The sequence below is a fragment of the Thrips palmi genome, unplaced genomic scaffold, assembly GCF_012932325.1.
Source record: "Thrips palmi isolate BJ-2018 unplaced genomic scaffold, TpBJ-2018v1 HiC_scaffold_2, whole genome shotgun sequence".
Lineage (NCBI taxonomy): Eukaryota > Metazoa > Arthropoda > Insecta > Thysanoptera > Thripidae > Thrips > Thrips palmi.
This window is the reverse complement of record NW_023144629.1, coordinates 909,028-972,551: the sequence shown is the minus strand read 5'-3', so window position 1 is coordinate 972,551 and position 63,524 is coordinate 909,028. Positions and strand designations below refer to the sequence as shown.

Below are 63,524 nucleotides of genomic sequence, written 5' to 3'. Positions count from 1 at the left end.
AACCGATTTTGACGCCTGAGACATTTTTCGAAAGGTTTTGATCAGGCGCGTCGAATGGTGACCCAAAAAATTCGATCGGACGACTCAAACACCTTCAAAACGCAAGAACATGTTGGATTTAGAGGCTAAAAAAGGGATTGTACGCCCCTGGAAAATAGGCAATGCGTCAGATCGTCATTTTATGTACATCATCAAGTAGAGCGCACTTTTCTGAAAAGATCACCGTTTTGCAATCGAAAATCGGACAAAGACTCTCGTAACAGCATCGATTTTAGTATACCGCTACATTTTCAACTTTTCTTTAAAGTTCAGGCGCGTTGATGGACCCCTAAGGATGGTCCAAATCATATCATATTTGTATCAAAATTCATGATTTTACACCTACTTTCAGAATCTGGACGGCGCTCCTCGATTTTTGAAACTTTTAAAAAAAGTGGACCACCCTAACGCTCGCTCACTCCGAACAGCCCGCGGCCGCTCTGTCTCTGTCGCTCCCATACGGAACGCCCCGCGAGTGCGAGAGAGACAGAGCGGCCCGGCACTGCAATGACGAGGCCACGACGGGCCGGCCGCTGCCCGGTCAAAGAGCTGACAGCTTAATTTAAAGCGACACTGCAAGTACTGCAAGTCGCGCCGTAATTCCGTCTTCCTCTCTCGCGGGCTGCCTGCCAGCCCCGCCAGCCCCGCCAGGGCGGCCTCCTCCAAACTACTGGGAATTCGCCCGCGGAACCGCCAGCCTCGCCTGGCCGCCTTTCTTCGGCCTCTCGGCGACAGTGCCGTTGTTTTTCAGGAGAGCAGCGACGCGCTTTTCCTTCAAATTTTGACGAGCATCGCACTTTTTGGTTGGCGGAAGGGAGGCGCCAGGTTCGATTCCCACACTGTAAAATGCCTTACGGTGCGGTGAAAGGCTGCACCAACATGTTATGGCGGAGATTTTCTCCATAGTACCAACGAAAATCGTCAAAATCTCTACAAGGTACGGTGAAATCTCCATGGTATGTTATGACGTCAGCTGCACCACCATAATATGCGAGGGGTGACCCACTGTAAAATTTTGTGTACAATGATTATGTGAATGTGCAAGAATGTGCAAGACTTCTGGCGTTTTTGCCACACATGTTGCCTACTTACAGGCGTTTTTGCCACCTGAATGTGGAATGTGGTCAAATTTTGTACAATGAATGTGGGAAGCTGTTTCCCCCTCGATAATATGGAACACCGTAATATGGAGAATCTTCACTTTTAGAGGGCAGTCGCCACGCGGAGCCCAACGATTTTTAGTGTAATTTTGAGCGCGAAACGGCGTCGCTTTCGCCGTGTGACCGCGCGGCCGTTCGTGCGTTCGAATACAGTACGCGCTGGCTCGTTCGAGTGGGTTCAGACTCGTCCCCGCTTCCCGCCGCGGGTAGGCGTTTGCTGGCTGGGCGTTACTCGCAGGTAGTAAAACAATTGGCCTCGGCTCTGTCTCTCTCGCACTCACGGCGCGTCCCGCATGGGTGCGAGAGAGACAGAGCGACGAAAGCGACTCTCGGAGTCAGTCCGCTGTCCAGGCAAGGCAGACGACGACGCGTCGCTCTATGACGAATCCCCTTTCCCGCGTCTTGAAAATGGGTGCGACTTGTTGCTGTGCCGCGCCACTCCGGAGTCCGTCTCTCTCGCACTGATGCGGGGCGCCGCGTGGTCGCGCAGGGGTGCGAGTGAGAGGGAGAGACGGGCACGCGCCGCCACGCGCCGCTGCGCCTCGCCGGGGAGCTAACCGCCAAGAAAATGCTAATTCGACCTCGACCGCCGCGGCCAGGCCCAGGCCGGGCCGCCCCCTCGCGCGCACAGTGGGCCAGAAGACCGGTGGAGGCGGCCAAAACTCCAGACGCGTTTTGAGCTCTAGAGTCGCTCAGCAGGACTCGAATCGAGCGAGTGACCCCACCAATGGATTCCTCGTTCGGAGAGCAAACCATTGGTGGGGTCACACGTTCGGTTCGAGTCCCATTCAGCGACTCTGGAGCTCAAAACGCGTCTGGAGTTTTGGCCGCCCCCACCGGTCTTCTGGCCCACTGGCGCGCCGTCCCCCGGGACGCGAGACCGCGAGTGTAAACTCTGCGGTGCCGTTGTGCGCGCCGCCGCGCCGTCCAGTCTCTGTCTCTCTCCCACCGCTTCGGCACGGCCCGTGTGTGCGAGAGAGACAGACCGAAGAAAGCACTGTTTGGAAGCAGCCCGCCGCAGCAGTGCGTCTTTCTCTTGGGCCGGTGCGGGGTGTCGAACCCGCAACCCGGCGTCCGCCGCGTCCACCGCGTCCACGCACACAGCTGCTTCACGCCGTAAATCGCCCGGACGTTGATGGTCAGCGCGGCACTGCCACGGCACTGCCACGGCGCGGTACGCGGGGCAGTGCGCCGGTTCGCCGGTACGGCGTGTCATTGCCGGGAGACGGTTTAATGCCGTCGGGATGGTGGCCCGTCCTTAGGACCGTCCAGGACCGTCCGGGACCACGCCAACCACGCGGCCGTGGCCCTGCCGGAGGCCTCCAGGGAGGAGCAGAGCACCGCGAGAGAAACCACGGTGCACCAATTTCTCGTATGTTTTACCGACCCGAGCCGGCCGAGCCTCACTTCGCACTTCGCCTTGCACTCACCGGACTCGGCGACCCGCGCGCCGCGGACACGCCCCCTTGTCGCTCTGTCTCTCTCGCACTCATGGGGCGGTCCATAGAGGTGCGAGGGAGACAGCGACGTTCGGAACGAGCCTCCTGTCGGTTCAAGGCACGAGGGATGGTTACAACAATGAAGCGGTGACCGTCATGAAGTGTCGGTTTGATCCGCCCAGCCGCCCAGCAGACAGTCGCTCTGTCTCTCTCGCACTCATGAGCCGTCGCGGAGAGGTGCGGTAGAGACAGAGCGACGAAAACGACTCTCGGAATCAGCCTGCAGTTGAGACGTTGCACGAGCCACGCACAGTGGGCCAGAAGACCGGTGAAGGCGGTCAAAACTCCAGACGCGTTTTGAGCTCCAGAGTCGCTAAATGGGACTCGAACCGAACGTGTGATGGATTGCTCTCCGAACGAGGAATCCATTGGTGGGGTCACACGTTCGGTTCGAGTCCCATTTAGCGACTCTGGAGCTCAAAACGCGTCTTGAGTTCTGGCCGCCTCCACCGGTCTTCTGGCCCACTGTGCCACGCCGGGGACGCCGCGCCGGCCGACGCGACATAGACACAGGCGCGTCCCGCCTGACATGACTGGACATGACGCCCCTTAGCGGCAGCCATAGGCAGCGCGTTCGCAGTTCGCAGGACATAGACAAGCCAGTTCCAAACAATCGGCCCGCGAGAGACGAGACAGCTTGCTATGCGTCTCCATAGATGCCCCCCACCTCTCTTCCCCTCTACGACGTCGTCGTTCCGACCGAGGCCTCTCTAGGGCCCCTCTAAAGCGTCTGCAGGACGACCCATTGTCGCTTAAACGTCGCGTCCCTCGGCCAGGACCAACATCTCTATGGCCCCCCTGGTTTGCGACTTTTTGCAGCATCCGTTCAGGACCTCTCTTCGCGCCAGCCGCCTCATTCCGACGAATCCTTTCGTCGCTGTCTCTGTCGCACTCGCGGGGCGTAACGCGCAAGGACGTGGGAGGGACGGAGACGAGACGACTCTTCGGAACGGCTTGACCTGTCTAGCGCCCGTCGGCCGCCGTCGGCCCGGGGGACCCCTTGGGCGCAGGGCGCACAGGGCAACCGCTCCTCTCCCTCAGTCCGAATGTTGTTTTATTGCCGAGGCGGTCATGAGCACCGTACCGCCTTTCCTTTTACATACGGCTATACGTCTTCATTACAACAACAACTACCACCACAGCAGCGGCAACAACAACAACAACAGCGACGACGACCTGACAGGGATGCCGCGGCACGGCCGTGACTAATCACGCGCACGGAGAAATGGCGAAATGGAGAAATGGTCCTGTGCAAACTGGTCCCCTCGCCGTGAACCCCACCCGCGCGCGACCGAAACGCCAACAAAACGCCCCGACGCCGACCCGAACGCGCCCGAACGCCGACCCGAAACGCCGACCCGAAACGCCGACCCGAAACGCCGCCCGAACGCCGAACCGAAACGCCGACCCGAAACGCCGACCCGAAACGCCGACCCGAAACGCCGACCCGAAACGCCGACCCGAAACGCCGACCCGAAACGCCGACCCGAGACGCCGACCCGAAACGCCGACCCGAAACGCCGACCCGAAACGCCGACCCGAAACAGAGAAATGGCCAGTGCCTTGCATTTGCAACACTCGGTGGAGAAAGCAAAGAGCCCGATCGCCGTGAAGCCCGACCCGTAGCACCGACCCGAGACGCCGACCCGTCGCCGACCCCAAATTATGGGCTAATTTTATGAACCGCGCGGCGCACGCGACCAGGCGCGACGGAGGGGCGGCTAGGCGGCGGCCTCCATGATGAGGGCAATGAAGGTGACAACAAAAGGTGACTGCGTCGTCCAGGCCGTCGCCGAGGAGGAGAAGAATGGCTCGGGGACGATAGGGTGTCGTCGGCCAGGTCCAGGTGGCGCGGCCCGGCGGCACGGTGGGCCAGAAGACCGGTGGAGGCGGCCAAAACTCTAGACGCGTTTTGAGCTCCAGAGTCGCTAAATGGGACTCGAGTAGAACTTGTGACCCCACCAACGGATTGCTCTCCGAACGAGGAATCCATTGATGGGTTCACACGTTCGGTTCGAGTCCCATTCAGCGACTCTGGAGCTCAAAACGCGTCCAGAGTTTTGGCCGCCTCCACCGGTCTTCTGGCCCACGTGGGCGGCCGAGTGCGAGCGAGACGGCGCGAGCGACGCGGCCAGGTCGGCGTCGTCGGGGCGTCACGGCTCGGTGGCCGCGGCTAGCCGGGGCGAGTGTAGAGTATCAACAGGGAGGATCATCCGCGCGCGCCGCGCCCCGGCCGCGCTCCGGTGCACAAACTGCACCCTCGCCGGCCTCAGCCTGCCTTGGCATGCCTCGGCCGGACTTCTTCCAACCTGCGGCACGGGCCGGCCTTTGTCGCGGCATCGTTTGCAGCAACAACAACAACAACATCCAGCAACAAACACGAAGAACACAAACAACAACACAACCCAACAGCCACGACGACGGAGCCCAACCCGCGACCAAACCAGGACGCCCAGCGGCGCCCGAACGCCGCGTCAGACGCCACTCCACTATAAAACTCGATAAAACTTGTAAAAAACGTGGAGTGCTGCCGGGCGCGGCCGGGCCGCTGGGGTATCAACGAGAAGCCCGGCGTTTTTTAGGGGATGTTGGAGGGATGAAGGTGAGCAGGGAAACACGTGCGGGCACCGCGCCATATGTTGTGCGTGGCCCGAAAAAAGGGGGGGGAAGGAACGGGAAGGTAAAGGGTTTGTTCCGACTGGAGGAGCGTCGGCAGCCCGGTCGGCTAGGCCATCTTCGAGGACTGCGAGGGTGAGCGAGAATCCGATTAGAGCCTTGTTTCCTTCCTTCCCTCTTGTTGATTCTGGCGCTGCTGCCGCCAGCACCCTCTAGCTTTCACTTAGAGCCGCACCGTCATCATCGACTGATTGTCTCCGCCGAGCGATTCCCAAGGATCGCTCTGTCTCTCTCGCACTCCTGCGGGGGCGGCTCGAGAGTGCGACAGAGACAGCGACAACGCGCTGCTGCCGCTCCCAATCAGGGCGCCGGGGAAGCCAACGAGGCCGTGGTGCTCTGGGGCGCGTCCCGCGTGCAAGTCTCCAGTGCAGGCTGGGGTGGCACAGTGGGCCAGAAGCCGGCGGAGGCGGACAAAACTCTAGACGCGTTTTGAGCTCCAGAGTCGCTAAATGGGACTAGAACCGAACGTGTGACCCCACCAATGGATTCCTCGTTCGGAGAGCAATCCATTGGTGGGGTCACACGTTCGGTTCGAGTCCCATTTAGCGACTCTGGAGCTCAAAACGCCTCGGTCTTCTGGCCCACTGTGAATGGGGTGGGGCAGCGCGCCAGTAGTACTCTTCCCCGGGGTGCGGAGCGCGGTCAGCCCAGCCGTGCTCTGCAGTTTGACTCCGAACAGCTCTGTCTCTCTCGCACCCCCGCGCGACGCCGCGACGCCCCGCGAGTGCGAGAGAGACGGAGTGTTGCGTAATGACCGTCATTACTGCGGCGGGTGGTTCATCTTCATCGGGGTGCAGTGTAGTGGTACTAGTGCACCGGCAAGCCGGGACGACCGGGACTCGATGCGCCGCGCCGATAAAGAGGCAGCGGCGGCAGCACGCCTGCGATTGGCCGGCGGCACGCGCCGCCACCCCGCCCCGCCCCGCCCCACCCCGCCCTGCCCCGCCCGCCCCGCCCCCGCCGCGCCGCCCCCGCCGCCACCGGCCGCGCTCAGCCCGGGGATCATCTGGCCGGTACTTCCGGTGTGGTGGCGGCCGAAGTGGCGCGCCGCATTCCGCCAGCCACGCTCGACACGAGAGCACCGCGCGACCCACACGCGCCATCGCGGTCCTCGACACGTCCCCGACGACGCGTCCCCGACGACGCGTCCCCGTCGACGCCGGCCGCGCGGCAGTGGACTGGACAGTGACGCGGCGAGAGTGATCCGCGACAGTGAAAGTGACCAGCAGCAGGGGGTGGATGGCGCAGTGCGCGCCGTGCGTGCGGGGCGGCAGCCCGCCGGGAGCCCCAGCATGCCCCGCGCCCAGCGCGCCCCCCGCCTAGGCCGCCTAGGCCGCCCGGCGTCCAGGAGCACCGCCACCGCCACAGGTAGGACCAGAGGACTGGTTGTTTCCGTCCGAGGGGGAAACAGCTTCCCACATTCGTTGTACAAAATTTGACCACATTCCACATTCAGGTGGCAAAAACGCCTGTAAGTAGGCAACATGTGTGGCAAAACGCCAGAAATCTTGCACATTCTTGCACATTCACACAATCACTATGTACACAAAATTTTACAGTGGGTCACCCCTCGTTTCCGTATCTCCGTTCTCTCTCGCCAGCAGAGGATGCCGCCGTGCCTGGTCTCTAGGATGCGTCTAGGCAGGCGAAAACGACCCCCAGGGAGTGACAAACGTCAAAACGCGGGCGGCGCGCTTCGAGAAATTATATTCAAGGTTCGCTTTCGGTGGCGTACCGCTGTGGTCGCATCTGAGGTCATCGAGGAAAGTCAAGTGTGAACTTGGCCGCAGTGGATCGGGTGTCCCCCAGTAAGTGTCCACACCGCAGCCCCCCCCCTTTTTTAAACTTCCAGGCGGACATTGCAGCGCACGGGGCTTCGCCAGGCTTCGCGCGCGCCGCCGGTTCGCCGCCCGGCACATCCTCATCCGGAAAGGGTATCGGGTTCCCGGTCGTGAAGTCCCTCAGGCCGGCGGCCCGTGCCCCGAGGCCGTGGCCGCCCGCAGGCCGCAGGAGTTCATCCGCCCCGAAACACAATGATGAGAAATCGGCGTGGCGTTTTGCCATTCGGCGGCGTCAACACGCCGGCATAAGTGAGGTTTCCGTACACGGCCGCCCCGCCCCGCCCCGCCCCCCCGCGCCCGCCCCGCCCGCCCCGCCCCGCCCCGCCAGCTGCCGGCGGGGCCTGGCCGGCGCACGCGTCAAAGAAAAGGCGGGGTACTGACCACAGTCAGTGGTGTTACACCTGTCCGCCGGGAGGAGGGCGCCCCCCCCCCCCCCCCTTGCCCCTCCCCTACGACGCACTCCCTTCTCGTTTTTTATCGCCAGCATCAGATACTCCTACTACTCGTCCTTGCTGGAGAGGGCCTTCGCCGCCACCTGGAGGAGGGGGCGAAAGCAACTAGCACGGGTAGCAAGTAGAGCAAGTAGTGGTCACGGAGAGAGAGAGAGAGAGAGAGAGAGAGAGAGAGAGAGAGAGAGAGAGAGAGAGAGAGAGAGAGAGAGAGAGAGAGAGAGAGAGAGAGAGAGAGAGAGAGAGAGAGAGAGAGAGAGAGAGAGAACGGCCGGTGAAAAGTCGCCTCTTTATTCCAAGATGACTGTTATTGTCGCAAGGCGCGGTAAAGGACGCCGCGCCGCCGACGCTTCAGACCTCTTTAGCTCGCTTTAGCTCGCTTTAGCCGGAGAAAAGAAGTCCGAGTTAATTCTTGATTTCGCTCCGCAGGCAGCCCGCGTCGCCGCCAACGCTGCTAGGAGTCACGGAGTCTTCGCCGAGGATGGCGACGCACAAGCTCTGCGTCAACAACAACATCAGCAACCACCACAACAACAACAACAATGGGGAGACGCTCATCCTGGACATCGGCCACCACACTGTGCGTCCAAGAAATTTTGTTGCAGTCACGTGTGTTGTTTAGATCTGAATTCAATAATTTTTATTTATTTTCAGACCATGTCGGACGACGGTTGGCAGTACTCGGGGTACTGGGAGTCACCGACGCCGATCACACAGGACCACAACGGGGTAGGTCTTCTTTCAGGGTTTTTTATTTTTCGGTTTTAGAAATAATTTTTATGATGATAAACAAGATGATTTTCCGTTTTCTATTCTGAATTTTTCAGGTGGACGAGATGCTCCACTACGCCGCGTTCGACCAGGTGGCGTCCCCGGGGTCCGACTCCCGCAGCACCGTGCGCTGGACCGGTAAGTGCAATGCCCTGGTCATCCCGGTTCACGGCGCCCTTCCGTCGCACAGTGGGCCAGAAGACCGGTGGGGGCGGCCAAAACTCTAGACGCGTTTTGCGCTCCAGCGTCGGAAAATGGGACTCGAGCCGAACGTGTGACCCCACCAATGGATTGCTCTCCGAACGAGGAATCCATTGGTGGGATCACACGTTCGGTTCTAGTCCCATTTAGAGACTCTGGAGCTCAAAACGCGTCTAGAGTTTCGTCCGCCTCCGCCGGTCTTCTGGCCCACTGTGCGTCGTCCTCTCTAAATGTTTGCACCTTCGCAGACTCGCCGTTCCCCTGCTCGGACGCGGTGACCAGCCCGCCGTACTCGTCGTGCCCGGTGGCCAGCCCGCAGTCCGCGCCGCCGCGACGGAGGGCGGCTCGGCGGTCCGGCGGCGGCGTCCCCGGCGGCGGCCCCCGGCGCGCGCAGTCCGCCCCCGCGCCCGACGGCACGCCGCCGCCGCCGGCCGTGGTCAAGAAGAGGCGGCTGGCGGCCAACGCGCGCGAGCGGCGCCGCATGAACGGCCTCAACACGGCCTTCGACCGGCTGCGCGGCGTCATCCCTTCGCTCGGCGCCGACCACCGCCTCTCCAAGTTCGAGACGCTGCAGATGGCGCAGTCCTACATCGCGGCGCTCTGCGACCTGCTGGGCCTGCAGCGGCCGCCGCTGGGGCCCGTCGGCGCCGGCAAGACGGGGCGCCCGCCGCCCGGCCACGCGCCCGCGCTGTCCTGCTGACTGCACTGTGAGAAAAAGTACGGAAAAAGTACGGACATGTCTCGTCAATAATGCTGGAACGTCCGTACTTGCCACTACGGAACGTTCCGTACTCGTCATTTTCGTGACACACTGTATACTCAATTTCTGATCATTGTACCATTTTTCCGATACAAAGTACGGAATTTTTTTACAGAGTGGTTGACTGGCAGTGACAGTGGCGGATCCAGGGCCGGTCCGAGGGGGAGGCAAAGGGACGCGTTTCGCGGACTTACTGGGGCAAAGTGTTTTCTTTTGCCTACCTTTCAGGCGGCTATTTAGGGGTCAGGGGGACATTGTCCCTCGCCCCCCCCCACTGAATCCACGCTTTGGTGCGCCAGTGTGCGTGTCCCAGTGTCTCAGTCTGTTCTGCGCAAACATTCGATGAGAGAGTTGAACGCGCGATGGAGAACCGTCCAACCAGATATTACTATTATTACTTGTCGTATAGCACGGTGTGTATCTGTTTTGCCAAAGATATGTTTTTTCTTTTTTTGCTCTTTCTAGTTCTAGAAGACTGTTTTTATATTTATTGATTTGTAATTTATTATGGGAATAAAAATAAAGACTACTTGAAACCCATTCGGTTTTAGTTCATGGTTCAAACTTTGCTCCGAATCGTTGAAAAGATTGTGGGTACTTTCGCGCCGCCGTGCGTGCGGCCCTCCACGGGCGGTTCCAGGTTCCAGGTTCCGTTCCAGGTGCGATCGGCTTGCGCCCTTTCAGAAGCCGCCCGCCGATCGCGAGCGAACGAGGCAGCGCTTTCGCCGCTCTGTCTCTCTCGCACTCACGGAGCGCGTTCCTCGCGGGTGCGAGAGTGAGAGAGACGGGATCAGACTACCGACGGGCCGGCGGGCCGGCAGCAGCAGGCGGCACTCAGACACTCAAAGAGGTATTATTCACATTGTTTTGCTGATATTACTCAATTCCCTGTATCGGCGTGCGTGTGGCCCGGCAGAGGGGCAGGGGCCACCTGCACTGGAGGCACCCCTGGCGGGGCTGGCGGGGCTGGCAGCCACCCCTTGGCGCGAGCGCGGCCTCGCGGTGGCGTAACGCACTGGATAATAGCCCCCTAGCGGCCCCATTCAGAGGCCGGCCAGGGCTTCCAGGCCGGCCACCACAAAGGCGGCCCGCTCGGCCTCGCGTGGGATCGAACATGGAACGCCGCGATCGCCACCGGCGGGTGCCGCCTGAGGCCGCCGCCAGGGCCATAGGGGGTGTTGCGGTCAGCCGTCTCTTTCCGAAGGGTCGTCGCTCTGTCTCTCTCGCACCCGCAGTACCGCACGCAACGCCCCGTGAGTGCGACAGAGACAGAGCGACGAGGCGATGCCTTGGTGGCAAGGCGCTTCTGTGCGCGTAGCGTAGCGCGTAGCGGGGCGGGCCGTGCAGACCACGCGACGGACGACGGCCAGCTGGTCAGGAAGTGGCCGTTTTCCGCGCGCTGCGCGACACCGTCCCGGGGCGCCGACGCACAGTGGGCCAGAAGACTGGTGGAGGCGGCCAAAACTCCAGACGCGTTTTGAGCTCCAGAGTCGCTAAATGGGGCTCGAACCGAAAGTGTGACCCCACCAATGGGTTGCTCACCGAACGAGGAATCCATTGGTGGGGTCACACACTCCGTTCGAGTCCTGTTTAGCGACTCTAAAGCTCAAAACGCGGCTCGAGTTTTGGCCGCCTCCGCCGCTCTTCTGGCCCACTGTGCGTCGGCGTGCTCGGTGGGTGGGTGGCGGTTGCGGCCCCGTCCGGGGCGTGAAACTGCACGCAGGGACGCAGCAGACCCGTTTTCGTCGCTCCACACTCACGGCGTCAGGTGCGACAGAGACAGCGACTCTCGGAATCAGTCTGCCGGGGTGTCCAAGAGGGTGTCGGCGCGCCAAACTGCCAAAACAAACACCCGCTAAACACCGTCACGGCGCTAAGTGATACCCATTTCGCCAACTTGCCGACGACGCCGGCGGTGGCGTGGCGGCAGGGAGGGATGCGAGGCCATCTTGTAGTACCCCCGGTTACACGGTGATTATGTGGGTCAAGAAGGCCGTCGTCTAGGCCGTCGTGTAGGCCGGGCCGCAGCACGGGCCCAAGCGCAGCGGCGGAGGGGCCACGCCCACCACCTCGTTGCCTCTGCTAAATACCCGGCCGGTGCAACAAATGGCCGCCATTAGGGACTTGTTGAGGGCGCTGCCGTGGACCGGGCGCCACCTCGCCTCGCCCCGCCGCCTCGCCCCGCCGCCTCGCCCCGCCGCCTCGCCCTCGGCCTACACGGGGGCCTTATCAAAACGATATTAACACCTCGCCGTTGGTAACGATCTTCCGGTCATGGGGAGAGGGTTGTCCTTGCGGCCCTCCTATTTGCAGTCGTCTGCTGCCACCTCGTGTGGCTGCGGAGTCTGCGACTGAAGGAAGGACCACCCGAGAGACACACTGGGGAATAAATTGGGGTAATTGTTTGGAAATAGCAGTGCCGGGACACGTCGGACGTCGGCAACAAGGCCGAGACAGGGTGGGATAGATAATGAAGCCTCGTCCAAGCGCAAATAAAGTTGAGGAAAATTAGGCAGGCGTTACTTCGGCGGGATTCGAACCGCCGGCCGGACTTACGGCGCTCCCACATGAGAACCAGCGGAAGGTGCGCCGTGGGCGAGTGGTCATCGCCACTTGGTCTGCAATCAGAAATTCCGGGTTCAAATACTGCCCCCAGGTGTGTCTTTTTTCTACTTTAGGGAGTGGGACTGTCATGTGCGTGCGTCATGATGAACCAGACACTGTGCTCGGTGTCACGCGCGAGACTCCAACCCCTTTTTCCTCGCTCCATTCATTCATGCCTCTCCAAGTCTGTCTGTCCGTCCGTCCGTCCGTCCGTCCGCCCGTCCGTTTGTTCTAAGGGCGTAATGCTCGTCAAGGCCATCTGGCCCAAGCACCCCGAGCCACCCCTGCTCAGGTAGGGCTAACGACATCCTGAAGCAGCAGCAGCGCTTCCTCGCCTCGCAATCTGTGTCGAAAGGCGCATCCCTCCGAACGGCGCTCTGTCTCTCTCGCACTCACGGGCCGTCCCGCCTCGGTGCGAGAGAGACAGCGACCGTCAGCCGGAATGAGAAATTCGTGCCTACGTCACCGGCCGGGTCTCCTTACCACGACAACAGGTCAATCCATAAGGCGAGGATGACGCGAAGCAGGCGAAGCTGATGATGATTTCGTCCGATCCGCTCCGAGACCTCGTCCGAGACGCCTTCCGATTGGTCGCGGCTAAAACACTCGGCAGGTTTGTTTGCTCGGGTGGGTTGTTTGTTTGCAACAGGTAGTGTGACTTATTTCGTGTGGGAAAAAAAACCAGTGATCGATTTTGAGGCTTCGCTCTTTTTGAGGTGGGTGATTCTAAGAGGGTGCCGGGGGAAAAGACGAGGACGAAGGCAAAGACAAGCTGGAGGACAAAGACTCACACTGGGGCTGTTTGCACAACAGGTTCTCGCACTTGTTGGTGTCCAGTAGCAGCCGAGTCCTCCGCCGCTGCAGTGCTGCACCCCACTTGACGCTCCACTGCAAGGCACTGCAAGGCGCCAGCGAGCGCTACTCATCTTCGCACCTGAGTGTGTGCGCGTGTGTGTGTGTGTGTGTGTTTGTGTGTGTGTGTGTGTGTGTGTGTGTGTCTGTGAGCGTGTGCTGTGTGCGCAGCGCCCTGTCATTGGTGCGCGGGCCGACAAGGCCTCCAAGGGGCTCCCGTTTGGTCACACCCACGCCGCTTCCGGAAGTAGGCAAGCCAGGCAACATCGGGTCCTCTGAATAACGGACTAGAGGGCCAGGACGACCACGAGGAGGAACAGGCAAGAAGTCGAGTTGACCGGCATCGGGAAGGGTGCGGCTCTAATGCGCTCACGATTTGTCTATTCGAACGTCGGCGAGGTCGTTATATCCCCGTTTCCGGCCAAATATCGATGCGCAAAAAAAACAACAACATAACCAACAAAACGGCGGTGGAAATCGGACGAAAAACAACTCCGCGCCGCCCACGCATTAGGCTGAGAGAGAAGCGCGCTAGAGCAGCAAGGAGGAGGGAGAGAGAGGGGGAAAAAAATAAAACAATAACCGAAGAAATGGGAGCCGTGCTCCTTCGCGATGGTTATTGATTGGGGGAATTTATCAGAGTCTCGTCAAGAATCAATAGCTGCTGCCGAGTCCCGCCTCAGGTGTTGCCGTGGGGGTAATTTTGACACCCCAGCGCCGGAGCAGCCCCGGTCCTTGCGATTAGTCCTGCCTGGGCGGGGCGGGGCGGGGCGCTGGTGGGAACACTGCAACACCGGCCGACGGACTTCCATGCAGCAGGGTTGCTGAAACAACAACAACAGCAAGGCGGCCGAATAAAGGCAAAAGGATTGTTGTTGTTGCTGTTTAAAAGGTTTCGGTTATTGATAGGGGGCCTTTTCGGCTACCTGGAGGTTTAGGCCCTGCGCTGCGCCCTGCGCCCGGCACGGCGTGCCTTGCGGCGTGCCTCACACACACACACACACACACACACACACACACACACACACACACGCCACACACACACACACGCACACACCTTCGCACACACACTGGCACACACACACACTCTCGCACACGTCACGCGAGGGACACGCCCCGTATTCATCAGCGCGGAGAGCAGCAACAGAATTAGCCGGCCACCGCCTTGAAATTACCGAGTTCACGCCGCCACGCCACTGTGAGGACCAGGACGGACTCGGGCCGAGCAAAGCGAAGGCGGTGGCGAGGCGGCGCGGCGGGGCGGCGAGCATCCAAAAGTCCGAGAAGCGATTCGGCTTTTCGGCCGTTCGGCGTTCGGCAGGTGGAGCGGTTCGAACAAACCAAGGCGCTTCAGAGTGCGGCCGAGAAGACGAAGAAGAAGAAGTGTGCTCTGTTTTCGAGTTCGGCATCAGCGTGTGTTCGCTTCTTATCGTTCGGTAGGAACGGTAGGGACTGCAGACTACAAATTTTAACCTCACCACAGTGCTTACTGCGCAAAAAAAATTGTGCCGCCGTCGGTGGGTGTCGAACCCGGGTGACTGTGTGTGCGGGAGTCTCGCGCGCACGGGATGTAAACATATGGGTGAGTGTGTGGGTCAAACGCCGCGCGCGGGGTGTTGACAAACTGCCCCTCCAACAGGTGTCTGCTCGGGGCGGCGCGTGCGACCCGAGCGGCCTAGTTTGATTCCGATCTGTCTCTGCGGGTGCGAGAGAGACAGAGCGATCCTCTGGACGCAGCAGCGCTTCCCGGAAAGAGCGTGCCACGCATTGACTCTTTGGCGCCCGGCGAACGAACGATGTCTAACGATCTACCGGGAACTTCGTCGCTCCGCCTCTCTCGCACTCATCACGCCATGAGTGCGACGGAGACAGCGACTCTGCGTAATCAGCGAGTTGAACCGTGTAATCTTGGGCGGGCCTACCGTGTGGGCGACGCTTTTGTTCTGCTGCTGCAAGTGTGTTGGAACTGCAGCACGCACAGTGGGCCAGGAGACGGGTGGAGGCGGCCAAAACTCTAGACGTGTGTTTTGAGCTCCAGAGTCGCTAAATGGGACTCGAACCGAACGTGTGACCCGACCAATGGATTCCTCGTTCGAAAAGCAATCCATTGGTGGGGTCACACGTTCGGTTCGAGTCCCATTCAGCGACTCTGGAGCTCAAAACGCGTCTGGAGTTTGGGCCGCCTCCACCGGTCTTCTGGCCCACTGCGGCACGCCGCAGCACGGCGGCAGGCCGGCGGTTGGCGCCAAAACACGCTCCCCGCTTGAAAGAGCTTTCCGTCGGCGACCCGCGCGAGGCTACACTGGAGGTAATGAAGTGCCTCCTCTCGCCGGACGGCCGGCCGGACGGACGTCGACGTCACTGGCCGCCACTTGCAGTGCCGAATTGACGCGGGACGGCTCAATTCGAGTTCGGCGAGGCAAGGAGAGGCAAGGCCGGCGAAAGGGCTCGAATTACCCCCTTTGGGTTGCCATGGCAACGAGGGTACGGTGCACCCAGCCAGGCGTGGGCGCGGTGCCGCGCGGTGCAGTGATGGCTGCGTGATCGGCCGACAGGGCACCGCCGGGTACGTACGCAACATTTCTATCAGGTGGCTCCGGTGTCAAACAGTTTCCGACCGAGCGGCGGCCACTCCCCCTCTACTTCCTCCGCTTCCCGTTGACTCGCGATGCTCGCGCTCAATCGCCGGGGCAGAGCTCGTGACATTCGATCATTGGAGTCGGGTCCGAGGGGTGACCCACTGTAAAATTTTGTCTACAATGATTGTGTGAATGAGCAAGAATGTGCAAGATTTCTGGCGTTTTTGCCACACATGTTGCCTACTTACAGGCGTTTTGCAATGGAACGAAGTGCTTGCTGTCAATCAAAATGTGTGAGTGCTGGGAATCGATCGCCCGATCCGGACGCGGAACGCGGATGCCTTAGCGCTCTCCACCACCGAGATCTGCGAGGAGAGCTGGATGAGGCATGGGGATTGATCCCGATTGATCCGCAGTGGAATAGCCAGTCAAAAGACGAATAGATGTCTTGGGAATCGATCTCCCGACCCGAGGGTAGAGGACGGACATCCGGATGCCTCACCCAGCCACTGTTTTTTCACACTTGTTTCACTTTTTATTCACACCCTCTGCCACCTTGGAGGACGGATTTTCGCAACAAAATTGTAAGCGTGTGGGTGCGTGGGCGGCGGGCGGCGCCGCCTAACCACTGGGCAGTGCTCGCTGCTGGCGGCGCGCTGGCGCTCCCCGACCCCGCCCACCCTCGCCGTCGTGGGGTCGTCAGGTCGTCGGGCCGTCGGGGGACGCGAGGGCGGCGGCCGGGCAGCCGACCGGGCGAAAACAGACGAAAACCGATAATTGCAGCTAATCCACTCAACACAACTAACAGCAGGGCCGCCTCGCCTCGCCCCGCCTCGCGCCACACGGTCCGAGCACCGAGCAGAGCGAGTGACTGAAAACGGCCACTTCCTCACATTTCAATCCGCCCGACAGGCAGAGAGACAGGGCTGCTATGGCTTGATTGGTGGGGAGCATCTGCTGCCACCTACTACACGCTAAAGCAGTCGTCAAAGCCACGCGATCGGCTTGGACCGCACTGTATTTTTCTAGTGCAGTTCAAACCGGTGCTCCGCTGCGAGTGATCCGTGGTGGCCGAGAGCAAAGAGGCATCGGCTCCGGACACTCGGGTCGGGCGATCGAATCCTTACACATCTTTTCGGCCGCGCTGGATGCGGTCACCTTCAAAACGACCGCCACAGCTGCGCGGCTGGGGCTGGACGCGCGACTCCAAGCCCGGGTATGTAAACGTAAACACAACCCTGTATCATAGCCTCAGAGGGTGCCCCGGCGGGCTGGTTCCGCACAGCGCTTCGTCGCTCTGTCTCTCTCGCACCCCTTGGTGACGCCCCTTGAGTGTGAGAGAGACAGAGCGACGGAGCCCGTTCGGCGTCAGCCCGCGCGCTGCGTAGCACTGCGTGGGGAGGCACTGTGGGCCAGAAGACCGGTGGAGGCGGCCAAAACTCTAGACGAGTTTTCAGCCCCAGGGTCGCTAAACAGGACTCGAACCGAACGTGTGACCCCACCAATGGATTCCTCGTTCGAAGACCAATCCATTGGTGGGGTTACACGTTCGGTTCGAGTCCCATTTAGCGACTCTGGAGCTCAAAACGCGTCTCGAGTTTTGGCCGCCTCCACCGGTCTTCTGGCCCACTGTGGGTGGAACGAGGAAGCGAGTAGGCTACTTTGGCCCCGCATTACGCGCACGCTCCAGTGACTCCAGCCGCTGTCTCTCTCGCACCCCTTCGGGACGCCCCGTGAGTGCGACAGAGACAGAGCGACGACTCCGGCGCGTGGCCTCGGAGCACCCCGCCCTGCTCGAGCGGCCACCAGGCCACCCCAGTTGGGACGGGCGGTTAGTTGACTCTCGTGGACGGCGCGCGCCTCTTCACGGCCCAGCGGTCACACACTCACACACGCCACCCCCCCTCTCTCTTTTTGGCCATCGTTATCCTCATCATCATGCACCTCATCCCGCTGCACACACGCGACCACACGCGACCGCCTCAAATTGGCGAGCACAAAGGACGCGCTGCGGACGACGCCGACGACGCCCCTGGCCGATGGAGGAACAAAACGCCGTCGGTCGAATTAAAACGGGACGCCGTCGGTCGGCGCGCCCCGGAGGCCGCCAGGACGCCGACGACGCCGACGGCTAGGCCCCGGAGGTGCGGCGTGTCGGTGGAACAAAACAGTGACACGGCAGCTGCAGGGCACTGCAGGGTCTGCAGGACAGGCCTTGTCCACCACCCTGTAAGTGAAAGTGCGGCCCGGCCGTCCCTCGGCGACGAGCTCGGCGACCAAGTGCGCTGCGGGCGACGGCCACGACGCCGACCCCCGCTGCTGCCTCGTCCAGCAGCCCCGAGATGGTTCCAAATTAACGTAAAGCCCAGCCGTTGCCGCCAAAACGCCCCCCCCCCTTTTCCCACGGAAATCTCTCCCCTTGTACCCCTTCCCCACCCGTCCACTACACCCTGAAATCCGCGGGGCCCAATGAATGAACGGCGTGCTGGTGGGGGCCTCCCCCTCCCCCTCTCCGCCGGCGCCCCAGGAGGGCTGCACAGGTGAGCGAGGCGCGAGCGGGCGCGAGGCCCCAGCCGCTGCAGCAGGCCCAAGTCAGTGCACTCCTCCTCCGTGCCGGCTCCAGACCTCTCCAGCGCCGGCAGCCCGCCCTCCGCCCTCCTGCCCGCCCTCGTGGACTCCGAGTGCGAGATCGTGCCCAGCCATGACGGAGACCCTGCTTCGCTTCGGCGGCGCCACCGGCTTCGAGCCCTTCGGCCTGTACGGCCAGCACAACGCCTACTACCCGCAGCTGGAGCCCTCGCACGGGTACGACCCGGCCTACGACCCGGCCTACGACCCGGCCTACGACCACGGCTACGACCACGGCGCCGACCATGGCTACGAGCGCACCCTGGAGTACGAGCAGCCCGCCAGCCCGCCGAGCCCGGCGGCCAGCTCCTGGGGCAGCGCCAGTGTTAGCCTGCAGTCGTCGGAGCCCAGCCCCAGCGAGGACGCCGTCGACGGCGTCGCCGCCACCGCGGTGTCCGAGACCCTGACGCCGGCGGCGCGGCCCGTGGAGGTGGTGAAGCGGCGCCGGCTGGCCGCCAACGCGCGCGAGAGGCGCCGCATGAACAACCTGAACGACGCCTTCGACCGCCTGCGCGACGTCGTGCCTTCCCTGGGCTCGGACCGCAAGCTGTCCAAGTTCGAGACGCTGCAGATGGCGCAGACGTACATCGCGGCGCTCAGGGACCTGCTGGGCCGCGAAGACTAGGCGCCGTACCGCCAATAGAGGGCATTGTGGTCCAGTTTTACGTTTCCGAACCGCTTTTGCTCCTTGGTGACAGTGACTGTGAGAACGTTGCCTTGTGCGCGCGCGCGTGTGCTTCCAAGTGTGTCTAGTATTGTTGCGGTGTCAAGACTGCTGTTTTTCTGTGATACTTTATTATTTATTTCGGTGTTGCTGAGTGCAGTTCTGTTGTTATTGTTGTTCGGCCGAGGGCATTCCCTGCTCGTGAAGCGCTTTTCGACTGTGTTTTTTGGTGTCTCGTTCGTACATATATCCGCGTGATGTGTGGGGACCGTGTTAATTTATTGAGATAATGATAGTTATAATAAAATGACGATGAACAATAATTCTGGTCTATTTTTCTGTAGGCCCACTAAGCTAAGCACCCTCATTTTTTCAAACAAATCGGAGACCATTGTCGGAAAAGGAAGCTAAGGCTATGGGTTTTTCACGTTTTTGGCCTAAAATTGAAAATAACTAAAATTGCACTATGTTGTGCTGTGACTCCTGACACTATTTAGAGGGCCATTTCGGGTCTAAACTCTATTTTTCTAGCGAAAAACTGGAATTTTCTGAGCATACGCCGCATGGGTAGGCAACCCCTTGTACACACCGTCTTCGCCGCATCTGCGCTCAACTGGCGTCACAGGAAAAATCATTTTCTCACCAAATAGAATGCGTCAAAGACCATTGGGCACCGGACATCTTTTTCTTAGACCCATAGCAACATTCTATGTGAATTTCAGCCAAATCGGAGGAGGTCGACCGTTTTCGTCGAAAAAAAGCTAAGGCTATACATCATGGTTTTTTGCCGTTTTTGGCCAAAAATTTAAAATGGCTCAAATTGCAGTATGTTGTGCCGGAGCACTCTCATTTGACTCCTGACTCCATGCAGAGGGCCAGTTTGGGCCCAAACAGTTTTTTTCTGGCGAAAAACTGGAATTATCTGAGCATACGCCGCATGGGTAGGCAACCCCTCGTACACACCCTCTTCACCGCAAGGGCACTCAACTGGCGTCACAGGAAAAATCATTTTCTTACCAAATAGAACGCGTCAAAGACCATTGGGCACCGGACATCTTTTTCTTAGACCCATAGCAACGTTCTATGTGAATTTCAGCCAAATCGGAGGTGGTCGACCGTTTTCGTCGAAAAAAAAGCTAAGGCTATATACATCATGGTTTTTTGCCGTTTTTGGCCAAAAATTTAAAATGGCTCAAATTGCAGTATGTTGTGCTGTAGCACTCCCTCGTGACTCCTGATGCTAAATTGAGGATCATTTCGGCCCTAAACAGTCTATTTCTGGCGAAAAACTGGAATTTTCTGAGCATACGCCACATAGGTAGGCAACCCCTTGTCCACACCCTGTTCACCGCATCTGCGCTCAACTGGCGTCACAGGAAAAATCATTTTCTCAACAAATAGAATGCGTCAAAGACCATTGGGCACCGGACATCTTTTTCTTAGACCCATAGCAACGTTCTATGTGAATTTCAGCCAAATCGGAGGTGGTCGACCGTTTTCGTCGAAAAAAAGCTAAGGCTATACATCATGGTTTTTTGCCGTTTTTGGCCAAAAATTTAAAATTGCTCAAATTGCAGTATGTTGTGCTGTAGTACTCCCTCGTGACTCCTGATGCTAATTTGAGGATCATTTCGGCCCTAAACAGTCTTTTTCTGACGAAAAATTGGAATTTTCTAAGCGTGCGCCGGGAAGGTAGGCCACCTCTCGGCCTTAGCCTCAACACTCTCAACTCTAGTTTGAAGTTCTTTTCGGCCCATAACAGCCGGGGAGGCAGGCAAGCCATTCGACGCATCCCTTCGTTTCCTCTAGTGTGAAGGGAGCTCAGGAATCCAGCAATAAAATAAAACTTAGAATTATTTACTTTTGTACTTTTATTTAAGAAGTGTCACAGCATATACATGTTGAGTACAATGTTAGAGTTTTATAATCACAGGGCTGGATACAGGTCTGGTCCTTACGCTAAATGATTATGATAATAATGGAATGGCTTGAAATCTGAGAGATCCTTCTAAATGGTGGCACTGACACCTCTTTCTGCCCCTCACAACTTGTCAAAACCTTTTAAAGGTGGAAGAAAGTTGCTAAAACACAACCTCCATATGCATGTCCTATTAAAGCCTTATGTTCAGTCTCAGTACTTTAACATCTTGGTATAGTTTACATAAAGGGTACTCTCGTCTTATCCACGATTCAGACTGAAACAACCTCCTGTCTTGCTTTTGATTTAAATATGTTACGGGCATGGCCACACATTCAAGCGTTACTGAGCTTTTGTGCTTGTTTGCACCAATGCGGCTTTTACAAGAATTCAATTTCATGAAAGCAACATAAACTAAATACAAGAGACTTGAAACATCTGAAGAGTATTAAAATAATATTCTGGCACAGTTTGACTTCGTCGATCATCATAAAAGTGATCTTCACTGCTAATGTTAATTAGTAAAAATACTTGCAATCAATATGTGCATACAACAATTACAATAATTTCTCTGTTTCATTTGCATTCTTGATGCATGGACACGGAACAGAGAATTCAACTTGTAAACTCTCAAGGCACCTTGTCTAAATACTGGGAGAATAGTTAGCAATTTACAATAACTCAGCAGTTGGAAAACAAACAATGAAAAAAAGCAACAAATTCATTTAACAAAACAGATCCACTTCAGCAAGTAAAATTCATCATTACATAAAGCGAATTGAAGGCAGTGGACTTGTGATGATACTTCACTCACTAAAGTGGTAGTGTCTAACAAGATCTACACAGAAAAGGCCTGAAAAGGTAGATGTATGATCTCATCTCAACTTAAATTTAAATCTAGAATAACACTCGCATCACAGTCACAATATAAATTAATGATGGTATGGTTCGCTATTTTTAAAATTTACTCTAAAAAGAGTACAAAATAAAATTTCTTGTAAAATAGCATATTCTTACAGGTACAGTTCAGCATGGAAAATGTATAACGTCCTAGCTGCTTCTGGTGGGATTAGTCTGAAACTTTAGCTCAACCCAAAAATGGCCACATCAGCTCTGCAGAGGCACTTTTACAGTAATGTATCTATCTACCTTTCAGTATTTCTTAGTGCCATCTAAGAAAGATATTTTAATGCACAATGCAGACTGTAGTGGAAATTTCTGAGCATCCATGCTCAAATTAAAATATTTTGAGATTTCTTTCTTAAAACTTTTTGTGTCTTTTAGGCAGAATTTTTACGCAAGGGATAGCTTTCTGGTTCTTTCTCTGCCGGAGTTCTTGGAGAGTTCCACTTCTGTAGTTCTCCAGTGCCAAGGAACAGGTAAATAACAGCTCCTAATACGTACACGCCGGACAAAATACCGAAGATGATCTGCCACTGGCCGTAGGAATCCTGAGAACAAAATATTGAACATGAGTCAAAAGTATTTTAATTAAATTCAGAAAGTACCTATCTTGAAACATAGAATATCATGCTAATCTGGAACCAAACTTACATTTTGGTATGTCAGCGAGCCCACCATGAGAGTGGAAACAAAACCACCAGCCGATGAAAGCATGTTCGCCATTCCAAAGATGGTACCTGGACAAAAAAAAATCACAATTAGAAAACAAATTTTTTGTTCACATCAGATGCCTTGGCATAAACTGCGTCAGTGGTAACAATGTTGACCCTAGCTTTCTCCGCTGACAGATATAGCATTTCAGTTCGCAACAATGTCTTTGCTTTCGCTCTCTATTCTTCGACATGTAGGGTGTAGGGGTTGTTGGCTTGGTACACCGGCCAGAGTCAACACGGCTAGGCCGTTTGCTTTGGCGGGGCACAGGGCCCACAGGGTCGATGGAGGAATGGGCGTTGTCGTTGGGGGTGCCGCGGAGGGGGAGGGGGAGGGAGAGAGGCAGGCCAAGGCGGTAGCACTCCCGCCCCGCCTCGAGAACGAAATTTGGAAAAAATAAAGGATTTGCTCACCGGAGAAGTTGGGCGCGATGTCCAGCCCGTTGCCGAGGTAGCCGGCGGTGACGGCGCCGTTGAAGGTGAGGGCCAGGGTGAAGATGGCCACGGAGGCGATCTGGTCGTTGCCGGCGAACACCTGCACCGCCATCAGCAGCCCGGGGATGCCCACGGCTGCGGGGGAAACAAACAAAGTCAGATAGGTTAGAAACGCCCAGGAGAGGTCACCGCTCCGTCCTGGCTGTAGTGCAGAGCCCTGTCTGCGTACCGAAGGTGGTGAACGTCTTGCGGATGGCCGTCGTGCTGATCTTGTTCCGGCTCTTGAGGTAGTCGGCGATCACGCCCGTGCCCAGCGCCATCAAGTACTTGCCCAAGTACGGCAGGCTGGACGCGAGGCCGTTCTGCGGCAAAAGCGAGAGAAATAATCAACTTCAATTTCGAACTTGAGAGAGAGAGAGAGGCTAGATTGTGCGCTTGGAGGTCGCTTCGACGACGGCCAGGCTGTGGTCTAGCCGGTAATGGCAATGGTAACGCGAGAGCGGCATCCGATTCGACAGCGGCGCGCGAAGGGATGCCTACCCTCGCGGCGATTGCGATTGCGATTAATGCCGCCCCACCACGGACCCGCCCGCCAGCCGCTACTCACCTGCTTGATGTTGAAGTGCAGCACCTTCTTCATGAAGGTGGGCAGCTGGTTGACGACGGTGAAGAAGCCGTAGATGCTGGCCACGTGGGTGAGGACGATGGCCCACACCGGGCCGGAGGTGAGCAGTTGGCGCCAGGGCACGGCCAGCGTCTGCAAGCAGCCCAACCGAACCATGAACGTGGAGGAGGGACTTCCCCGGGCCGGGCCGGCAGCCTTCGCTTTGTTTTCACCGTGACACCGTGACACGCATGGCGGCGATGCACCCGAGAGTCGTTTTCGTCGCTCTGTCTCTCTCGCGCCTGTACGGAACGCCCCATGAGTGCGAGGGAGACAGAGCGACGAAAAGGACTCTCGGAATCAGTCTGCAGTGCAGGCCTTGCGAAGGGATCGGTTTCTCCAGGGACACGCTGCGCGTAGCCACGCGGCCCCGGGACGGCGCGCCAAGACCGTTCGTTGCCACACCGCGTGCTCGCGGTGCATACTAAGTGCATGCATTTGGACGGCGCATTGTCAAACAGACAGACACACAGACGGACTCACCTCCTTGTGCGACGCCTGCACGCTGTCGCCGAGGGCCTGCTCGATGAAGCGCCGCTCCTCCATGGAGATGCGCGGGTGCTGCGCCGGCGAGTCGAAGATGAGCACGAACCAGAGGGCGGACCAGAGCAGCGCCACGCCGCCCGTCACGTAGAAGGTGGACTCCCAGCCCCAGGTGGACAGCAGGAAGCCGCACACCGGCATGGTGATGGCCGCGCCCAGGGACGACGCTGCAACACCGAGGACGCAGGTTCAAACACCGGCAGGGCGACTGTTTTCTTCGCGGCGGCAGGGGAGCGGGTTCGAATACCGGCGGGCGACCAGCTTTTTTGGCGTTGTTATTGTTGATTCGTCTGTGATTGGACGCAAAGCCTCCCCTCCCTCTCCCTCCCACACACAGCGCAGCAGCGCACCGAGCGTGTGTCCGCCTTCAATCGACTGGACTCTGACCGAAGATAGCTCCTCTTCCCACGGCGATTTCCACAATAACGCAATAATGTGACTCAAGTGCGGCGGTGGGTTGAGCTGGGTTGAGCCGACGTGCCGCAAAACACACGCGGGTCGCGGGGAAAACGAGGGAGACGAACGACTAGAGCAGAAGATACGTCTGACTGCTGCGGCGGGAAGGGGGTGGCGATACTGGTAGCGGCGGGGTTTCTAGGTTTCTGGGGGCGTCAGCGCGTCAGCGGGGAGAGACAACCGACTCGTCGATACCCCTCGCATTAGGGGCACCCAGAGTACCGCAAGGCTGAAGGCTGATTCCGCGGAGAGTCGTTTCGTCGCTCTGTCTCTGTCGCACTCATGGGGCGTCCTATTGGAGTGCGAGAGAGACAGAGCGACGAAGCGGCTATCGGCTGGTCGCGGCCGAGTCCGGCTGCCCCCCAAGAGCTCGTCCAATAGAGAGTACTCTCGCAAACATGCCCACAAATCACAATCACTAGCCGACTGGGCGACTGGCCGAGCGCCTGTCACACGCCGGTGGAATATCGACTGGCGTTAATAATGAATGGGCCGGCCGGGGTAAAGACCGGGCGCCCTCTGCAGATGCAGCGTCGCGCTGTCTCTCTCGCACTCGCGGGGCGTGGCGCACAGTGGGCCAGAAGACCGGTGGAGGCGGCCAAAACCCTAGACGTGTTTGGAGCTCTAGAGTCGCTAAACAGGACTCGAACCGAACGTGTGACCCCACCAATGGATCGCTCTCCGAACGAGGAATCCATTGGTGGGGTCACACGTTCGGTTCGAGTCCCGTTTAGCGACTCTGGAGCTCAAAACGCGTCTAGGGTTTTGGCCGCCTCCACCGGTCTTCTAGCCCACTGTGTGCCGCAAGGGTGCGAGAGAGAGGAAACGAGGCATTGCTCGGAATCGCCCTACGTCGATGGAGTCTCCCGATCGGGCCGAGTGCGAGGGGGCAAAAACTCGGGATTTTCGTGTACACATGATTCGGAAAACGCAATGATTGCGCATGGTTTTAATTGATTTCATGGCTGATTTTGCCTTATTTCGCGACGCACCAGGGTGATGTTGAGCGTGATTGCGTGTGATTGTGTTCGGAAAGAAATGATTTCGGACTGATTTGGCCTGGTTTCGTGTGATTCTGCCTAATTTCGGTCGACTTTAGTGATTTTGGCTGATTTCGGATTGCTTGATTTCGCGTGATTCTCAATGATTCGCGTGTGATTTCGGGGGCCGTGTACACATGATTGCGCGAGTTTTTGCCCCCTCGGCCGAGTGACAAGAGCTGATTCAAAGTATAACACCGTTTCGGAAATTTGTTGTCTCGCTAAGTGTTTGCAGCCGCGAGCCAAGCCCGTCGTGCTGGGAGTAGAGACCTCTATAGGGCCTTTAGGACGTCTAGACGGGGTCGATCGGGCCAAAGTCCCCTTACAGTGCGCCAGACCGAAGGCCTGAAGGCCCAAAGGGTCAGGTTCGGTCAAAGTCGACCAAATAGCTAACCGGCGGCCTACCGTGCCGTCGGCGGTCTCGGCGCCAAAAGTGGGAGACCACCGCAGGCACACGTCCGAGAAAGAGAGGGCGACAGAGAGACAGAGAGGAAGAGAGAGAGAGAGAGAGAGAGAGAGAGAGAGAGAGAGAGAGAGAGAGAGAGAGAGAGAGAGAGAGAGAGAGAGAGAGAGAGAGAGAGAGAGAGAGAGAGAGAGACAGCGCGACGTGAAACGCGAGCTGATACGGAAGGTCGTCCGCGAAAAGTGGGAGCGGCGGAACCAGGCCGCGAGGCAACGCGCTCTAATGAAGACAAAAATAAACAATTGAGAAAAATACGAATTGTGTTTTGACTCTAATTTTATAAATGCCGGAGTCAATTTGTTTTCCCGCGCGAGGCGAGGGCCTGCGAGGGCTTCACCCGTGGAGCCCCGCGGCGTCGCGTCACCGTCGCGTCGTATCACGTCTCACATGTAACGCCCGCTCCCTCGCTCTTATCGCGGGAGAGAGAAAGAGAGAGAAAGAAAAAAAAATCGCGCGTCGCTCAAAATAAACAGAGCTATGGTGAAAGTACGCGCGCACGTGCACTGACTGAGCGTGCAGACAGAGAGAAAAAAAGAGGAAATGCAAAGAATTTCGGTTAAAAAGGGTTGGCGACAGGGGGAAAGGCCGCGGAGGGGTTTCGCAAGCTTTGGCGCTCCGGTGAAGGATTGCACAACATAAGGGGAAAGGTTCAGCGAAATGGAACGGTTTCCCGCCAACTGAAAAAAAACTCTAGCGCCCCAAACGGTGAAGGACTGCACCAACATATCATGGAGGAGGTTCAGTCCATGAAACGCAATATGCCGTTTCCACACTGAAAAACCAAACGTGGTGTCTAGACCACACCATCTGATGCGGTCAAAATGGCACCCATTTGACCACACCAGTGGTGTGGTCTAGACCACGTTTGGTTTTTCAGTGCACCCTTTGCTTTGACTCGGACTCGGAAAAACGATCGACGAACTGCGCAACTCGACGGCGGTGGTCTACGTGCTGCTCCACTGCAATGAATGGGTGACGCTGCACGAGGCTCTGCAGTCCGGGCCACTGCGCCGCTGCGCCGGGGTTTGGATTCGGTGGACCCTATCGGAGACGCAACGATCAACGAGAGCCCCCCCCCCCCTCCTTTCGGAAGTAGTAGTGAACGTCAGTCCAGAGAGCCCAGTGTAGCCCAGTGTGCCCAGCGGACGGCCAGTGGGTGTGGCTGCCGCTCGCTGTCCCTGTGACACCCGCGGCCAGAGGAGGCGGCCAAAACTCTAGACGCGTTTTGAGCTGCAGAGTCGCTAAATGGGACTCGAAGCGAACGTGTGACCCCACCAATGGATTCCTCGTTCGGAGAGCAATCCATTGGTGGGGTCACACGATCGATTCTAGTCCCATTTGGTGACTCTGGAGCTCAAAACGCGTCTAGAGTTTTGGCCGCCTCCACTGGTCGTCTGGCCCACTGTGACCCGGCGGCTTCCTTGAGGTCGTTTGGGGTCGCCCGTATGTGCCCAGAGCGCCTAGAGCAGCCTAGAGCGGCGCGGCGGGCGGCCGGCTCAGCGCAGTTACGGCGCTCTTGGATGCCAGTGCGGCGACCACAGGCAGCACACTGTGTGCTGACACTGGCCGACACTAGCCGACACCTGTAGCCTTAACGAGTACAATGTACACACACGGCGGCCCGGGCAGGGGCGGCCACGTGCCACGAGAAGCAGGCCAGCCGCCGCCGCCGGGTCACGACAACGCCCGCGACTTATCGTCGCGTTGGTACCGGGAACCGCCGGCGCGGCCCCATCTCTATGGCAAATTAGTCGGTCGGCACCGCGAAAGCCTTCACGACTTTGTGGACGTCGTGTGGCGGTCCACAGTGGGCCAGAAGACCGGTGGAGGCGGCCAAAACTCGAGACGCGTTTTGAGCTCCAGAGTCGCTAAACAGGACTCGAACCGAGTGTGTGACCCCGGATTCCTCGTTCGGAGAGCAACCCACGTTCGGTTCGAGGCCCATTTAGCGACTGTGGAGCTCAAAACGCGTCTAGAGTTTTGGCCGGTCTTCTGGTCCACTGTGCGGTCCTTGCGCCGCTTGCGGTGACTCACCCATCATGTTGGACATGAATTTACTGCGGTCGGCGGGGGGAATCCAGTGCGCCGCCATGGGCAGCATAGCGGGCCAGGTGACGCCCTGAAAAACAACACCAACAATTCAGGAAACGAAGAAAACAACAAGGAAAGGACAGCCACGCTCAACGGATGGCGCATTTTGAAACAGCTCTTATTTCTCCTCTACTTCTTCTTCTTCTTCTTCGAGGGCAACAACTGCGTGACGGGCGTGTTGTAAGCTAGAGCCTGATGTACAGTACACCTGGCGGTCAAGAGCAAACGAATACAAAAGGCACACATTTAAGCTAAGAGCGTCTGCCTGCCAAATTGGCGCGGATTCGTGTTGACGTCCGGGGCGAACGGACAGCCAGACGGACGGACGGGCCGGGGCTGAAGTTGAAAACAGTGCAACGCGGCTAGGCGTCACTTGAGCAGCGACTTAGCCAATTAAAGCAGTGATGTCACGGCCTGCCTTCGCATAAATTCCTTCACCCGACACTCTAATTTTTGCAAATTACGTTTTCGTTTCGTCTCGGAACGCACAGTGGGCCAGAAGGAGCGGCGCAGGCGGCCAAAACTCTAGACGCGTTTTGAGCTCCCGATCGCTAAATGGGAGTCGAATCGAACGTGTGACCCCACCAATGGGTTCCTCTTTCGGAGCGCAATCCAGTGATGGGGTCACACGTTCGGTTCGAGTCCCATTCAGCGACTCTGGAGCTCAAAACGCGTGCGGGATTTTGAGCGCCGCCACTGGCCGGGCGACGGCGGTACAGTACTCACCAGCAGGAAGCCGATGACGGCCCTCAGGGCGACCAGGGCGAGGTACGACAGGTTGGCGGCCGCGGGGGTGATGAGGGTGAGCAGCGAGGACACCAGCATGGACACGCCCAGCACCTTCCTGGCGCCCACCACCTCGGCCAGGCGGCCGCCGGGCAGCTCCGTCATCAGGTAGCCCCAGAAGAAGGAGCCCAGGATGAGGTTCTGCTTGTGGGCGTCCCACGCGAACCACGTGCGCCCGTCCTCGTCCACCACGCGCTCCATGGCCTGCAAGCAGAGGGAAGGCCCGAGTCACTGCACTGCAAGGTGGAAGCACACACACAGACACACTTTCGCTCATACACACACACACACACCACACTCACACACACACACACACACACACACACACAGACGCGCGCACGTGCACACAGACAGAGACCGTCTCCGGTGTCGTCTGCCAATCGCTGTCCGATAAGGGAAGTTTCCATGATGCAATCGATCAAAAGTAACGAGACGAACTCTGTGTGTGTGTGAGTGTGTGTGGGAGGGGCGAGGGGTTACAGGGCACGGAGACAGCGCCACACGCTTACGAAGGTCGTGCGCTCGCGTGCTTTCGGGGGTCTGTCTGTCTGTCTGTCTGTCTGTCTGTCTGTCTGTCCTGTCTGTCTGTCTGTCTGTCTGTCTGCCTGTCTGTCTGCCCGGCACGTGCTTTGCTCCAGTTCCTCTCCACTTCCGGCGACCGGCTCGTATCGCGCGTTTTGTTTCTCGTTTCACTGTTTCCCGTCGCGCTGCTAAGTCCCCATAAAAGATCGCGCGAGTGTAAGTCTCCCCCCAATCGTCGCGCCGATAAGTCGGCACACAAAGGCGTTATAAACAGTAATTAGGTTGGCTGTCGATGACCGGCTCGCCGCGGCCCGGCGGCATGGCCGGGCATAGCGGGGGCGGAACGGGTTGCAACACTCAGAGTCCTGTCTCTGTCGCACTCACGGGGCCTCCCCTGCAGGTGCGAGAGAGACAGAGCGACGGAAACGACTCTCAGTCTGCAACAACAAATGGGGCAACGAAAACAAACTGCGGTCCGGGAGTCGCAAGCAAGCTTCGCGTCGGCCGGATAGTATGTGTGATCCAACACCTCGACACACAGTGGGCCAGAAGACCGGTGAAGGCGGCCAAAACTCCAGACGCGTTTTGGGCTCCAGAGTCGCTACGTGGGACTCCAACCGAACGTGTGACCCCATCAATGGATTGCTCTTGGAACGAGGAATCCATTGGCGGGGTCACACGTTCGGATCGAGTCCTGTTTAGCAACTCTGGATCTCAAAACACGTCAGGAGTTTTTCCCGCCTCCACCGGTCTTCTGGCCCACTGTGCGACACTCGTCTATAGCTCGTTAGTGCTAACTGCCCCCTGACGAGGTCCAGGGCGGCGCGCTGGACGGGGCCGAGGTTACGCCGCTGGAGGTGTAGTTACTGGTGTAGCCGCGCGACTCGACTGCATACAGTCGCGCTAATGAGCCTTTAATTAGTTCCCCGCGACTCTTCGCCTCGTCCGAGTCCCCTATCGTCATCCCCGTCATCCCGCTGGATTAAGGCGGCGGAACCTTATCGTGCAGCCGCCTCGAGGATCGTCTGTCTCTCTCGCACCCCGCGGCCCGCCCCGTGAGTGCGACAGAGACAGAGCGACCGAACGATCCTCTTCGGATTGGAGGGGCGCGCCGAGGACGCCGACGGCCCTACCCCAACGGGCCCAACGCGGTGCGCGCTAGAGAACAACAACAGGTCCCTCTTGAGCCGATGACGGGGGAAGTCCCACCTCCACTTTTCCTTCCACGGGGGAATATATCAACTTTATTTTTCACATCGCCGAAAACATTTCGCGGAAGCTTGTTGTTTGTCAACACAGCAACTGCACCGGAACGTGGTTGGGTTGCGCGCGCTGCTGGCCGACTACATGACACTGTCACTGCTGTCCAGTCCAGCCAGCCAGGCCGGCCGGACCAACCTGGCCGCGCCCAGCAAACGGACTCCGAGAGTCGTTCTCGTCGCTCTGTCTCTCTCGCACCCAAACGGGGCGACCCGTGAGTGCGAGAGAGACAGAGCGACGAGAGCGACGCCCAGCACCTGCCCTTGTTGCTGGGAGCATAGAATAGATCGGCTGCCCTTGACCCCGATGGGCGGGGCGTGGCGTGGGATGTGCCTCGCTCTGTCTCTCTCGCACCCACGCGGGGCGCCCCACGAGTGCGAGAGAGACGATCCGATCTCCACGTGTTTTATGGCCGATGTGCAGCGCCACTGGAGAAAACCGCTTCGGGAGGCTGGACAACAACATAGTCTGTGATTATCAATTCATCGATTCACTCGGCCGACCGCGGCCAGGCAATCGGGCACTGCTGCACTGCTAGACTCGGCCACGCGTCGTTCCCCTGAAGGGGAGCCGGGCGCTCTGTCTCTCTCGCACTCATTGAGCGGAGCAACGAACCGCCGGCGGTCCAGTCAGCAGCGCGGCTCGCACGTGCCGGCGGTGCACAGTGGGCCAGAAGACCGGTGGAGGCGGCCAAAACCCTAGACGCGTTTTGAGCTCCAGAGTCGCTAAATGGGACTCGAACCGAACGTGTGACCCCACCAATGGGTTCCTCGTTCGGAGAGCAATCCATTGGTGGGGTCACACGTTCGGTTCGAGTCCCGTCTAGCGACTCAGGCGCTCAAAACGCGTCTAAAGTTTTGGCCGCCTCTACCGGTCTTCTGGCCCACTGTGGGGCGGTGCCCGCGCCTCGGACGTGCAGTTTTCAACAACTTGTCAATGGCCAGGCCGACGACGGCACCGCCATTCTCGGACTGACGGTGTCTACTCGTGTCGACACACGCCTTGCCGGGCACCGCGCCGCGTACCTCCACGGGCTGCTGTGGGATCCACGCCGGCCGGCCGGCTGCTGCCCTATCCGGGGAAGCTGGAGCGGCGTGGCGCGGAGCGCGGGAGCGGCACCGAGAAGAAGGCGATCAACTCCACAAAACACGCACACACACGCCAAAATACTCACTCGCGTTCACGCACACATACACACATTCTCACGCTCTTCCAGCGCCGCTCGGCCTTGGCCCAGAGCACGAAGAAAAACAAGAAGGAAACAAGGTGTGTGTGTGTGCGTGTGTGTGTGTGCGTGTGTTCCAAAAGGAGTGCAGCGGGGCAGGTAGTCATAATTCTGCCCCAGTCAGAGACAGAGAGAAAAGGAGGGAACGCCCAGGCTGATTCCGATTCCGTCGCTCTGTCTCGCGAAAGTGAGAGAGAAAAAAATTGAGAGAGAGAGAGAGAGAGAGAGAGAGAGAGTCCCTTACCGCCGTGCTGTTGTCTACCACCGCCGCCGCGGTGGCGTTGCTCTTGGCCACCATCTCGACGATGGCGATGGTGAGGTTGACGCGCAGCATGTAGTTGAACATGAAGCCGAAGAAGACCATGAGGTTGAGCACCTGCCGGCAGTTGAGCGTGAGGGCGTCTGCAAAGCAAAAAACCAAAACCGAAGCTTCGCGTCAGTGCTGCGTATCGAAATGCATTCACATCGAGATTTCGAAGGTGGAACTCGAAAGCAGGACTTCAGGATCATCACTGGCGATTTAGTACAGTACAGCCTCGGTACAGATCGAGCTGCGCTACAGTGTACTAACACGGTCCTTTCAATATTTTTTTAATTTTTTCATACAGGAAGATTGAAAACATTTCCGTGTGGGTGAATGACACTGAAGCACAGTGTGGCCAACAACGCGGACGGGAAGTGTAACGTTACCTCGTTACGTTGGCGTTTAGGCGATGCGGCTCTGGGTCAGCAGGTCGCCATTCAAGCAGCCCGTTTTGACTTTCAAACCGCCGCGTACGCAGACGGCGGGGCGTATCTTCCCCCCCCCCCCCCACACACACACACACACGTCGCGAGCCGCGCGCCGAAGGGACATCTCCGGTTGGGTCGCTAACGTAAGCTCATAGACCATCATCCATGCTTGCCTCAGGAGGGTCGGGCAGCGCTTCGTGTCGCTCCGTCTCTCTCGCACCGCCGTACAGCGCTCCGTGAGTGCGAGAGAGACGGAGCACAGTGGGCCAGAAGACCGGTGGAGGCGGCCAAAAACTCTAGACGCGTTTTGAGCTCCAGAGTCGCTAAATAGGACTCGAACCGAACGTGTGACCCAAGGGGTTACCAACTCAAGATTTTCATGTACACTGATTCCATTTAGAGTTGATTACATGTAATTTCTTTTGATTATTATTATTATCAGGATTAAAGGCGCTATTATTTTTCCATCGGAATACTGGGGGCCATTGAGCGCAGACCTCGGAAATGGTAAGTGTCGGAATCAATTGGGTTTTGGGAGCTACTGCCAATTCAGTTGCGGTCACAGGCCTTCCTCGACGCCTTCTATTCGAAGACCCTACTCTTTTATGCCCCCCCTGGGAGGCTTTGCCGCGATGTTTGGCAGCAGCGGGGCTCCAGGGACAAAAGGAGAAATTCGAAAATCACCTTTTTCTGATTAGAGCGGTCACTGCATCAAAGAGTTGCGGTCAAAGGGCCCCACGACGCTTCTTGTGGACCCATCTTTAATGTCCCGCCTCCGGAAGGCTTTGACCGCTGATAGTTTCGGAGCAGTGGTCTCGCAAAAATGGACAAAAAGTGAATGAATTTCAGAAAATTACCGATTTTGCTGACTTTGAGCGGTCACTGCATCCAATTTAGTTGCGGCCAAAGGCCTCCCTCGACGCCTTACTATTGTGAAGACCCTACTCTTTAATGTCCCGCCTCGGGAAGGCTTTGACCGCTGATAGTTTCGGAGCAGTGGTCTCGCAAAAATGGTCAAAAGTGATTGAATCCCCGAAAGTATGATTGTCATTTCGTTGGACGATGTTGATTATTGAACTGATTACCAACTAGACGTGCAATGATTATCTTGAGTTGGGTACCCCTTGGTGTGACCCCACCAATGGATTGCTCTCCGAACGAGGAATCCATTGGTGGGGTCACACGCTCGGTTCGAGTCCCTTTAATCGACTCTGGAGCTCAAAACGCGCCTAGAGTTTTGGCCGCCTCCACCGGTCATCTGGCCCACTGTGCGGAGACGGTTTGGAATGGGCGTGCTGGCGCGGCGCCAGCTTGGGTGGCAGGCTAGGCCAGTGCCTCCAGCCGCCCGAGCAGGCCGAACGCCCGGCCCGTCGAGCACGCGTGCCGCGCGGGTTGCCCAACCTGCCGGGCTTTCGCCGCGCTGTCTCTCTTCTCTCGCACGCGTGCGCGCACGGGGCGTTCCGAGGGTGCGAGAGAGCGCGCCTTTCGGTCGGGTATGGCGCGGCAACAATCGTGATAAAAGGACGTTGGTGCGGAAAGTCTGATGAAACTGAATCGGGTCTTGTCATCATGCGTCCGCGACGTCCGCGACACGGGACTAGCTCGTGGGGATATCCAAACCGAACCGCCAGCCAGGTGTCAGGCGGCTCATCTTTGATAGAGTGCGGCGGTTTGCGAAAACGCGCTGATCCAAGTGACACGGCGACACGGCGACGCGACGCAGTGGGCCAGAAGACCGGTGGAGGCGGCCAAAACTCTAGACGCGTTTTGAGCTCCAGAGTCGCCAAATGGGACTAGCATCGAGCGTGTGACCCCACCAATGGATTGCTCTCCGAACGAGGAATCCATTGGTGGGTCACACGTTCGGTTCGAGTCCCATTTAGAGACTCTGGAGCTCAAAACGCGTCTAGAGTTTTGGCCGCCTCCACCGGTCTTCTGGCCCACTGTGCGACGTGGAGACGGAAAACAACCAGGCGACCGTCTCGCTCTGTTTCTCTCGCACCCCTACCGAACGCCCCATGAGTGCGACAGAGACAGCGACACTTCGGCAGGCCGCCATGAGGGCGATTCCGGGATGCGATTGTCCGAGGGGGAAATCACTCGCGTAATAGTCGGGTCACCGATTCATAGTATTACGCGTAATAGTAATAGCGTAATAGCCAATTTTTTTTTAAAAATCCCCTATTTAGAGTCTGATTTTAGCCTAAATATGGATAATTTCAAGCGTAATAAGCCTTCTGTAATAGCGTAATGGAACGTTATAGGGAGTAGTCGGGTCACAGTTTTTAAGAGTGATTTCCCCCTCGCGATTGTCCGGGCCAAATTGTCAGCCGGGCCGCGACGCACTCTCCTACAGGACAAGTTCAGTCTGCTCTACACACTTCGGCGGAAAGGAAAATGAGAAAAAAGTGAAGCCTTGACGTCGGCGTGAGCGAGGAGACCGTTAGCAGCAGACATGTGGCGACATAGTAAAGAACTACCGGCCCAAAAATAAAAGCAACAAAACGCGAATCGGACGATCGTTCCAACACGGTCTTTCTTTTGGCACCTGGAACGCGTGGCTCTTCGATACGGCGAGTCCGCCGAAACGAGAGGAAAGAGACCGTGGACGCGCGACGCGCACGCACGCTGCCTCGACTCGGCGGGTCGCCCAGGTCGCCCAGGCTACCGCGAGGCTTGTGCAACCCCGTGTGTACCGACGCCACCCCTTGTGCCTTTCGATGTCAGCCCCGCTGCCCGGCCGGCCGGCCCTGCGTAGCCCTGCGGGCTGGTTGCGAACCACTGCGCCGTCCTTCTCGCACTCGAGGGCCGCGAGGGAGACAGCGACGGAGCCAGTCCACTGGGAGGGCGCTTTTGGCAGGCGTCGTTCGCGGCGCGCCACGCCGGCCGGCCCGCAGCTGTCCTGGTGGCGGCGCGTTGACGTCCGAAGCGCCGCGCCGCCGCCACCTCCCCCCGCACACCGTCGCCGTCGAGCCCCGCGGCAGACTCATTCCGAGAGTCGTTTCCGTCGCACCTAGACAGGACGCCTCACGAGTGCGAGAGACAGAGCAGTGTGCCGCTGGCCGCGGGACGGCGGGCGGGTCGCGGACACCGCGGACCCTTCCGGACGCGACGGTTTTGGTGCGGGTGCCCGGCGGTGGCAGCGGCGGCGGTGGCCGGCCTGTCGTGTGACGCTACCCCGACGTCACCGCCGCGGGGAGCGGGGAACGGGTTGGAGGGGGGGGGGAGCCTGGTCGGGCCCACCGTCCTTGGCCAATGAGCGACGAGCACCGCTGCAGCTCTCTTCACGTCACAACTCCCCGCGCCGCGCCGCGCCGCCCCGCTCGCCGAGCCACTTTTAACCCGCACAAAGCGCGCCTCACTTCAAGTGATCCCCCTCCCCCTCCCACCTGTGGAGGCACAAAAGGACTAGGAGACCAGGACTACTGGGTTCAAATAGGCAACAATCCTTTTCTTTGCGATCCGCGGCGTCGCGGCGCGAGCACAAAGCAGAGCGGCGACGCGTCAATCCTCTTGGCTCGTTTCGGCGCTGTCTCTCTCGCACCCCTGCGAAGCGGCCCGTGAGTGCGAGAGAGACAGAGCGTCCGTCGAACGCTTGGACGTGGAAGGCGCTGCGCGCGCTGCGGGTGCCCTTGGCGGTCAGGTCCTTCGGCCCCTCGGTCGGACTTCAGGACGTTGGCAGCATGACTGATTCCGAGAGTCGTTTTCGGCGCTCCGTCTCCCTCGCACTTCTACGGGACGCTCCGCGAGTGCGAGAGAGACAGAGCGACGAAGACGAGCCTCGGAATCAGTCGGCAGGAGCCCTTGCCACTTTCTCGTGAGTCTTGGAGGGCGTGGCGGAGCGTGGCGGCACGACGCGCCAAGGACTCACGGACGCCGCCAAGCCCAGCCAAGCCGCCAAATCGCAAGCCTGGCTGGCACACTGGCTTCGGCACTCCGCCCGAAGCAGCGCCCCGAAGGCACCCGACGGCACCCGAAGGTACCCGAAGGCGGGCGTTCAAAAAACACGATTGCACCCCTCGACGACACCGGCCGCCGGGCCCTCTGGCAGAGCTGTTCGTTCGGGGTGCTGTGCGTCTTGGAGACCGGCGCGAACGGAGCTAGGACAGTCCTAAGTTGTGCTGACGTAACGTCCTGCCTCGAATAGACCACGTCAAACTGTCCGCTAGCGCGAGCGGCGTCCAGGGGCCGGGTTCGAATCCCCGCCGTCTCTTTCCATTTTTATCGCTCACTTACCTTTCATTCTGGCGAGGCACCCCTTCTGGGTGGAGGACGTCATGTTTCCCGGACTCGGCGCGGGGCTATTCCTGCAACAGCACGAGTGCAAGGGCGTCAGGCACGTGTGGCATCGATCCTGCTGCTAGGTCAGGGTTCGAGTACTGACGCAGGCGATTGATTTTTTTTATTTCTATCTCCGCCATCGGAAGGTGGTGTGGGAACTTCCACGCTTGGCGACCGTACCAGCTGCGGGCTGTTATCAGCTTCCCATAACCGGGAAAGGGGGAGGGGAGTGGGGGCTGGCGCCGACCCACCTTGCAACACAATTCAAACGTGGGGGACCTCGGCTGCACTTACTTAGTGTGTACACACGCCGCTACACCGTATACGCATCACGACAGCGAGAAAATGAATGAAAATGCGGGAGAAAGCATCACCGTTACTCACATACTGCCCCTCCACCACAAAAACTAGAGTAAACAAGTTGATTTGTCGTCCCTGGCACGCGCGAAGTATGCAAGGACGCCCAGGGTCGCTGGAGCTGGGCGACGACGCGACCACGGCCGTCGCAGAGGGTGACCTGACAACCTTTAATTGACGCTCTAGGAGCTCTAGGAGGAGGAGACGCCAGTCCTATCCCGTCCTGTCACCGTCCGCCCGTCGGCGGCGGCGGCGCGAGGGGGAGGGGGAACGATCCAGAAGATGATCGCAGGTTGGCTATTCCGCGTGGCTTTACTGTGACCGATAACCAAGACGGTCGGTCGCCTTTCCTCCAGAGAAGACCACACCACACGACGTCCGTCGCCTAGACGCGTCTGGAACGTGCCTCTTCCCGAACGCGCGCGTGCTGTGCCGCTCCGTAGCGGCCAGAGTGAATTAAAAGGCCCTCTGAGCGATATGGAACTGAGGCCCACTGACTAAACTGGAACTGTCACGCCAGTCGGACCGCCGCACTCGCAGTGTCGTGATGTTTCTTGAGTGGACGCGCACCCACGCCACTGTCCGTCGCTTTACCTGGGGGTGAGTTGCAGGACGGGCCGCAGTACCGCCTCGCGCGCGCACCGCTCGCGAACTGTCAGAGAGGAGGGCGCGGGGCGACGCGCGTCTCGGAGCTTTGGCGGGAACGGGAACGGCAACGGGAACCGGCTCGGCGAGGCGAGGCGAGGCGAGGAAGGACTGCACTCGTCGGATCGCGCCCAGCGACTGAGGAGCGGGGCGCGAGCCACACCGCACCGCACCGCGGGCCTGAGCCGGTCCGGGCCTAGCAGCTCGATCTCGAGCAGTGCGCCCCCTGCCTCTCTCGCACTCGCGGGGCGTCCCGTTGGCGCGAGAGAGACAGAGCGACGAGACGACTCCTCGGAATCGCTTGGTCGCGGGGCTGTCTGCCTTGCCCGCGGGCGGGGTGGGCGGTGTACAGTGGGCCAGAAGACCGGTGGAGGCGGCCAAAACTCTAGACGCGTTTTGAGCTCCAGAGTCGCGAAATGGGACTCGAACCGAACGTGTTACCCCGCCAATGGATTGCTCTCCGAACGAGGAACCCATTGGTGGGGTCACACGTTCGGTTCGAGTCCCATTTAGCGACTCTGGAGCTCAAAACGCGTCTTGAGTTTTGGCCGCCTCCACCGGTCTTCTGGCCCACTGTGCGGTGGGTCGTCTGCTGGGTGGGCCAAGCGCGCGAGCGAGGGGTACACCACTCTGGGTAATCGTGTGTGCACGTCGTCCAGTAATCATTGTTGGTTATCACACGGCAAAACTGGCTATTTTCACTGTGTTTATCGGATTTTGGGGGTTTGACTTGTGAAAGTAGGTCAAAACTGCTCTTAGTTGGCCAAAATTATAGTTTTTTTTGAGTATTTTTGTAGGAAATAAATGGTGATCAGTAATCCTGTGTTCACTCCTGAGCTGAAAGGTGGACCCCTCGGGTGCGAGGCCTGCGGAGTGAGGGGACCGCGTGGACCTAGAGATCTGGGCACACCACTGTTAATTAATGCGCCAAATTCATATTGGATTGTGTGCTTGCAGGAGGGGTTGTTGGGATTGTGTAAATAAGACTTCGGTTTAAAATTCGACAATTATAATATATTGTATTATGAATGAAACATACAAAACGAATCTGAGAAAAAGAATGATTCTGGCAAAAAGAAAAAGAAAACAAGAAAGAAATAGCTTTAAGCTTTTTCCCCTTACATACCTTATATAAAAGGACATTCAAATGACCATCAGTTACCCCATATCCATTCGAGCCATGTTACACATTTTGTAGTTGAGCAAAATACAGATGTTTTGAAAGTGTAGAACATGTTCAATGACCTTGTTCTAGCAGCAATGACCTGGTATGATACCAGCACTGTTTAAATATACTTAACATTAGAAATTTTATAATATAACAACATATCATTATATATGAAATCAAGAGAATTGGCAGAAGGTCTCAAAATCTAGAAACCTTCAGCATTTCATGAGATATTATGCATTTGAGGAAGTCACAATTGTGGAAGACCAATACACATTTCCACAGACCACTTTCAACAGAAATATAAAAACTAGATATCTTCACATATCTTCACATCACATAATACACAAATCAATAACAAATACTATGAGCTTTTACCCTCCTAACCCTAGGAAACAAATTGGAAAAAAAGAAGAAAAAAACAGTGCAATCACACAGGCATTCATTTGATGCATCCCCACATGAAGGACACTGTTATGAAAGATGTTTGACCAAGACTTAAGCACTTGTATACCGCAAAATAAGATCAGCAAAAGCATTGCAGATATTTCAAGTCTTGATTTACAGGTTCCTATGTGGAAAAATATATTTTACAAGGATGAGGCCCCCAAGTTCATTGAACAGGGAACTGGGACAGAACACGGCAAAATGTTAAAAAGAGCAGAAAAGTCGATAAATGCTAACATAGCATTGTGTATGAAAAACAAAATCTAAGAATAAATATTCCGCACAACCTGAAGACACAGGTTTAAAAAAAAAATACAACTGACAATACAGAAATGGGCACATGGGGAACAATTGAGGATATTGATGCAAGTCAAGGCAATCAGAAAATATAGGAATCTAAACATCAAGAGATCCACATTCAACTTGCCATAATCATAAAAACAGTTCACGAATTCATTTCTTTAAAGAATGAATCAGCATCACTTTGGGGAGGAAGTTTTTCACTTACATTCCTACAGTGCAGACATCCTGCTGGATATTTACATTAAGCAACAAAACTAGGGATACAAATGGAGAAAGCATGAATATTAACTTTCATGTCTTCATTGTCATCCCAATATATTACATTCACCCAATTTGGGAAATCACAAATATTGAAGACATGGATCTGGCAGCAGAACCCAACAAGCAAAATCAAGAGGGGGAAAAAACATAGCAAAGCCTTGGAATAAATAATTGTAAAAAGGTGATGCCTGCTTGAAAGAAAGCTTAAATGTACAAGCCTACACAACTACAAATTTTAACACCCACAACTTCCCCCTTTCCTGAACTGACTAGCAGGGATAAGGACAAGTCCAGGTCAGGTCAGATTACATTATCACATTTTGCAGCGTTGTTGGATCAGTGCTTGACAGCGGCAGAACTTGTGAACTGCCAAATTGCTGAGCCACCATGAAGATACAGAAAAATAAACTTGTAGCAGAGACAGCAATGGGCATGACTTCTACTCAAGATCAGGCATGGGTGCACTGACTACATTAAGAGTTTTTTGGCCAATCTGAACTTTAACTGGCTGGTTCCCAACCTAAAAAAAAAAATATATGTGAAAATTGATTTTAAGCAGCAAAGATATGGTAGGTAGCAAATTGTCTGCTTGTTGACGCATGACCACAATGACTCACCTGAGCCTGACCGGCAGGCAAAGTAATAATCTGTCCTGAGCTGAGCATGGCTGACTGTCCACTGACGACGGGCTTTCCTTGAATTGTAACCATTTTGGGTGGTCCACCTTGCTGACCAGGTACCGTTATAGTTATTGGCTTGCCCCCTGCTGCCGCCTGTGCTGCTTGTGCTGGAGACATGACAATCATTTTCATGCCCTGCTGGGTGGTCACTGTTTGTGCTCCTGACACAGCTCCTGTGAAATTTTAAGAGTTTTCACATAAGGCAAGATGAAAAAAGACAATGAACTACGTGTATGTTAGAAAACAAGTGAATTTGTTGGAAAGCATACCTTGAACTGCTTGGGTGTTTGTGAGGGTTTGAACCGTCCTTAGGCCTCCACCACTGGTGACCATTATGATTTGCCCTGGGTTACCTCTGCCTAAAACAGCAGGTTGACCAGCCCCTGGTTTCCGTATGACAATGGTCTGTTTGCCGGCAACACCTTCAACAAAACATTTTGACTCAACATTCTCCCTTACCAACTCATAGTCTGCTGGAGAATTCAGCGAATCTAAGTCTTACCTGTGCCAGGGTTCAGCAGTTTAACAATCGTCGCACCTTGTGGTAAAACACCTCCAGGTTGAATCGTTGCTCCTTGAGGAATTGATGTCACCACTTGTGTGTTGTCAACTTTGCCAGTTTGAATGGTTTGGATATTGCTAGTTGTTTTAGATGGGACCAAGCTTATTTTAGGCATCTGAAAAGATTAGAAAAACACATAGCATTTTGAAAACTCTTAGCATAAATTAAAAAATCCAAAGCAGTCAGTATTGAAAAAATAGGAGTCTTACAGTGGCAAGTGTCATTCCCTGACCCGTTTTAACAAGTGTAACGATCTGACCAGGCTGGCCAGGTAAGCCAGGACGTTGGATCAGCATTTGCTTTCCTGCTTGTGCTGGGGCAGCACTCCTAATTATGGTCGAGTTAGGGGTGGCCAATCTCACAGCCTGTCCAACTGTGAACAAATTTGAGAACATTTTGTAAATATGTTTCAAGGACTACAAACCAAGAAAATGAGCGATTGAAACCAACCAATGGTGCCAGAGGCAGTAGAAACTCTGTAGGTGGGTGATCCTTGGGTCTGAACAATGCGGATGGGGCTACCAGTGGGAGTAGTCAGGCCAGATGAGGCAGCCACAACTGTAGAGGGCTTGGCAGCGGCAGTGGTTTGTATCACCTGTCCTGCCGAGGTCTGTAATAGAACTGCTTGTGACGTTGCCTGCGCTTGTTGCACAGAGGTAGCAGTCAATGTGCCAGTGGCACTGACGACGGTGGTCATTGCCCCTGAAGATGCGGAAATCCTTGGTGTTGCTGCTGCAGCTGCTGCCAACGCCTGGATGCCAACCATCTGAGCTGAAGTCACCTGTGACATAAAACAGCAGAATTAGAGGGTGGGCTGTGATGAAAACATTGACAAGCAAACGCGGAACACAGGAAGCCACTCCAACTGACCGGCGCCCCAGTTGCAGTTGACGTCGCGCTAGTTCTCGCCGAGAGCAGACTCTGCCCAGGAGAGATAACACTAACATTTTGAGCGGTGGAGCCTGCAGCTGTTGCAGTCACCGTTCCAGGAGGACCCTGCATCCGGACGAGGCGCAGCCTCTGCGGCCTGGCTCCAGGAGACCCTGGAATGCGCACCAGCGTCCCTGGAGATCCTGCCGCTATGGTTGCAGGAGACGCTCCACGGGGCCGGACGATGGTGGTGGTGGCGCCCCTGGGGGTGGCTACCATGGGGCGACCCGCTGGAGGCGCGGCCACTGCAAAATACCAAGACACACCAAGTCAGTGCCAACGCCACACCACGAAGAAGTCCATCTCCACTGGAAAACAAAGTACGCTACCTCTTAACACTGTTGGAGAAGCTGCGGTAGCATTTGTAGGTTTCGGTGACACCAAAACAGGGACAGGCACTGAGCGAGCGGGACTTGCCGCAGGAGCAGCGGAAACTTGGGGCTGCCTGATGACAGGCACAAGGGCTGGGGGACCGCTGATGACGGTGGGGGTGGGGGCAGCAGCCTTGGCAACGACAGGGGTGGGTGCAGAGGCAGTTGTCGTCGTTGTGTTGGTTAGGGCTGCTTTAGCTTGAGTCGTCGTGGCAGTGGAAGTTGACAGTGCAGGTAACTAAACATAGGGTACAGCAATTTATTAGTTCATAATTCATTTAGAGTTTAATTGATCATATGCAAAAAAAAAGGGGGATAATAACAAAATAAACAACTTACTGTAGATGTTGCAGGAGGATAATCATATTTCATAATTTGTAAAATGTAAGCATCAGCAGTAGGACTGGCGGTCCAATGTACTTCAAGTGAGTCAGTTAGGGCCTTCTGCAGTTGAACCCTGCCTGGTTGGGCCGGCTTCTCTACTTCTAAGTACCATAAGTCTTTGCAGCACACCTGTACATATATTATGGTCACAATCAAAAATAGAAAAAAGAAAGGAAAATCCTTCCAGACCAGCTCAAGCAAATCTTACCTGGTTATTCCAAGCCTTGCGGTATCCGTCTCGGCCAGACCACACATACATGCGAGTGTGAATGCCAACAGCAGAGTGGCCTGCTCTTGCCTTTGGAATGTTGTCTTCATATGTATCCATTTGAAAGCTTTCCCATGTCATAGTTTCTGCATGAAAAATAATGAAAATCCATAAGACAGTGCACAAGAAAGTCTTAAAATATAACAGTAAACAAAATCTTAACCTTACCTAAATTTAAACAGGCTAAGCTGTTAGTGCATTTCCATTCCTTCTCATGAGTAGCAACTTCAACATCATCCAAAACCAAAGGTACCCATCCTCCAAATATAAACATTCTATGGCCAATTAATGTGGCTGAGTGCAATGACCTTGGCAATGGAGCAAAACCTCCAACACTTGGTTTATACCATTCCATAGAACCTGAGAAAGAGAAGGAAAAAAATTAACTATTTGCCTTACAAAAGCTCTAAATAACAACTATGAAAGGACTCACTGCTTTATGAATTTATAAACTTTAATATACTTACTTATATCAAGAATCCACAAGTCTCCTAATCGACATCCACTCATACCACCATAAATTACAAGGCTTGAGCGCCCTTGTTTGTCTGTGTATGCCACAGCTGTGTGCGATTCTCTAGGAGGTGGTGGGTCACCATAGGTCACTGGGACCTCCCAGGAACACTGATGATTGCCTTTCAGGTCAAGCACATACAAGTCGTTGAGGTACCTAAAACAAACAATAACAGTGTGCATGTAGCTTGTTGGTAAAAGAGAAATGTATTGATCATTATAACATATTAATTAATCATTCGTTACCTTGATATGTTGTTTGTTGGATCATCACTATCATTGGCCAACCCTCCAAATAAGAAAACTCTATTGCCAATGAGAGTAAAACTATGTCCAAGTCGGGGACAGGGCGCTGGGAACTTTTTCGGTGGTCGTGGTTTCAACTGTTTCCATTCCCAACGAGTTGCCTGAATAAAACAAAAGTTGAAATTATTTGAGAGTTAATATTGTTTGTTCCTTCAGGACATGACTGAGATAACACATGATGTAAAAATATATTTGAGGGGAGAAAAAGAGAGTGATCAACAAACCTGAAGTTCATATAGGTCGGAGGAATATTTGCCGAACTCTGTCATACCACCAAAAACTAATATCCTAGTTCCATCGGCCACAAATCCATATGCAGCACATCCCTGAGGGATGTCCCCCTTGCACTGTGGTACAAACCATTTGTTTGTGGCTGTAAAAAATAAAGAGAGACAACTTCTTAGATCTGAGTCACAATAAAAACGAATCGGATCAAACTTCGCGCTCACTGCACCAATCCGGCTGCCAACATGAGCCCAACACTCTTTGACTGATACCACTATATTTTGGTGGACCGAAGTTAGAAGAAATAAATAAAAGCATTATAAATCACAGGGCTGAAGAGGGAAAAACTAAGTAAGACACAACTAGGCCGGCGAGACACTGTAAAACTTTCGACACTGTGCCCCGACAGACGCTATCCTAGGTTGCCGACCCTGCAGGCAGTGGGAAGCGTCCCCCAAAAGTACAACCAAACACAAACAAACGTCACTAACCAACATTCGCCTGCAAAGCGGCGCGGTTCGCGACACAATCAAAGCGAAAAATAATCCGCCCATAGGGCAGGGGTAGTTCTCGACGGGGAGCCGAAAACGGGAAACCGAAAACAGTGATTGGATAGGGTTAACACCCGACAAAACCAAGGCTGCCTTTGCGAAGGAGGCCGCCATATTGGAATACCGGAGTGAACCGCCAAACCAAAACACATCAATATCTCGAACGAATGATAAAATTTTGAATTTTTACGACCAGAAACCGCAGGAAACAGGGGGAACTCACAGTTAAAATATTGCGAAGCCCAAACTTAGGCGTAAGGACGGAAATCAAGGCGGTCTACAGTGCCTACAAGACCGCCATTTTGGCATAGCATAAAGGCCGACAGTCGCTGGTATTTACCTGTGTTAAAAACGTGAAGTTCGTCAATAATCCCTTCATTTCCGCCGCCAAACACGATCATGAGGTCCTTGATGGCCACCGCTCGGTGCCCATGCCGGGGCCGCGGCTGGGGCCCCGAAGGGTTAAGGACTTTATTCCACTTAAACAACGGCTCAGCCATCGTCTGCAAACTGCAAACAAACGAATGTGAAGCAAACCAGCTGAGGTTGTGTCTCGCGAATCCTCCGTGTAGGTGGCGCTACGAGCGCTCGATGGCAAGAGCGCAGCCTGCAGCGAGGCTACAGCCGAAGAGTATGGGAAATCGACCGAGAAGAATTCTTGTCGCATGAGAAATCCATTCGAGGGAAGTTCAAAAAGTGCATGGATGTGTAAAATTTATCAAGGAAATGATACCCCTTGCCGGAAGGTAAAATGTTGTGGAAGGTTCGTAAATTCTAATGCACTAGAAAAACTTTCAATTTGAACCGTCTTTCCTTAGTTGGTTCTTTGATGGGTGTTTCTATTGAGTCCAATCTAGAACTCTATTGGATGATGTGGTGACCGATATGGTTGTGCGTGTAGTAGAGGACAGGATTAATCAGAAAACAAAAATCAAATTTCATAGAAACAATGACAGCAACTTTATTATTAACAATATCAAACTCCATTTCTTATTCTACACATTTTTTACTAAACAAGATAAGGGCAGGGGTTGGGGCTTTTCAGCAAGATCCCATAAAAACTTTGAAGTATTTCTATAAATAGGACAAGAAAGGAAGGGGAAAACAATCAAAGCAAAAGCAAGTTACAACTCAGTACTGGTCGGATATGTGATACTACATATGGAATGGGGAACATAAATATTTATTTTATTGGTAAACATACTGGAAAAAAGGAATGTTTGAGGATCGGGATACAGAAGAAGACTAGAAAAGCAACCTAGAAAGTAATCAATAAGAAGGAAAGAGGGAGAATTATACTTCAAAGAAAATAGGATCAACAGGTGCTGCTTCAACAAAGAAAGTCTTTAATATATGTCCTTCTGCCATAAACACTTGCTCATGATTGACTAATGTGCTGACTATCAGCACAGGACTAAAGAAAAAAAAAGGCATTCCTAAGGACTGTGAACATCTTAAGAAACAATGTTTCTGAGACTGGCATTAACATTAAATATAAAAATACTCTTTGACAAACAGCTGGAATGCCACAAAGAAATGCCATTGACATTTGTTTGATGCAGCTACAGCCCTGACACCAATCTAAACACACATCTCTCATACAAACTCAAAATGCGTGGGAAGAACATCATGAAATAGAGAAATTCTAAAGAGTATTGGTAAAAAAAATTCTTACAAAATGTTTCAGTACACAACGTCAAAATAAATTTTAATTCAAGCAAGATATGACACACAATTATCTTCTGTGCTCGACCTCTGCATAATTTATTTTTTTCTTTTGAGGTGTTCAAAGAAAAAATAAAATATAATTACTTATTACCTATGAAACACACATCACAATCAAAATTAAAATAGAAATCACAGCTCAGACTTTTAAATTATACATAGATACACATTTGTATTTACAGTTATTTGTATTTAAAAGCAGGAGGTATTTGATGTTGAAGGGTAATGTACAACCACAAGAACGAAAGAGAATACAAAGACCACAGGTGGAATTTAAAAGCAAGCAAATGAGATAAATTTGTGCTTTCCTGCAATACTTGTCTCTAATATTTAAACAGCCTCCTTAAAGATATGTAAAAGAACAGTTTCAGAAAAAAATAATAATTAAACCAACTGGGTTAAAGGAGAAAAGAAAAAGAAATCTTTGGTTTGATCAAAGCAGAGATCAGCAATTGATCCCACAAGAAATTGACATAAAACCTGGAGAGCAAAGTCATCGCTCACATAGTAATTAAAATTTCAAATAAAATATCCTATTATTTACACAAACAAAGAACTACACTCGGCATCAATGCTGAGGTACGCTCAATATTGACCATAATTATGGTACACGGAATTCTGACAAAGTGACATTGGACACACTCACTTTAGTTAAAGCTGTGTGGTCAAAGTTCCATCAAACTAACTGGTGCAGTGCAGGTTGCATTTTCAGACCGAAATATTCTATGACATATGTACATATTTACATATCCTATGTATACAAAGCAGTAGTTGAGTCTGTCATCTCTGCAACATTATATATATTTTTTTAATATGAAAATGTTTGCGTAACTATGTACAATTGTGGTACAATTAGGAATAGTTTATGTGAGCGACGGAATCCTATCACGATAGTTGAGTTCAGAATGTCTTCTCTTTGGCTTTGCTTGAGCTAGGAAAGACTCGAACCAACGGGGTGACAACCCCAAACAGAAGACCTTTACGCGAGGGTAAAGGCCCGCGAGTCCCCAGGTAGCTCAGGTAGCTCGGTGCGGTCCGGACCATGGAATCAAACGTCACCCAACGGTGACGCTTAAGCCCATGCTCGCGGCTGCAGGCCGCACTCTCTCGGCACAGGAGTCCGACATCCGTTCCCTGGTTCCCTCCTCACACAAAACCAAGTCAACTTTTCGCTTGCCGCGCGGGGGCGGGCGGCGGGCGCGTGCGCGTTGCACGCCATTGGCACATTGAGTCAACAACAAAAATACACAAGACAGTCATACATAGTAGTGGTTAAAGTCTTTGCTGAGAGGGGCGTCCCCGGCGCGGGCCGTCGGCTATACGTGCGTGGCGAGGGTGCCCCGCTTGATGGTGGCCATCTGCGAGCTGGGCACGATGTACTGCGACGTGGGCGAGTGGGGCAGCCTCGCCACCTGGGGGGCCGCGCCGTTGCCGTTGAGGCCGTTGAGGCCCCGCACCGCGCTGCTGTAGGGCGGCGGCGGCGGCGGCCCGGTGGGCCCTGGCGGCGCCATGGTGGCCACCGAGGGCAGCCCCATGGCCGGGATGCCCCCGATGGGGCCCGTGCTGGCCGTGCTGGGGCTGGCGCTCGGCGCGGGGCTCGTGTGCGGCGGCAGCAGCGACGCGCTCGAGCTCCGCAAGTACGGGTTGCCGTACGCCGCCGAGTACCGCGGGTCCACGCACGCCAGCGGGCTGGAAAGCGACATGGACAGCGACGACGGCTGCGGCAGCCCCAGGTGCGCGTCGGGCTGCAGCAGGCTCAGCGACGGCGGCGGCGTGTAGTCCCGCGAGTAGTCCACGTAGGGCACGTAGCCGTTGTTGTTCTGGCCGTCCTGCGCGGGGCAGCACACCGTCAGACACAGTCCGCACTTCCAAAGACAAGCCACCGCACAGTGGGCCAGAAACCGGCGGAGGCGGCCAAAATTCTAGACGCGTTTTGAGCTCCAGAGTCGCTCGAACCGAACGTGTGACCCCACCAATGGATTCCTCGTTGGGAGAGCAATCCATTGGTGGGGAGAGCAATCCAATGGTGGGGTCACACGTTCGGTTCGAGTTCCATTTAGCGAGTCTGGAGGTCAAAACGCGTCTAGAGTTTTGGCCGCCTGCGCCGGTCTTCTAGCCCACTGTGCCACCTCCTCTACGGCGCTTACCTTTGCCTTGGGCGGGAAGCTGGGCTCGGGGTACTCGGTGGAGTAGCGGTAGACGTGGTCGCCGCCGTTCATGGCGATGGGCAGGTGCACGGGGCCGGCCAGCGGCACGCCGCCCACGCCGCGCTCGCTGCCCGTCTCGCTGCCCGGCCTGCTCACCGACGAGCCGCGCAGCTCCAGCTTCATGTCCGAGATGTTGGAGGAGCGGTCCGACTCGCGGCACTGCTTCTCCGCCTCGTGGTTGTCCACTGCGGCAAACACAGGCACGTTAGCTTTGAGAACCTCGCGGAAGGAAAACTCGCTCGCGACACACAGTGGGCCAGAAGACCGGTGTAGGCGGCCAAAACTCTAGACGCGTTTTGAGCTCCAGAGTGGCTAAACAGGACTCGAACCGAACGTGTGACCCCACCAATGGATTGCTCTCCGAACGAGGAATCCATTGGTGGGGCCACACGTTCGATTCGAGTCCCATTTAGCGACTCTGGAGCTCAAAACGCGTCTAGAGTTTTGGCCGCCTCCACCGGTCTTCTGGCCCACTGTGCGACATCTGCGGAAGGATCGACTCACCTGGAGGCTTCTTGACTCTACGCTGGCACAGGATGACCACCATGGTGATGGCGATGATGACCACGACGCCGCCGATGACCCCCGTCAGTATGATGAGCAGCGGGTACGATTCTGGAAAGCGAAAACCAGGCAAATGATTACCACAGCCAAGACCACTTGAGATGGCGAATCGGTCTTGGACGGCGGCTTACTCTGCGCGCGCAGGTGGATGTGCGCGGTGACGGCGCCGTACGAGTTGGACGCGGTGCAGTTGTACAGGCCGTAGTGGTGCTGCTGGGACTCGCGGACGATGAGCGTGCTCTTGAGGCCGTCCGGCAGGGGGTCGTCCAGGATCTGCGGAGGCAACCAGAGCGTCAGCAAAAGGATACGCGTGGCGGTACAGTAGTGCGAAGCGGTATCCACTCACAGTGGGCCAGAAGACCGGTGGAGGCGGCCAAAACTCTAGACGCGTTTTGAGCTCCAGAGTCGCTAAATGGGGCTCGAACCGAACGTGTGACCCCACCAATGGATGGCTCTCCGAACGAGGAATCCATTGATGGGGGCACACGTTCGGTTCGAGTCCCGTTTAGCGACTCTGGGGCTCAAAACGCGTCTAGAGTTTTGGCCGCCTCCATCGGTCTTCTGGCCCACTGTGCCACCCCGCTACTCACCGAGTAGTCCGAGTCGTAGGACGAGATCTCCTGGCCGTTGTAGCTCCAGGAGATCTTGTCGGGGCGCGGCACACTGGACACGATGCACTCGACGCGCGCGTTGTCGCCGGCGTGGCCCCACTGCGTGTGCGGGGACAGCACGCGCGGCGGGCCCTTGACCAGCACGGCGGCCTCGGCGCCGATCTCCGGGTAGCCGGGCACGCTGGCGCGGCAGAAGTAGCGGCCGGCGCGGTCCGCCTCCACCTTGAACGTCAGGTTGGGCGAGCTGCCGACGACCTGCGGGGAGGAGAGCAGCACACCGTCAGACTCACGCGTCACTCCACGCAGCAGGCTCTCATTGCGAACCGCCAGCTTACCCGGTCGCGCTCCTCGTGGATCCAGGTGATGTCCGGCGTGGGGTTGCCGTCCACGTCGCACACCAGGGTCACCGTGGCGTCCAGGTCCGTCTGCATGGACAGCGGCCGCTGCCGGAACTTGGGCCCGTCTGAAAAGGGCAAGGACCAATCGATTAGCCCCGGACAGAGGGAGACGCAGTGGCGGCGAGCGGGGGCAACACTTACACGTCACGTCCAGGGTCTCGGAGCCCTCGCTCTTGCCGACCTTGTTCTCCACCTGGCACTTGACGATGGCGTCGTGGTGGCGGCGCGACACGTTGCGCAGCACCAGCTCGGTGGGCGGGCCGCCGTCCACGTCGGAGGACACGGGCTCGCCGTCCAGGAACCAGCGGTAGCGCACCTCGGGCGGGTTGGCGTCGGCGTGGCACACCAGCTTCACGTCGGAGCCCTCGGGGATATGGCGCGGCGAGCCGCCGGCCGAGGGGTGGCCGGCCGCGTCCGCCACGGACACGGTCACGTTGGGGGCGTACTTGACGTGCAGCAGGAGGCGCGCCGAGCGGTAGGTGCGGTCCGCCTGGTTCTGCGCCTGGCAGACGAACGTCGTGTTGTGGTGCACCTTCTTGGGCGTCACCTTGAGCACGGAGCGCGCAGTGTAGCGCCGGCCCTCCGGCTCCTCGGTCGAGAAGTACTCCCCGCGCAGCACGTTGCCGTACCCGTCGATCCACGTGATCTGCAAAGGCGAGAACGTGAGCTTTCGAAACCGCCAAACTCGCACCACCGCACAGTGGGCCAGACGACCGGTGGAGGCGGCCAAAACTCGAGACGCGTTTTGAGCTCCAGAGTCGCTGAATGGGACTCGAACCAAACGTGTGACCCCATCAATGAATTGCTCTCCGGACGAGGAATCCATTGGTGGGGTCACACGTTCGGTTCGAGTCCCATTTAGCGACTCTGGAGCTCAAAACGCGTCTAGAGTTTTAGCCGCCTCCACTGGCCTTCTGGCCCACTGTGCACCGGCCGGGATTCGAACCCGCGAACTCACCTCTGCGGCCGGCTTCCCCGCCGCGGAGACGCACTCCAGCTCGATCTCGCGGTCCTCGGTCGTCTCCAGGTGGTCGCCCTGCACGATGCGCGGCGGCTCGGGCGGCACCAGGATCGTGAGCTGGGCGAAGCGCGAGCGCACGCCGGGCTCCCCGTTGGGCCCGGGGCTCACCTGGCACTGGTAGCGCGCGTCGTCGTCCAGGTGCACGGGGAAGATCTCCAACGAGAAGTCACCTGCGGAGCGGGGCAGTCGCCGGTTTTTAAAGGCATTCCAAGACATCAGAACCGCACGCGCGTCTTGGTCTTCACTGCAAACCCATCGGTAAGTTCCTTGCCACCAGGCGCGGATACAAGGGGGGAGGGGGGCAAGGGTTTTTTGCCCCCCCCCCCCATAGCCTCTAGATAGCCGCTTGAAAGGTAGGCAAAAAGTGCAACTTTGCCCCTGTAAGCAGGCAAAAAGTGCGACATGCCCCCCCCCTTTTGGACCGACTCTGGATCCGCCACTGGTTGCCACTCGAGTGGCGCTCCACTGGCGGCTTACCGATGGCTTTGCATATGTGAACAAAGACGCGGAAAAGCGGAAGCGGGTTTGTCACTGACCTTCCTCGTCGCTGCCGACCATGGTGTAGCGGTCGAAGCCGCTGAGGTTGCGGTGCGGGCCCAGGCCGAAGTCGTCCTTGGTCCACTGCAGGGTGCCCTTCTTGTTCTCCACGCGGCACGGCAGCGTCACCTTGGTGCCCTCGATGGCCACCTGGTCCTGCGGCTCCATCGCGAAGTACTGCTCCGTCTTCTCGCCCGACTCGGCGATGTGACCGTCCGGCCCCGGGTTGGGGTCCGGCTCCGGCTCGGGGGCGGCCCTGGGGGCGGGCTCCGGGGCGGCGGCGGCGGCGGCCAGCATCACACCGCCTCCCGCACCGCCTCCGGGGGCGGTGGCCACCCCGGCCAGCAGCACCAGCAACACGACCGCCAGCATCCTGGGGGCAGAGAGACGACGCCGTCAGACAAGAACAACGAGTGCAGATACGCAGTGGGCTGGTTCTGTCTCTCTCGCACCACCAAGAACGCCCGAGTGCGAGAGAGACGGCGGTCAGCCCGATCACCTCAGGCAGTCCCGCCGAGCGCGCGCGTCGTGCGGCCACGACGGCTGCCTGACGCGCAGGCGTCCGGGAGTCCGGAGGCCAAGAACCGAGAACGCCGCCACTCCGTGACGCCGGCCTTCGCCTCGCCGCGGAAGTTCGTTTCGCCCGTCGCGACACGCGACCGACCGCCATCCTGGCGCGGGAAAAGAAGCGGTCTCTGTGTGTTAATCTCGGCCGACACGCGCGTGACGGGGACCGTGACGAGCAACGTGACGGGAAACGTGACGGGGAGCGTGACGCGCCGCGTCGCCGCCGCGCCACCGCGATAAGGACGGGCATTTGCAGGGGGCGCACAATAAAACCGCAGAGCCCCCCGCAGAGGCCTGAGGTTACGGGCTACGTGACGAGACACTCACACACACACAGGCCTACATACACGCACGCGTACATGAACACATACACCTTTTCCTCGAAGGCGGAAGCGTTTCGTGAGCAGCGTTTCACGTGACGCCGCCACGCCCGCACACATACAGCCATTCCGATAGCTGAGTGTGTGTGTGTGTGTGTGTGATGGCATCACGTCCAACAGCGTGATGGTGACGATGGGGACACACGTGACGGGGTCGCGACGTGACGTCAAAACGCGCCGCGCCGCCGGCCGTATCGGCGCTCCATAATGCAGTGCATCGTGATGGAGGCCGTGGTGGTGCAGGCCGTGGCGGAGGAAATACACTGGGAAACGTCGTCCAAAGTGCATGGTGCATCGAGTATGCTGCGGAGGCCCGTTGCGGTTCGATTAGCGCCGTGGGAACGCAGGGGACTGGAGAACGCACGGCCGAAAGTTGCAGGCCTTACAGTGCAGGAGGTAGGGAGGCAGACACGCTGTAGAATTTGCTACAGTAGCTCTGCGATTCCGGTCCCGGGTCGACCGACCGGTATCAGGTACCCTGGTGCCAGTACTGCCAGTACGGGCGCCTTCCAAAACACCCGTTTGTCAGACCAGCCCTCTCCTCCCGCGCCCAGGCAATATCACTGCCCCCCCTTTCCCTCTGGGGGTCCTCCCAGCACGCGCACGCACACACACACACACCTTGGAATTCACTTCCACTCACCTGTCCCCGCCCTCCACCCCCCACCCCGGGCCGGGGCGGTAACTTTCACACCCCGGTAGTACAATGTTACGACGCGAGCCCCTGTCGGGCCGTGCCGTGCCGTGCCGGTCCGGGCGGCGTGGCGCGAGCATCGCTTCCGAAATCTGCCGGCCCGCGCCCCGAAGGGGTCAGGGCAGGCCGGGGCCGGGCCGGGGCCGCGACATGCACCCCGTCGTCGTCGTCCCCGAGCGGCGCGCCCCGGACGCAGCCGCAGCCCCACGGCAGCGCCACGGCGGCCCGGAGGCCCGAAAAGGGACGCGGCGACGCGGCGACCTGACTCTCGGCCCGACCCGACCCCCGTATAATCAATTGATGACCGGGGCGAGAGGGGAGGGGGAGGGGAGGGGAGGGGAGGGGAGGGGATAGACAAGTAATAGGTGTCTGGATCAACCCGAGAGGCGGAGGAAGGCGATCGGAGGGGACGACAAGCAGCGCGACACGCCGGAGAGGAGGAGGGAGAGGGGAGGGGGGAGTAATGGCGGTGCTAAGACCCCGGCCAAGTGAAATACGCGGCGCGGCTCATCAGACAGCGCGGGGCGTGGCGGGGCGGGGCGGCGCGTACCAAGCGCCACCTGTGCGTCGAGCAGCATTAAATCCCGCCAAACCCCGCCGGGGCCACGCCGCGCCACGCACAGTGGGCAAGAAGACCGAGGAGGCGGCCAAAACTCTAGACGCGTTTTGAGCTCCAGAGTCGCTAAACAGGCCTCGAACCGAACGTGTGACCCCACCAATGGATTCCTCGTTCGGAGAGCAATCCATTGGTGGGGTCACACGTTCAGTTCGAGGCCTGTTTAGTGACTCTGGAGCTCAAAACGCGTCTAGTGTTTTGGCCGCCTAAGCCGGTCTTCTGGCCCACTGTGCCACGCCACGCCCCCCCGATTCACTGGGCGACGACACGCGCGCACACACGCGCACACACTGGAATCCTATGCGCGTTTCCTCCGCGTTGCCACATCCTGCTGGTTTGGCTGCTAGAGAGCCGCCTACTCCCCGCATATACTCCGTCTAATCCACCCGCCCTCCCTCTCCCTCTCCCTTTCCCCCGAGGGCCGCCACGCCGCCAAGATCAGCAGGGGGGGACTACGCACACGCCGCGGTGTTGAGCAAACTCGAGAGATAATTATTAGAAGTGGCTGGCTTGCGATGAGAAAGTGCGCACACAAACATGCGCACACGCACACACACACACACACGCACACACACACGCACGCTCGCAGCAGGGAGCGCTGCGTCGCGCGCGTAAGCGGAAAATAAATAAAATGCGGCCAACGCAGATTCGGAAGGAAGAAAAATTACGACGAGTTCATGATTACTGTTTTTCAACGCGTGAAAAAAATGATAAATCAAAACGATAATTAACTTTTACGGTGTAGAGATAGCAGCAAACACTTTTGGAATGAATTCGCGCAACCCGCGGCCAGGCCAGAAGCAAAACACACAGAGCGCAAACGACAACTGGCGACACGAGAAACAATTAAAATGCTAATTGGTTGGAGGTGACGGATATCGGACGCGCACACAGCTGCAGCCGCCGCCGGGCCGCGCCGACTACAAGGAGGGGCGTGGGCTGGCTGGCTGCCGGCCGCCCTGACCGCATGCGGGGCTGCGGGGCGGACCCAGCCCAGCCCAGGCGGACCACAGTGGGCCAGAAGACCGGTGGAGGCGGCCAAAACCCTAGATGCGTTTTGAGCTCCAGAGTCGCTAAATGGGACTCGAACCGAACGTGTGACCCCACCAATGGCTTTCTCTCCGAACGAGGAATCCATTGGTGGGGTCACACGTTCGGTTCGAGTCCCATTTAGCGACTCTGGAGCTCAAAATACGTCTAGGGTTTTGGCCGCCTCCACCGGTCTTCTGGCCCACTGTGCGGACCGCGGCTCGCTCCCCTCACAAGCAGTAATACGGAATATCTTATTGGGTGGCCTTACTTTATTACGGAATAACTTAGCCTACCACAAACTTATTGCTACGGCCAGGGGGACCGGGAGGGGGGGGGGCACAGCCTGTACCTCCCACCCTGCGGTGCCCTGCGGTCGCGGCCCTTTATCCGCCAGTGGTTGCGGACGGACAGGACCAGTAGGGCAGCAGGAGCAGGGGCGGGGAGGGGGGGATAAAAGTTTGACTCTGTGAGTGTGTGTGTGTGTGTGCAGGAGAGGGGCAGGGGTCGCACTGCGGGGGGACGGGGGGATCGATCACATGTTACCAGCGAATCCAAATTTGCAATCCGGTCTCCTTGACTACTCGAGCGAGCGGACGACGGGGCCCGGACGGGGCCCGGACGGCCTAGCGGCCCCGGCGGGGCGCAGGGCGCGCAGGGAAGTCTGGCGATGGCATCTTTGAGGCGGCCAGGGCGGGCCGCGCCGGGCCGCGCCGGGCCTGGCCGATGCGGTCGGGGCCTTCCCCCGCGGCCCTGTCCCGGCCCTGTCCCGGCCCTGTCCCGGGCCGCTCCGACAGAGTTTCCGACTCCTTTGCCGACTTTGACCGCGCCGCGCATCCCGCGCTGCCATGCCCCCCCCCCCCCCGCGCCTCAAGTGGGTGCCGCACTTGATTCCGTGTCCGCCCCGTCCTGCCCCGTCCGCCCCCGAACGACGACGGCGGCCTCTCCTCCGCGACGACGTGGCCCCTTAAAAGTTGGCAACCGTGTCTGGAAAGAGCAGCCTGCTGTATAGGGTGGCCACCCGGCTCGGGGACGCCGGCGGAGGCCAAAAGGACCTCGCCGACGACGGCGCCCAGGATCCGGCCCGGCCGCCGTTAGTCACTTCGGCCCCTTCTGCGGGGCCCCGGTCGCGGTCAGCCTCCCGTCTCTCTCGCACTCCGGAGGGACGCGGCCAGGGTGCGAGAGAGGCAGACAGATAGCGATACTGTGCGGAGCCGGCCTGCAGCGGTGCGCATAGTAAACCAGTACTAATTGCAGTAGTTTCTGAGGGCCGGCCGAGGCCAGGGTGGACCGCACCGCTCACACACACACACGCACACACACAGCCACGGAACACATGTTGATCTGATTCAAGGGAAGAGTTGCGATGCGGCTGCGGGGACGGGGCGGGACGGGGACGGCCGGGACCGGACCGCCACTATAACTCGTGCTGCGTGCAAGTTTGGTGTGGATGGATGGTGGCGAGGACGGCGAGGACGGCCTGGACGGGGTGGTGGTGCGGGACTCGGCGCGCTCTCCGCCCTCTCCATCAACAAGGCCCCACGCCACAGGGACATTAAGCGGAGCCGTGAACACAGCTCATAGATCAAACCAACACATCCGGGACTCCCGCGCCACGCGGCCCCACGCAGTGCAGCCAACAACCCCGTTTACGCAAAACTCTCGGCGCAGGGTAGCCAACTCGTAACACTCGTAACGGCAACAAGCATCAAAACAGGCAGTCGGTGGTACTGCTGCGGCAGGGCGGCCACATTCCCGGGCCGTGCGCACGGCTTTTTGTTTGGGGCTTTTTAACACGCCGAGCGGTGCGCGGTTGGCTGCGGTGGCGGGGCGTGGCGGGGACATCCGGCAACCAGTGGTGCCAACCAGACAAGGCGCGAGGCAAGGCACCCGTCCGGGCCACACGATCGACTGCAGTTTGGCCAACTACAGTTGGCAGGAATGTGTAACGTGCACCTGGTGCCAAGGCGGGCCCGGGCGACGCACATGCCACGGCCCGGCGCGGCCCCACCCCAAAGTTGGGACCACTGCGTAGCGCGTAGCACTGTAGCGGCCCCGCCCCGAATTTGCAGTGGCCCGGCAGTGCCTTGCTGCTCCGACACGCACGCACACAGGCGCACGCCGGCGCGCAGCGCGCACGCACGGACCCAAATCAACTAGCCGTCTAGTTGGGCCAACTAGGACTCTTTCCCGTGCCCCCTTCGCTTCGGGCTTTGCCCCGCCCCGACCCGAACGAGGCCCCCAAGCCGAACGGAACTCCTGTCTCCACTCAGCCAGACTCCTCTCGCAGCCCCAGTCGCTCGTTCGCTCCCCCTCGACGGCATCAGGCATCAAACCGGGTGCAAAATGGAACGTGAGCAGCCGGCAGACTGCTTCCGAGAGTCGGCCTCTCTCTCTCTTGCACCTGTGCGGAACGCCCCATGAGTGCGAGAGAGACAGAGCGGCGAAAGCGACTCTCGGGATCGCTCTGCGGGGCACGGGGAAAGGGGAGGGGGTGGATTTGATTCAAACCCGATTCACTCTCCTTTTTACGTCGTCAGTACAGCCGGCAAGTGACTGCGCGGAGTGGGAGGGGGCGAGGTGAATGAGAGAGAGAGAGAGAGAGAGAGAGAGAGAGAGAGAGAGAGAGAGAGAGAGAGAGAGAGACGCACTGCCGGGGGAGTTTATGGAAAGGGGGCGCGGCAGCCAGCGGGTTTATGCATCCCAGTAGTAAAACCTCGCTGATTTCACCAGGCCTCGGCTATTGTGTGTCAAACCGTCAAACCGTCACACCGTCGGGGCGCGTACGGCGAGTACAGTGCGGTGACGTGCAGTCGCGGCAACGCCTCGGCGGCTGGCTGCTGCTGCTGGAGCCTGGATGGAGCGGCGCAGAGTCCCACGTCGACGCGCGGACGGCCATTTAAACTCGGAGAGAGAGAGAGAGAGAGAGAGAGAGAGAGAGAGAGAGAGAGAGAGAGAGAGAGAGAGAGAGAGAGAGAGAGGTCAGCCCGACAAACAAGAAAACAAAAGACGGTGGCGGCACCGCGTGATCCCGGCTAAAGTGAGCGGTTGAGGGTTCAAATACTAACACCACGCGAGGTCTTTGTCTTTTCCAGCTTTCTGCCCTCCCCCTCCTGCTCCCGAGCATGGCATACGAGAGGCATCAACTAGCCCCATTCGTGTGTGTGTGTGTGTGTTGACCGGCAAAAAGGCGGCTGGCGTACGACGACGACGACGGGACGAGAAAACCAAACAAGGACACACACGCCAAAAAAAAAAAAAGAAAAGAGAAAGCAGACAGTAAGAAGAGCAAGGAAAAACCCCAGGACAGCAGCAAACCACAAAGATGCGACGACAAATGGAGCTCTCGCGACCCCCTCCCGTATAGCCCCCTGCAGCCTTCTTTGCTCGTGTGTGTGTGTGTGTGTGTGTGTGTATTTTTTCCCACCGGGTCGTACTGCTGCTCCGCGATCGAAAGGCCGTCTGGCAGCAGACGCCGTGACACCGCGAGTAAGAGTCACTTGATGCGCCCCCCTCCCCCCCCCCTCTCTCTCTCTCTCTCTCTCTCTCTCCGGAGGCTCCACCACGGACTCGTAGTACCAAGAGTAACGGAATATATACGTGGAGGGGTCCTGGTGGTGGAGATCGCGGTTCTGGAAGAGCCCCCCCGCGGGGCCCACCGCGCGGTGTGGGGAGTGTGGAGGGAGTGACGATGTGCGTGTGTGTGTGTGTATGTGTGTGTGCCACCCCGCTGCCTCCCCGGAAGCGGTCCATTACCTGAGTAGCCGTCACCTGAGCATTAACCGCACTCGCTCGCAGTGAGTGCGTGTGTACGTGTGTATGTAAAAATGTGTGTGTGTGTGTGTGTGTGTGTGCGTGATTGAAAAAAGGAACGCGATGTGGACGAGGCGCGTGCTGGAGAGAATGGAGACGGGCGACAGAAAAAAGCAACACGCACAGCGACACGCACACTGCCAAAAAAGGTAAAAACAAAAGTGTGTGCGAGAGAGACGGAAAGCGGAAAATGCGGCCAAGGGTGTGGCCCAATAAAGAAACAGAGCGCGCGCGGCCCGACAGACAGACAGACGGACGGACGAACAGACAGACGGACAGACACGCCGAGCTGTCCTGGCCTCTGCCGGCTCAGTGACCATCCCTAAAACCTTGTAAATAAACCAACGGGCGCCACTGCCTGCGTGCCAGTCGGGTCGCCCCGCCCCGCCCCGCCCCGCCCCGCCCCGCAGTGGCCGCTGCCCCTAGAAAAACCCCCGGACCGCCATCAGATGGAGAATTATTCAGCACCAGCAGAGAGAAAAGATGAAAGTGGCGCTGGCGAAGCTTCGGGCCTCGGCCGGCCCCCTGGCTGGCTGGCCCGGGCCGGCCCCTGGCCCGCGGGACCCCCCCCCCCCCCCCTGCCCCGGGGAGCGAGACCGTCCGAGCGCCGAGCGAAAGCAAGCGACGTGATTCCTGAATATTGATTTGATCGCCAGCGATGTCGTCTCGACCCGGCCGCTTTGGCGGTGTGTGTGTGTGTGTGTGTGTGTACTCGCCGCGCAGGGCGGCCCCGAAACGGCGGCCTTACCGCAGGCACCTCGTGGACGACCGCGCCCTGGCCGACCCTCCTTCTGACGGACAGCCAAACCGCACCACAGCCACTCACCTGCAAAGCAACAAAAAAGAGGCACACTGTTAGTCATTTTCCACACGACAGCAGCATTGCAGCGGCCAGCAGCATCGTGTGATCGCTTTTTTCCCGACACCAAAAGGCCGGGATAGAAATAAATAAAATTGAAAAAAAAAAAAACAACAACGAAAGACTTGAAAAAAGTTATAAAAATTGAAAAGAGTGGCAGGGGGCGCCTCTGCTGCATTTTCCCTGGCGATCCTCGCCAATTACGAGCCAGCCGGTGCATGTGGGGGCCCCACACTGGGGGCCCCACTGGGGGCATGCTGCAGCGGCGGCCCCGAAACGGAGATGGCCACGCAGTATTTCATTAGCAGCGGCCTAACGCAATTTTTTTTCCGGTGTCCGCGCGCAAAAAAAAGTTTAAAAAAACTAAAAAAAAAAACTGAGTGAAAAACCATAAAAAGGGGGCTTAATTAATAAAATGCAGCGCCCCCTTCCGGGCTTAAAAGGCAAAAACGCAGCGGCGCGACATCAAAGGGCAGGGTGCCTGCCCTGGGTCGAAGGGCAAAGTGCGTGACAGCCTCTCTCTCTCTCTCTCTCTCTCTCTCTCTCTCTCTCTCTCCCTCTCACACACCCACACACACGAGAAAGTATTACTTTGACGGCATTGCACCCGATTGAACCGTGCAAGCCGCGCCATCGCCGCCAAAGTTCAGCCATCAAACGCGGCGAGTCGACAGCGTTGGCAGTGTAGCGCGACCGCTAGAGGGCAGCACGGCGCAGCACGGCGCAGCACGGCGGGCGCAGCACCTAGCCGACGTACCTGCGCGAGCGCGTAGCGCGTTTGGGGCCGTGGCGGGCTGTAGCCCCGCGGTGCTCTGACAGTGCTCTGGCGGCCACAAAAGGACATTTATGGCCCATCAAACAACATCTCTCTCTCTCTCTGGCCTCTGGCCGGGCTGGCCTAGCCTAGCGCGGCCTAGCGGGCTTGTCCCACGTCAATCCGAGCGCCACTCGCGGCCAGGCAGACCCGTGTCGGACGCACGCCACACAGTGTGCCACACACGCCCCCATGGGGGCCCTGCGCGGCGCCCTGCCCGTCACACATCCCTTCTTACCCCACTTTATAACTATGCGAGCGAATGCGAAGAAGATGCGCGCATGCAGATACGGGTGGTGCGCTCTCTCGCAAAATTACGGAAGTTTGTCGTACTCCCCCCCCCCTCCCCGTCTCTTCCCCCTTATCCTCAAACCCGTCGCTCCTTACTACGCCTACTTCTTTCGCTTTTACTCGGAAGAAAAAAAAGTACGCGCAGCAGGGCAAGAAAGAGAAGAGAAAAAAAACTTGATCAAAGTTGTACTAGAGAAAGGAAATGAAGATTGGTGCAGGGGCCGTTTGGTGACTGGTCCTGCTCATGCAGGTCGGGTAGCGGGAGAAAAAAAAGGGGGGGAGGGCGAAGGCGGCAAGCAGAATGCAAACAGTCATTTCATTTCAGAAAGTCAGGAGGAAAAAATGGTGAAAAATGGTCGAACACGACGTGTTTTTTCGCGGACCTCGTCAAGAGGCCTCTCAAGGCACAAATAATATAGGACACCTGCCCTTGTCAACAGGATCGATGCGTGAGGCCACCGGGCCGCGAGGCAGCGCCGCCAGGCCGGGACGCAAAGGTCAGGCCGGCGAAATGAGGGGCCTCCTTTTTTTGAGCGGAAAAACAACAACAAAAGACAAAAACAAGGCCAAGACGAACGCGACAAAAGACTAACAAGGAAAACGGCCTCGCGATAATAACTTCCCCGAAAATAGCGATGGCGAACCGAGCCCGAGCGTGACGACAGTGTGGCTGGCCGGGCCTGGGCGGGGGGGGGGGGGATGGCATATTGGCAGCCCTGCTGCTGCCCGGGCTGCCTCCGACCCCTGGAATCTTTTACCCCGCCGATTTTTTTTTCCTGCCCGTAATTTTTTAATCCGTTTATTTTCATTGCGTACATACACGTCACCAAACCCGTCGCGCGGCGCGCACCCAGCCGTGCATGTTGCAGGCAAAAAAAAAGAAGAAAAAAAAATTATTCCACGAAAAGAATTTTAAAAAAGGGAACCGAGGAAGAAAAAAAAGGGGGAGGTTTATATAACGGGATGGGGTCGATTTAGGGTGCATGGCACCGTGCGTACAGGATCACGCACGGTCACACATAGGTAATTTGTGGGGGCCGGCGCGGTGTGTGATTTTAGCCCCCCCCCCTCTCTCTCTAACTCTCTCCGTCCCCCACCGCCTGCTACTACACCATTCCGCTTGCAGCGCTGCGTTCCCCATTCGTTTTCTGATTAGTTCTCGCGTCATTAGATAAGAGAGAGAAATGGATAGAGAGAGCGACTACTGCCGATTGCGCTAGAAAAGACAAAGCGAAACAGAGCGAGTGGGAGAGAGAGAGAGGGAGAAAGAGGGAGGCGGGGTAATGAATGTTTGAGGGGGTTGGTGAGGCAGGGGCGCACAAGGCGGTGAAAATGTCATGGGGGAGGGGGCGGGGGCAAATTCAATGGGCTGCACGACGATCGCCATCACACTGAGATAGAAAGAGAGGGAGAGAGAGAGAGAGAGAGAGAGAGAGAGAGAGAGAGAGAGAGAGAGGGAGAGAGAGAGAGAAGAGAGAGAGAGAGAGAGCGAGGAGAGCACCTTCTTCGAGCCGGGTCGGCGGGGTAGGCCCCGCATCATGAAAAATTTTCATTTGGATCACGTATTTCCCGTCTTTCCCGCGACCGGGCCGTGGTTATAAATGGCCAAAGCTCCTGGATGCGTCTGGAAGTCTGCAAGTCCGGGACTAGTCGGGACGGGCCGAGGGACGAGCCGCCGCGTCGCGTTTGGGATCCGCGCGTTCGCGCTGTAATTCCTACCCCCTCCCTTCATCCAGCCTCTCTCTCTCTTTCTTTCTCTCTCTCTCTCTCTCTCTCTCTCTCTCTCTCTCTCTCTCTCTGGCTCTCCCCGTCGCACGAGTAATGTTCACTGCGCCCTGATAGCCTTTGGGAGATTGCAGACCCAGCGGGCCTGCACGGCGGGCCTGCACCACCAACAAAAACAGCAACACTGCAGCAGCAACAACAGCAGCAGCAGCGGCGGCGCGGCGGCCGAAGCCCCTGGAAGGTAGGCAGTCCGAGCCCCGTCGGCGCGCGGAGGCAGAGCGGGTTGCCTAGGCGCCGCTCCGCAGGCGCGCAGGACGGCCGGCCGTGCCCGGCCACTGTGAGAAAAAAGTACGGAAAAAGTACGGAACGTGTCTGGTCAATAATTTGCCTGGAACGTCCGTACCTGCCAACTACGGAACGTTCCGTACCCTTTCTCCGTACCCATTTACATGAGTTGTTCATATGGAGCAAGTACGGAACGTTCCGTACTTTTCTCCGTACCTCCGAACTATATTTTCCTGTACCATTTCCGTACAAAAGTAGGGAATTTTTTTACAGTGGCGCTGCCGAAGAGCCGCTATCTGTCTCTCTCGCACTTGCACGCGCCGCGTGAGTGCGACAGAGACAGAGCGTCGACGGAATCAAGTCTTGCTGGGGTTGGAGCGCAGAGAGGCTGTCCGCTCGCCGCGAAGCACGTCCCAGTGCCTCTCGCTGGACGAGGTACGGACGGAACCGCCAGGCCGTGCCAGGCCGGGCCGAGCCAGCGAGCAACGAGCATTATCATTCTCAGCATCACAACGGTCAGCCTGCTGCACCCGTCTCTCTTTTACTCGCATTAGACAGACAGACACACACACACACACACACACACACGCACGCACGCGCGCGCGCTCACACACACACACAGAGTCTACCTGCACGTCCCGCGCTAATTGGCATGCCCAATTCGT

The 63,524-nt window shown here is 57.1% G+C and overlaps 5 protein-coding genes across 7 annotated transcripts; 2 read left to right on the top strand and 3 right to left on the bottom strand.

Moving 5' to 3' along the window:
• The first annotated feature begins 8,135 nt into the window (after positions 1 to 8,135).
• On the top strand, positions 8,136 to 9,867 carry LOC117647319. Its single transcript, XM_034389038.1, has 5 exons — positions 8,136 to 8,244; positions 8,319 to 8,393; positions 8,492 to 8,573; positions 8,885 to 8,940; positions 9,862 to 9,867. The coding sequence occupies exons 1-5, from the start codon at positions 8,146 to 8,148 to the stop codon at positions 9,865 to 9,867; spliced, it is 318 nt and encodes a 105-aa protein (XP_034244929.1). The 5' UTR covers positions 8,136 to 8,145.
• An 8,265-nt stretch (positions 9,868 to 18,132) lies between these two features.
• Positions 18,133 to 18,684, top strand: LOC117647315 (basic helix-loop-helix transcription factor amos-like). The gene is made up of 2 exons (XM_034389022.1): positions 18,133 to 18,384; positions 18,490 to 18,684. The coding sequence occupies exons 1-2, from the start codon at positions 18,133 to 18,135 to the stop codon at positions 18,682 to 18,684; spliced, it is 447 nt and encodes a 148-aa protein (XP_034244913.1).
• Positions 18,685 to 20,576: 1,892 nt separating this feature from the next.
• LOC117647107 (sialin) lies at positions 20,577 to 37,892 on the bottom strand. Of its 2 annotated transcripts, none has more exons than XM_034388630.1 (11): positions 37,137 to 37,611; positions 36,708 to 36,778; positions 31,984 to 32,141; positions 28,673 to 28,936; positions 27,890 to 27,974; positions 23,837 to 24,063; positions 23,297 to 23,446; positions 22,919 to 23,051; positions 22,669 to 22,824; positions 22,196 to 22,281; positions 20,577 to 22,092 (listed from the first exon to the last, which is right to left on the bottom strand). In XM_034388630.1, coding segments are annotated over exons 1-11 (1,503 nt in total). In that variant the 5' UTR covers positions 37,139 to 37,611; the 3' UTR covers positions 20,577 to 21,921. The 2 variants fall into 2 exon arrangements, with proteins under 2 accessions (XP_034244521.1, XP_034244522.1); XM_034388631.1 differs by lacking the exon at positions 37,137 to 37,611 and adding an exon at positions 37,704 to 37,892 and having other exon boundaries at positions 21,922 to 22,092.
• Positions 37,893 to 39,482: 1,590 nt separating this feature from the next.
• LOC117647135 (host cell factor 1-like) lies at positions 39,483 to 45,258 on the bottom strand. Of its 2 annotated transcripts, none has more exons than XM_034388679.1 (15): positions 45,064 to 45,258; positions 44,172 to 44,320; positions 43,888 to 44,048; positions 43,596 to 43,798; positions 43,297 to 43,488; positions 43,069 to 43,214; positions 42,816 to 42,989; positions 42,435 to 42,714; positions 42,046 to 42,350; positions 41,626 to 41,956; positions 41,385 to 41,548; positions 41,116 to 41,290; positions 40,883 to 41,035; positions 40,551 to 40,786; positions 39,483 to 40,453 (listed from the first exon to the last, which is right to left on the bottom strand). In XM_034388679.1, exons 1-15 carry the CDS (start codon positions 45,221 to 45,223, stop codon positions 40,373 to 40,375), a joined length of 2,910 nt encoding a protein of 969 aa, XP_034244570.1. In that variant the 5' UTR covers positions 45,224 to 45,258; the 3' UTR covers positions 39,483 to 40,372. The 2 variants fall into 2 exon arrangements, with proteins under 2 accessions (XP_034244570.1, XP_034244571.1); XM_034388680.1 differs by having other exon boundaries at positions 42,121 to 42,350.
• Positions 45,259 to 47,199: 1,941 nt separating this feature from the next.
• On the bottom strand, positions 47,200 to 52,035 carry LOC117647314 (irregular chiasm C-roughest protein; the record flags this gene model as incomplete). The annotated part of the gene is made up of 10 exons (XM_034389021.1): positions 47,200 to 47,234; positions 48,043 to 48,277; positions 48,596 to 48,840; positions 49,160 to 49,270; positions 49,351 to 49,492; positions 49,810 to 50,085; positions 50,166 to 50,293; positions 50,370 to 50,874; positions 51,187 to 51,419; positions 51,786 to 52,035. Coding segments are annotated over 10 exons (2,160 nt in total), but the record flags the coding sequence as incomplete, so codon positions are not given.
• Positions 52,036 to 63,524: the final 11,489 nt, after the last annotated feature.

Excerpts from the sequence above, each read along its gene's own strand:
- LOC117647319 (XM_034389038.1), top strand. The coding sequence starts at position 8,146 with ATGGCGACGCACAAGCTCTGCGTCAACAACAACATCAGCAACCACCAC. Across the intron at positions 8,245-8,318 it reads TGGACATCGGCCACCACACT|ACCATGTCGGACGACGGTTG; the intron begins GTGCGTCCAAGA and ends ATTTATTTTCAG. Across the intron at positions 8,574-8,884 it reads CAGCACCGTGCGCTGGACCG|ACTCGCCGTTCCCCTGCTCG; the intron begins GTAAGTGCAATG and ends GCACCTTCGCAG.
- LOC117647107 (XM_034388630.1), bottom strand. Across the intron at positions 24,064-27,889 it reads ATTCATGTCCAACATGATGG|CGTCGTCCCTGGGCGCGGCC; the intron begins GTGAGTCACCGC and ends TCGGTGTTGCAG. Across the intron at positions 23,447-23,836 it reads TGCAGGCGTCGCACAAGGAG|ACGCTGGCCGTGCCCTGGCG; the intron begins GTGAGTCCGTCT and ends GGCTGCTTGCAG.
- LOC117647315 (XM_034389022.1), top strand. The coding sequence starts at position 18,133 with ATGACGGAGACCCTGCTTCGCTTCGGCGGCGCCACCGGCTTCGAGCCC. Across the intron at positions 18,385-18,489 it reads GCTCCTGGGGCAGCGCCAGT|GTGGTGAAGCGGCGCCGGCT; the intron begins GTTAGCCTGCAG and ends CGGCCCGTGGAG.
- LOC117647135 (XM_034388679.1), bottom strand. The coding sequence starts at position 45,223 with ATGGCTGAGCCGTTGTTTAAGTGGAATAAAGTCCTTAACCCTTCGGGG. Across the intron at positions 43,799-43,887 it reads CCAACAAACAACATATCAAG|GTACCTCAACGACTTGTATG; the intron begins GTAACGAATGAT and ends TGTTTGTTTTAG. Across the intron at positions 41,036-41,115 it reads ACTGCTGAACCCTGGCACAG|GTGTTGCCGGCAAACAGACC; the intron begins GTAAGACTTAGA and ends GTTTTGTTGAAG.